Consider the following 72,089-nt stretch of genomic DNA (forward strand, 5'->3'; position numbering starts at 1 on the left):
GTGACCGGATGTTGGTTTGGGGGGTTTTGGACTTGATTTTGGGCAAAATTAAGGAGCTAGATCGATCAGCCGATCGATTGGCTCATGCCCAATTGATCGGCCGATCGATTGGGTGAGTCCCTGCGACAAGCCTCCTCCTAATCGATCGGTGGATCGATTGGGAGAGGCTCGCAATCGCACAGAACAACGCTGGATCGATCAGCCAATCGATCCAGAGCTCCCAATCGATCGGGCGATCGATTGGGAGGTGCGATTCTGCGCGATAAGCCATGAATCGATCGACCGATCGATCCAGGCAATTCCCGAGAGCACAAAGGCTCTCTGGATCGATCGACCGATCGATCCAAAGACTCCCCGATCGATTGGGAGCAATCCAATCGATTGGGATTTGACCGTTGGCGCAGGATATAGCTATTGGCAAGCGTTTCTCTCGATAGAGCTCACGATTTTCATCTCAGATCTTCACAGCGCTTCCACAGCTTCTCGATAGAGTTCTCACCGCCAGTCCTTGAAGTTCTTGGAGGTTCTTCCAAGTCAAGAGGCAGATTTACAGCAAGAAGAAGAAAGCTAGGGTTAGGGTTTTCTTGTGCAAACTTGTAAGCTTTTGCTTATATTTTGTTTCCTTTCCCTTTCTTCTGTTGGGTTTTTCGGGCCGCGAAAACCGCTTTTCGCGTCGCGGAAACCCCGAATCACCCAAAGCCGTAGATCCGTGCAAGGAAAAAATCGAATGAAATACGAGTACGAGTTTCAAAACTTTAGATCTACTCCTAGATCTATGTGTTGAGAGCTTTTACCTTTGAAGTGTGCCCTCGCAAATCCCGTTCGTCCAACGGTACACCGGATCTCGAGAGTGTCAACGTAGACACTCCTCTAATGATATCCACACGAACAAGGAGTGTCTCTCACACTCAAAGGATGGAGAAAAGAGCCCCAAGTGTGCTAGCACTTTCTAGAGCTCTCGAATGGGATTGGAAAGGAAGAAAAAGAGGATGCAAAAGGAATGTCATACACTCAAGATATAGTATCCCTCCTTTGTGACCTTCACTCTTCCTTTGCTCTTGGAATTCACTCAACCACCTTCTCCTCCCTTGGAAGCTCACGGCAACAGCAGCAAAACAAAGAGGAAAAGACCAAGGAAGAAGATGGAATGAATGCACACATTATCACCACAAAATCAAAACCCCTCCTCACATTTGTGTGGCCGGCCACACAATGTAACCCCCTCATTTAATGTGGCCGACCACATTAAGTGGTATGGGTGTGTAACATCCATGAGGTGGCACACCATTATGAGGTGGTGATGATGTGGCAAGGATGTGTCATGCCATGTAGGATGAGTCAACCTACATGATGTGGCAATGCATCAAGTCAAACTTGATGTTTCAACTTCCATTTGGTCAAGTCAAAATTGACCAATTTCTTCCTTGTTGAGTTAAATCCAACCTTTGATTCAAGTCAATTTCAATTTAATGAATCTCAATTCATTAATATAAATTGACTCAATGAATCAAATTTAAATTAGACTCATTCAACAATTGAATCTAATTGAGTCTAACTTAATAAGTCTAATTTGAATCCAATCTTTGGTGCATCATATGAACCTAATCCAATTGGTTCATCATATGAACCTAATCTCCATCCACTTGTTCTTTGTGTGTGACCCAATAGGTTCTTGTAACGTTGGCAATATTTCTAAACTCCTTTAGAAACATAAGCAATGAGCGGCATCTAGCAATACATCATTGCTACCCAAGTTACAAGAATGTTGAGATCCAACATCACCTTGTGACTATTAATTGTGACTCCTCACAATATATGACAAGTGTCCTTCTATCCTAGACATCTAGATTGATTAATGTGAGGCATAGACCGTGTCATCCTCTAATCAATCTAAATCTTGAACTCCAAGTAGACTCACTCAATTAAAAGAGCTCAATATCTCATATTGACTCATTTGGGTATGGCCATACACTTCGTGGTCTTACTCTATCAAGAATATCGATGTCACTCCCGTCATATAGGAGGGATAGATCCCATCTACATCACTCACATCCCTCTGCATAATTCGTTACATACCCAGTAATCGCCTTTATAGTCCACCCAGTTACGGGTGACGTTTGACGAAACCAAAGTACATAACTCCTTATGTAGGGATCCATGGTGACTTCAGGTCTAAGGACTAATAGTCATACTAATAGCCACATGAGAAAGTATATGACACTCATATAACGATCCATGATACTTTCTCATGGCAGGTCATTCAGTATACATTCTCCAATGCATACCCATGTGTCAACTTGATATCTCCATATCCATGACTTGTGAGATCAAGTCATTGAGTTGACCTACATGCTAGTCTTTTTTGCATTAACATTGTCCCTAAACGTTAATACTCGACTAGGAATGATTTAGAGTAGTGTTCCCTATGTCATCTCACTATCGGTTCAACTAACCGATTGATATAGGTGAGAACCATCTACTCAAGGACATTATTATACTTAGTCTATTTGGCACTAATACAAATAAGTATAATAACCAAACAAATGCCTTTATTAATATACAAGAATATGATACAATGAGTACATACAATCATCAAATGATTGGCTCTAGGGCTCTAACTAACAATCTTCCACTAGCACTAGTGCCAATCAGTATAGGCTCTAAGGCCTAATGACCTAGTGTGACCATCATGCTTCCTCTGTGCCAAAGCCTTGGTCAAGGGATCTGCGATGTTAGCCTCTGTAGGTACTCTGCAAATCTTCACATCTCCTCTATCGATAATCTCTCGAATGAGATGGAAGCGCCGTAGTATGTGTTTGGTCCGCTGGTGTGAGCGAGGTTCCTTCGCCTGTGCTATAGCTCCATTGTTGTCACAATAGAGCTCAATGGGGTCAGCAATGCTAGGAACCACCCCAAGTTCAGTGATGAACTTGCGGATCCAAACTGCCTCCTTTGCTGCCTCTGATGCAGCAATGTACTCGGCTTCTATTGTAGAATCAGCTACTGTATCCTGCTTCGAACTCTTCCAGCTGACAGCACCACCATTAATGCAAAATACGAACCCCGACTGCGATCTATAATCATCCTGGTCGGTCTGGAAGCTAGCATCACTGTAACCCTTTACAGCTAGCTCATCATTGCCTCCATATATCAAGAAATATTCTTTAGTCCTTCTTAAGTACTTAAGAATATTCTTGACCGCTATCCAGTGACTTTCACCTGGATCTGACTGGTATCTGCTCGTCATGCACAAAGCATACGAGACATCAGGTCGAGTACATAGCATGGCATACATGATCGATCCTATGGCTGAGGCATAAGAGATATGATCCATGCGGTCTCTCTCCTCTCTAGAAGAGGTATCTTGAGTCTTCGAAAGACTCACGCCATGTGACATCGGCAGAAATCCCTTCTTGGAGTTCTGCATGGCAAACCGTAGGAGTACCTTGTCAATGTATATACTCTGACTTAGGCCAAGAAATCTCTTAGATCTATCTCTATAGATCTGTATCCCAAGAATGCGGGATGCCTCACCTAAGTCCTTCATTGAGAAGCAACTTCCTAGCCAGGTCTTGACAGACTGAAGCATAGGGATGTCCTTCCCAATGAGTAGTATGTCATCCACATACAATATGAGGAAGACAACTATATCCCCTACAACCTTCTTGTAGACACAAGGCTCATCTTCATTCTTGATGAAACCAAACTGTTTGATTGCATCATCGAAACGAAGATTCCAGCTCCGAGAAGCTTGCTTTAGTCCATAAATGGACCTATGCAGCTTGCATACTCTGCTAGTATGCTGTAGATCTACAAAACCCTCAGGTTGTGTCATGTACATATCCTCGAGTAGGTTTCCATTCAGAAACGCGGTTTTGACATCCATCTGCCATATCTCATAGTCATGGTAGGCTGCAATAGCAAGCATGATCCGAATGGACTTAAACATCGCTACTGGAGAAAAGGTTTCATCATAGTCAATACCATGAATCTGCTTGAAACCTTTAGCTACCAAGCGACCCTTATAAATAAGTCCATCCATGTCAGTCTTTCTCTTAAAGACCCACTTACACCCAATGGGTTTTACCCCTTCAGGTGGATCAACCAAAGTCCATACTTGGTTGGTGTACATGGATTCCATCTCGGATCTCATAGCTTCTAGCCATTTCTCGAAATCTGGTCTCATCACAGCTTCTTGATAGGTGGTAGGCTCATCCTCTATGAGCACAACGTCATCATGGTCAGACAAGAGAAATGAGTATCTCTCATGCTAACGACGTACCCTATCAGACCTGCGAAGAGGTATGTCTACTTGAACTGGTTGTTGTTCCTCAACTCTTTGTGGAACAACATCATCCACAACACTTTGTGGTTCCAGTTCAACTTCCATCGAGGCATCAGTGTTATTGTTCGCATCTTGAACTTCTTCAAGATCAAACGCGCTCCCACTAGTCTTTCTAGAAACAAAGTCTCTTTCTAGAAAGACCCTAGTCTTTGCCACAACTACCTTGTGCTGACTGGGATTGTAGAAGTAATATCCCTTAGTTTCCTTGGGATATCCGATGAAATAGCACTTGTCGGATTTGGGTCCTAATTTGTCTGAGACTTGACGTCGTACGTAAGCCTCACAACCCCAAATCCTCATGAAAGACACCTGGGCATCTCTCCCAGTCCATATCCTATATGGTGTCTTTATCACGGCCTTGGATGGAACTCGGTTGAGAATGAAAGCTGCCGTGTCTAGAGCATATCCCCATAGATATGTCGGAAGATCTGTGTGACTCATCATAGATCGTACCATATCTAATAGGGTACGATTCCTCCTTTCGGATACACCATTCCACTGTGGTGTTCCAAGAGGAGTGAGTTGGGATAGAATCCCACACTCAGCTAGGTAGTCACGAAACTCATGGCTAAGGTATTCTCCACCTCGATCTGATCGAAGTATCTTAATACTCTTGCCAAGCTGGTTCTGTACTTTATTCTTGAATTCTTTGAACTTTTCAAAGGATTCAGACTTATGTGTCATCAAATACATATAACCGTATCTACTGAAATCATCAGTAAATGTGATGAAGTACCTATAACCGCCTCTAGCAGCAACATTGAAAGGGCCACATACATCACTATGTATGAGTCCTAACAAATCAGTTGCTCTCTCACTGTGCCCACTAAAGGGAGTCTTGGTCATCTTGCCTCGTAGGCATGACTCGCATACCTCATATGATTCAAAATCAAATGAGTCCAGCAAATCATCCTTATGGAGCTGGGATAAGCGCTTGTCATTTATATGACCTAAGCGACAGTGCCAGAGATAGGTGTGGTTCATATCATTCGATTTGAACCTCTTGGTACTAACGTTATAGATAGAGCTCTCAAGGTCTAGAATATAGAGTCCGTTCATCAGAGGTGCACTACAATAGAACATATCATTTAAATAGACAGAACAACATTTGTTCTTTATTATAAACGAGAATCCTTTCTTGTCCAAACAAGAAACTGATATAATGTTCTTAGTCAATGCAGGCACATAACAACAATCGTCTAACTCTAGTAGAAGAGATAGAAAATAAGTCTCTACAGCAACAGCAGCAACCCGTGCTCCATTGCCTACTCGTAGGTCTATCTCACCCTTTGTCAATGCTCTGCTATTTCTTAGTGCTTGTACATTAGTACAAATGTGCGAAGCACATCCGGTATCTAATACCCATGACGAAGAAATAGAGAGGTTGACTTCTATTACAGAAGTAGAAATCTTATTTCTCTTCTTGTTAAGATCTTCCGTATCCTGAAGTTCCTCTTCCAGTGCTTGCTTGTCCTTGATATAGTTGACGAAGATGTTCAACCATATAGTAAGCACACATCAACTCATGTTGCTTCAAGCTCGAGTTCATGGTTGCGAGCATTAGGCAGGACACATCTAATCGTCATCTTGATGCTTCTTGTAAGCATCCCGGTCAGCCTTCGCGTGGCGATGGCGGGAGGAGCCTCCGAATGGGGTTCGAGCGTCGGTTTACGCCGTTCTGGTGAGAACTATTCTCGTGTTCCTGTGCCAGTCCGAAATTTGCTCGTTGAGCTTGTCCTTCTTAAGGACAGAACAGGGAGAAAGAGTTCGTATTCGACGTCATGGTTATCTACAAAAGAAAATTTGCGAAATAAATATCATATTCTTTTAAAATCATTTAATTAGGCCTTTAATTAAATGATGCTCCCACTGAATTCTATAATTCTTGTGGGACAAGATCCACATCATACTAACCCTTGAGTTAGCTTTGGCTAATACCCCCAATGCTTAGTATGATCGGTAGGTAACGATTACCAATTACATCTCTATGCAACTCTTGTTTATAAAATCAATATCCGCATTTATATTAAAACTCGAGTTAGCTTTGGCTAATACGCCCGAGAGTTAATATAGATGTGATTTTGACCTATCTTTTCCAACCGTTGGAGGAATGCCTATAGTTGACTCGATCTAACCGAACAACTAGGAATACTCAATCTAATTGAGTTTGTATTCACCCATGCGTTGATAGGCGGGACCAAGATTGTCCCTCCGTACCCTACCAAGATAATATGTATTGCTCTGCTTTGGCAGATTCAACAATACATGTGATCAAGGTAGTGATAGGTATCACGGCACGGTTAGACATTTAGAGTTGGTTCGATCGAGATCTAATCTAATCAAAAAGGATGCATCTTGTGCACGACTTAGATCTAATCTAATCGCAAGGGTGCATCATGTGCACGACTTAGATCTAATCTAATCGTAAGGCACTAATTAATTAATTACTTATTAAACATGCATCATATACATAAGCAATTAACTAATTAATCTATTTGTGATTTAGTCATGGCCCTACTACGATCTTCTCAAGCCAATGAGAAGATCGAATGGTCAACCTAGGGTCAACAGCTTCTCCAAGCTCCTCCCTTTGACCACCTGTGGTGCGCGCCCTCCTCGCGTCTCGTGTGGACCCTCCACCGCTCCAATTTGTACATTACAATTTGAAACTCGAGTTACATTCAAGTCTAAATCTAATTTACAACCAAAATATATGAGAAAGGGCAGGTCGCAGAAAAATAAAACATACAACACGCACAACACATCACAGCGCGCATTATGAATTACAACACAATCCAATCATATTGGGTTTTTGGGCCATGACTATCACAAAATTAATATATAATTCAAAATTATATATTTTCATAATTTTCTATAATTTTAAAATTAATTTTTACAATTTTTACGAGTAAAATTTCCCGGCGGTCCCGTTTAGCGGTTTCGGGAGCAATCGCGGAACGGATCCCCTTGCGGGGCCAGGGGCAGCGCCCCTACCCGCGATCTAACCATCGCAAGGGTTCCTTTGCGATCCTACAGCGCCTTAGCCCGCTGTCCCAAAACAATTTGAGACGAAACCTTTGAGAAGAATTTTCTCGGCGGTCCCGATTAGCGATTTCGGGCGCAATCGCGAAGCAAATCCCCTTGCGGGGTTAGGGGAGTGCTCCTATCCACGATCTAACCATCGTGAGTTGCTCCTAAGCAATCCTACAGCACCTTCACTCGCTGTCCCAAACGAATTTGGGTCGAAACATCACCGTTTTGGAAAAATCTTCCCGGTAGTCGAAGCCTACAAGCGTCTAAACACTTGTGCTTCGATTACTCGAGAAAAATACTCATAAAAACCCAAAAATCATAATTTTACAGAAAATTACAGAAACTTTAGTTTTCATAAAACCAAAAAATTAAACTCGTACAAGCCTTGCACGTGGCTCTGATACCACTGTTGGGTTTTTCGGGCCGCGAAAATCGCTTTTCGCGTCGCGGAAACCTCGAATCACCCAAAGCCATAGATCCGTGCAAGGAAAAAACCGAATGAAATACAAGTACGAGTTTCAAAACTTTGGATCTACTCCTAGATCTATGTGTTGAGAGCTTTTACCTTTGAAGCGTGCCCTCGCAAATCCCGCTCGTCCAACAGTGTCAACGTAGACACTCCTCTAATGATATCCACACGAACAAGGAGTGTCTCTCACACTCAAAGGATGGAGAAAAGAGCCCCAAGTGTGCTAGCACTTTCTAGAGCTCTCGAATGGGATTGGAAAGGAAGAAAAAGAGGATGCAAAAGGAATGTCATACACTCAAGATGTAGTATCCCTCCTTTGTGACCTTCACTCTTCCTTTGCTCTTGGAATTCACTCAACCACCTTCTCCTCCCTTGGAAGCTCACGGCAACAGAAGCAAAACAAAGAGGAAAAAAGACCAAGGAAGAAGATGGAATGAATGCACACATTATCACCACAAAATCAAAACCCCTCCTCACATTTATGTGGCCGGCCACACAATGTAACCCCCTCATTTAATGTGGCCGGCCACATTAAGTTGTATGGGTGTGTAACCTCCATGAGGTGGCACACCATTATGAGGTGGTGATGATGTGGCAAGGATGTGTCATGCCATGTAGGATGAGTCAACCTAAATGATGTGGCAATGCATCAAGTCAAACTTGATGTTTCAACTTCCATTTGGTCAAGTCAAAATTGACCAATTTCTTCCTTGTTGAGTTAAATCCAACCTTTGATTCAAGTCAATTTCAATTTAATGAATCTCAATTCATTAATATAAATTGACTCAATGAATCAAATTTAAATTAGACTCATTCAACAATTGAATCTAATTGAGTCTAACTCAATAAGTCTAATTTGAATCCAATCTTTGGTGCATCATATGAACCTAATCCAATTGGTTCATCATATGAACCTAATCTCCATCCACTTGTTCTTTGTGTGTGACCCAATAGGTTCTTGTAACGTTGGCAATGTTTCTAAACTCCTTTAGAAACATAAGCAATGAGCGGCATCTAGCAATACATCATTGCTACCCAAGTTACAAGAATGTTGAGATCCAACATCACCTTGTGACTATTAATTGTGACTCCTCACAATATATGACAAGTGTCCTTCTATCCTAGACATCTAGATTGATCAATGTGAGGCATAGACCGTGTCATCCTCTGACCAATCTAAATCTTGAACTCCAAGTAGACTCACTCAATCAAATGAGCTCAATATCTCATATTGACTCATTTGGGTATGGCCATACACTTCGTGGTCTTACTCTATCAAGAATATCAATGTCACTCCCGTCATATAGGAGGGATAGATGCCATCTACATCACTCACATCCCTTTGCATAATTCGTTACATACCCAGTAATTGCCTTTATAGTCCACCCAGTTACGGGTGACGTTTGACGAAACCAAAGTACATAACTCCTTATGTAGGGATCCATGGTGACTTCAGGTCTAAGGACTAATAGTCATACTAATAGCCACATGAGAAAGTATATGACACTCATATAACGATCCATGATACTTTTGTTAGTTAGAGCCCTAGAGCCAATCATTTGATGATTGTATGGACTCATGTATATCATATTCTTGTATATATATTAAGGCATTTGGTTTTTTGGTTATTATGCTTATTTGTATTAGTGCCAGATAAAATAAGTATAGTAACGTCCTTGAGTAGAAGGTTCTTACCTACATCAATCGATTGGTTGAATCGATAGTGAGATGATATAGGGAACACTACTCTAAATCATTCCTAGTCGAGTATTAACATTCAGGGACAATGTTAATACAATAAGACTAGCATGTAGGTCAGCTCGATGACTTGATCTCACAAGTCATGGATATAGAGATATCAAGCTAACACATGTATATGCATTAGAGAATGTATACTGAATGACCCGCCATGAGAAAGTATCATGGATCGTTATATGAGTGTCATATACTTTCTCATGTGGCTATTAGTATGACTATTAGTCCTTTGACCTGAAGTCACCATGGATCCCTACATAAGGAGTTATGTACTTTGGTTTCGTCAAACGTCACCCGTAACAGGGTGGACTATAAAGGCGATTACTGGGTATGTAACAAATTATGCAGAGGGATGTGAGTGATGTAGATGGGATCTATCCCTCCCATATGACGGGAGCGACATCAATATTCTTGATAGAGTTAGACCACGAAGTGCATGGCCATGCCCAAATGAGTCAACATTAGATGTTGAGCTCATTTGATCGAGTGAGTCTACTTGGAGTTCAAGATTTAGATTGATTAGAGGATGACACGGTCTATGCCTCATATTGATCAATCTAGATGTCTAGGATAGAAGGACAATGTCACATATTGTGAGGAGTCACAATTAGTAGTCACAAGGTGATGTTGGATCTCGACATTTCTTGTAACTTGGGTAGTAATGATGTGTTGCTAGATACCGCTTATACTCCTAAATGGGTTTAGGGCATTGCCAACGTTACAAGAACCTATAGGGTCACACACTTAGGACATTTAGATGGAGATTTGGTTCATATGATGAACCAAGAGGATTAGATTCATTTGATGAATCAAATTGGATTAAGAGTAATCCAAATTGGGCTAATTGAGTTAGACTCAAGTTGATTCATGTATTTAATGAGTCTAATTTAGATTATGACTCATTAGATCAATTTAATTTAATGAATTAGATTCATTATATTAAGTTGGCTTGAATCAAATGGTTAGATTAGATCAACCATGAGAGAGATTGATTCAAGTTTGACTTGACTAGAGAAGAAGAGGAAGAGTCAAGTTTGACTTGACTCTTTGCCACATCATGAGTGAGGTGGCAAGATGTGGACCAATAGTGTTGTTCCACATCATCTTGTTTTGCCACCTCATGGAGGTTACAAGCCTCCATTGCATTTAATGTGGGTTGGCCACATTAAATGAGTGGAGGTTACTCATTTGCCACATCATTGTGATGTGGCAAGATGTGGACCAATGGTAATGGTCCACATCTTCATGATGTGTCACATCATAGGAGTTACACAACACCTCTTAATGGCCTCCACTTAATTGTAATTAAGTGGAAATGGGGGTTACACAACCAAATGTGGCCGGCCACTTTAGTGTGGGAATGGAAATGAATTTTTGATTCAACTCCTCATTTACTCCTTTCTTCTTCCTCTCAAGCTCTCCCTCTCCCTCTCCTCTTTGCTTGGCCGAATCTCACCAAGGTGCTAGCACACCTTTTGTGTGAGGTTTCTCCACCTACGTGTCCGTGTGGATACTTTTAGAGGACCGGCGCTTGACGGTCTTGAGATCCGGCAACTCCTTGGAAGAGCGGGAACGCGAAAGGGCACGCAACAAGGGTAAAGTTCTCAACACATAGATCTAGGAGTAGATCTAAAGATTTTGAAACTCGTATTCGTATTTTCGTTCGGTTTTTCCTTGCACGGATCCGTTGGCCTTGGGTGATTCGGGGTTTGACGGCGAAGTGGTTTCGTGAAAACCCAACAAATGTATCAGTCACGTGTAAGCGATCAGTTTGTTTTGGTTTTATGAAAACTAAAGTTTCTGTAATTTTCTGTAAAATTATGATTTTGAGTTTTATGAGTATTTTTCTTGGAGATCGAAGCACATGTGCTGACCAAGCTGGAAAGATTTTTCAAAACGGCCGCTTCGGCAAAATTTTTGGGACAGCGGGCTTGGGTGCCATTAGATCGCTTAGCAACTCGCGATGGTTTGATCGCGGTGGTACTGCCCTAACCCCTGAAGATTTGCTCGCGATTGCACCAATCGAAAACGACCAGCCGGAAGATTTTCCAAACGGCAATGTCTCGGCCAAATCGCTTTGGGACAGCGGGTTTATGTGCTGGATCGCAAAGGAACCCTCGCGATGGTTAGATCGCGCGGTGGGCTGCCTGGCCCCGCAAGGGATCGTCACGTTGCGATGTGCCGAAACCGCTAAACGGGTCGGAAGAAATTTTACTCGTAAAATTGTAAAATTAATTTTAAATTACATAAAATTAAGAAAATATATAATTTTGAATTATATATTATTTTTGATAGTCATGGCCCAAAACCCAATGTGATTGGATTGTGTTGTAATTCATAATAGGGCCTGCGTGTGTTTGCGAGTGTTGTATTATATTCGCGACTGCGCGTCGTGCCTTCTCTTATATTCTTGTTGTAAATTAGATTTAGACTCGAATGTAACTCAAGTTTCAAATTGTAATGTACAAATTGGAGCGGTGGGTCGAGAGGGTTCCGAGGCGGACAGAGCAACACAAGGTGGTCAGGAGGAGCTGGAGAAGTCACAAGACCCGTTGACCAATCGATCTTCTCATTGGCTTGAGAAGATCGTAGTAGGACCATGACTAAATCACAAATAGATTAATTAATTGCTTGTGTATGTGATGCATATTTAATAAGTAGTTAATTAATTAGTGCCTTGCGATTAGATTAGATCTAAGTCGTGCACATGATGCACCCTTGCGATTAGATTAGATCTAAGTCGTGCACAAGATGCATCCTTTTCGATTAGATTAGATCTCGATCGAACCAACTCTAAATGTCTAACCGTGCTGGGCCCCATCGCATTTTATCATAACCACTTGAGAAGGGTCTATAAAACCTTAGTAAGTGTGCACTTTGCAAGACAGACGAGATCACCTCGGAGTCTTACTTAGTTCATAGCCACTTTGAGTTCACGAGCTTATCTAAGCCCATACTCAAACATCTTTGTAATATTTCCACTGTAATATTTCCACTAATAAGTGAGTAATTAGTTTCTAGTACTTCCGCTGCCTGTATGCTGCTGATTTTAAAATTACATAAAATTAAGAAAATATATAATTTTGAATTATATATTAATTTTTTGATAGTCATGGCCCAAAAACCCAATGTGATTGGATTGTGTTGTAATTCATAATACGGCCTGCGTGCCGTTATGTGTTTGCGAGTGTTGTATTATATTCGCGACCTGCGCGTCGTGCCTTCTCTTATATTCTTGTTGTAAATTAGATTTAGACTCGAATGTAACTCGAGTTTCAAATTGTAATGTACAAATTGGAGCGGTGGAGGGTCCACACGAGACGGAGTTCCGAGGCGGGCACGAGCAACACAAGGTGGTCAAAGGGAGGAGCTTGGAGAAGCTGTTGACCCTAGGTTGACCAATCGATCTTCTCATTGGCTTGAGAAGATCGTAGTAGGACCATGACTAAATCACAAATAGATTAATTAATTGCTTGTGTATGTGATGCATATTTAATAAGTAGTTAATTAATTAGTGCCTTGCGATTAGATTAGATCTAAGTCATGCACATGATGCACCCTTGCGATTAGATTAGATCTAAGTCGTGCACAAGATGCATCCTTTTCGATTAGATTAGATCTCGATCGAACCAACTCTAAATGCCTAACCGTGCCGTGATACCTATCACTACCTCGATCACATGTATTGTTGAATCTGCCAAAGTAGAGCAATACATATTATCTTGGTAAGGTACGGAGGGACAATCTTGGTCCCGCCTATCAACGCATGAGTGAATACAAACTCAATTAGATTGAGTATTCATAGTTACTCGGTTGGATCGAGTCAACTATAGGCATTCTTCCAACGGTTGGAAAAGATAGGTCAAAATCACATCTATATTAACTATCGGGCGTATTAGCCAAAGCTAACTCGAGTTTTAATATAAATGCGGATATTGATTTTATAAACAAGAGTTGCATAGAGATGTAATTGGTAATCGTTACCTACCGATCATACTAAGCCTTGGGCGTATTAGCCAAAGCTAACTCAAGGGTTAGTATGATGTGGATCTTGTCCCACAAGAATTATAGTATTCAGTGGGAGCATCATTTAGTTAAAGGCCTAATTAAATGATTTTAAAAGAATATGATATTTATTTCTGCAAATTTTCTGTTGTAGATAACCATGACGTCAAATACGAACTCTTTCTCCCTGCGTTCTGTCCTTAAGAAGGACAAGCTCAACGGAGCAAATTTCCTGGACTGGTACAGGAACCTGAGAATAGTTCTCACACAAAACTGTACGTTCTGGAGCAGCCCATTCCGGAGGCTCCTCTTGCCACCGCCACGCGAGTTGACCGGGATGCTTACAAGAAGCATCAAGATGACGCATTAGATGTGTCCTGTCTTATGCTCGCGACCATGAACTCTGAGCTTCAGAAGCAACATGAGTTGATGGGTGCTTACGATATGGTTGAACTTCTTTGTCACCTATATCAAGGACAAACAAGGCACTGGAAGAGGAACTCCAAAGAATACCTGGAAGATCTTAAGAAGAAGAGAAATAAGATTTCTACTTCAGGTATACATGTTATAGAAGTCAACCTCTCTATTTCTTCATCGTGGGTATTAGATATCGGATGTGCTTCGCACATTTGTACTAATGTACAAGCGCTGAGGAATAGCAGGGCATTGACAAAGGGTGAGATAGACCTACGAGTAGGCAATGGAGCACGAGTTGTTGCTATTGCTGTAGGAACTTATCATCTATCTCTTCCCTCTGGGCTTGTACTAGAATTAGATGATTGTTGTTATGTGCCTGCCTTGACTAAGAACATAATTTCAGTTTCTTGTTTGGACAAGAAAGGATTTTCGTTTATAATAAAGAACAAATGTTGTTCTGTCTATTTAAACGATATGTTCTATTGTAGTGCACCTCTGATAAACGGACTCTATATTCTAGACCTTGAGAGCCCTATCTATAACGTAAATACCAAGAGGTTCAACCAAACCTACCTTTGGCACTGTCGCTTAGGTCATATAAATGACAAGCGCTTATCCCAACTCTATAAGGATGGTTTGTTGGACTCATTTGATTTTGAATCATATGAGATATGCGAGTCATGCCTACGAGGCAAGATGACCAAGACTCCCTTTAGTGGACAGAGCGAAAGAGCGACTGATTTGTTAGGACTCATACATAGTGATGTATGTGGCCCTCTCAATGTCGCTACTAGAGATATACTTCATCACATTTACCGATGACTTCAGTAGATATGGTTATGTGTACTTAATGACACATAAGTCCGAATCCTTTGAAAAGTTCAAAGAATTCAAGAATGAAGTACAAAACCAGCTTGGCAAGAGTATTAAAATACTTTGATCAGATCGAGGTGGTGAATACTTAAGCCATGAGTTTCATGACTATTTAGCTGAGTGTGGGATTCTATCCCAACTCACTCCTCCTGGAACACCACGGTGGAATGGTGTGTCCGAAAGGAGGAATCGTACCTTATTAGATATGGTACGATCTATGATGAGTCACACAGATCTTCCGACATTCCTTTGGGGCTATGCTCTAGACACGGCAGCCTTTATACTCAACCGAGTTCCATCCAAGGCCGTGATAAAGACACCATATAGGATATGAACTGGGAGAGATGCCCAGGTGTCTTTCATAAGGATTTGGGGTTGTGAGGCTTACGTTCGACGTCAAGTCTCAGACAAGTTAGGACCCAAATCCGACAAGTACTATTTTATCGGATCTCCCAAGGAAACTAAGGGATATTACTTCTACATTCCCAGTCAACAGACTGGGGTCTTTCTAGAAAGGGACTTTGTTTCTAGAAAGACTAGTGGGAGCACGTTCGATCTTGAAGAAGTTCAAGATGCAAACAATAGCACTGATGCCTCGATGGAAATTGAACTGGAACCACAAAGTGTTGTGGATGATGTTCCACAAGGAGTTGAGGAACAACAACCGGTTCAAGTAGACATACCTCTTCGCAGGTTTGATAGGGTACGTCGTCAGCCTGAGAGATACTCATTTCTCTTGTCTAACCATGATGACATTGTGCTCATAGAGGATGAGCCTACCACCTATCAGGAAGCTGTGATGAGAAATGGCTAGAGGTCATGAGATCCGAAATGGAATCCATGTACACCAACCAAGTATGGACTTTGGTTGATCCACCTGAAGGGGTAAAACCCATTGGGTGTAAGTGGGTCTTTAAGAGAAAGACTGACATAGATGGATTTATTTATAAGGGTCGCTTGGTAGCTAAAGGTTTCAAGCAGATTCATGGTATTGACTATGATGAAACCTTTTCTCCAGTAGCGATGTTTAAATCTATTCGGATCATGCTTGCTATTGCAGCCTACCATGACTATGAGATATGGCAGATGGATGTCAAAACCGCGTTTCTGAATGGAAACCTACTCGAGGATGTGTACATGACACAACCTGAGGGTTTTGTAGATCCACAGTATGCAAGCTGCATAGGTCCATTTATGGACTAAAGCAAGCTTCTCGGAGCTGGAATCTTCGATTCGATGATGCAATCAAATAGTTTGGTTTCATTAAGAACGAAGATGAACCTTGTGTCTACAAGAAGGTTGTAGAGAACGCAGTTGTCTTCCTCATATTGTATGTGGATGACATACTACTCATTGGGAAGGACATCCCTATGCTTCAGTCTGTCAAGACCTGGCTAGGGAGTTGCTTCTCAATGAAGGACTTAGGTGAGGCATCCTGCATTCTAGGGATACAGATCTATAGAGATAGATCTAAGAGATTGCTTGGCCTAAGTCAGAGTACATAAATTGACAAGGTACTCCTTCGGTTTGCCATGCAGAACTTCAAGAAGGGATTTCTGCCGATGTCACATGGCGTGAGTCTTTCGAAGACTCAAGGTCCCTCTTCTAGAGAGGAGAGAGACCGCATAGATCAGATCCCTTATGCCTCAGCCATAGGGTCTATCATGTACGCCATGCTATGTACTCGACCTGATGTCTCGTATGCTTTAAGCATGACGAGCAGATACCAGTCAGATCCAGGTGAAAGTCACTGGATAGCGGTCAAGAATATTCTTATGAAGGACTAAAGAATATTTCTTGATATATTGAGGCAATGATGAGCTAACTGTAAAGGGTTACAGTGATGTCAGCTTCCAGACCGATCAGGATAATTAAAGATCACAGTCAAGGTTCATGTTTTGCTTGAATGGTAGTGCTATGAGCTGGCAGAGTTCACAGCAGTTCTACAACGTTTCCATCTCATTCGAGAGAGATTTGCAGAGTACCTACAAAGGCTAACATCGCAGATCCCTTGACCAAGGCTTTGGCACAGAGAAAACATGATGGTCACACTAGGTCATTAGGCCTTAGAGCCTATACTGATTGGCACTAGTGCTAGTGGAAGATTGTTAGTTAGAGCCCTAGAGCCAATCATTTGATGATTGTATGGACTCATGTATATCATATTCTTGTATATATATTAAGGCATTTGGTTTTTTGGTTATTATGCTTATTTGTATTAGTGCCAGATAAAATAAGTATAATAACGTCCTTGAGTAGAAGGTTCTTACCTATATCAATCGATTGGTTGAATCGATAGTGAGATGATATAGGGAACACTACTCTAAATCATTCCTAGTCGAGTATTAACATTCAGGGACAATGTTAATACAATAAGACTAGCATGTAGGTCAGCTCGATGACTTGATCTCACAAATCATGGATATAGAGATATCAAGCTGACACATGGGTATGCATTAGAGAATGTATACTGAATGACCCGCCATGAGAAAGTATCATGGATCGTTATATGAGTGTCATATACTTTCTCATGTGGCTATTAGTATAACTATTAGTCCTTTAACCTGAAGTCACCATGGATCCCTACATAAGGAGTTATGTACTTTGGTTTCGTCAAACGTCACCCGTAACAGGGTGGACTATAAAGGCGATTACTGGGTATGTAACAAATTATGCAGAGGGATGTGAGTGATGTAGATGGGATCTATCCCTCCCATATGACGGGAGCGACATCAATATTCTTGATAGAGTTAGACCACGAAGTGCATGGCCATGCCCAAATGAGTCAACATTAGATGTTGAGCTCATTTGATCGAGTGAGTCTACTTGGAGTTCAAGATTTAGATTGATTAGAGGATGACACGGTCTATGCCTCACATTGATCAATCTAGATGTCTAGGATAGAAGGACAATGTCACATATTGTGAGGAGTCACAATTAGTAGTCACAAGGTGATGTTGGATCTCGACATTTCTTGTAACTTGGGTAGTAATGATGTGTTGCTAGATACCGCTCATTACTTATGCTCCTAAATGGGTTTAGGGCATTGCCAACGTTACAAGAACCTATAGGGTCACACACTTAGGACATTTAGATGGAGATTTGGTTCATATGATGAACCAAGAGGATTAGATTCATTTGATGAATCAAATTGGATTAAGAGTAATCCAAATTGGGCTAATTGAGTTAGACTCAAGTTGATTCATGTATTTAATGAGTCTAATTTAGATTATGACTCATTAGATCAATTTAATTTAATGAATTAGATTCATTATATTAAGTTGGCTTGAATCAAATGGTTAGATTAGATCAACCATGAGAGAGATTGAGTCAAGTTTGACTTGACTAGAGAGGAAGAGGAAGAGTCAAGTTTGACTTGACTCTTTGCCACATCATGAGTGAGGTGGAAAGATGTGGACCAATAGTGTTGTTCCACATCATCTTGTTTTTCCACCTCATGGAGGTTACAAGCCTCCATTGCATTTAATGTGGGTTGGCCACATTAAATGAGTGGAGGTTACTCATTTGCCACATCATTGTGAGGTGGCAAGATGTGGACCAATGGTAATGGTCCACATCTTCATGATGTGTCACATCATAGGAGTTACACAACACCTCTTAATGACCTCCACTTAATTGTAATTAAGTGGAAATGGGGGTTACACAACCAAATGTGGCCGGCCACTTTAGTGTGGGAATGGAACTGAATTTTTGATTCAACTCCTCATTTACTCCTTTTTTCTTCCTCTCAAGCTCTCCCTCTCCCTCTCCTCTTTGCTTGGCCGAATCTCACCAAGGTGCTAGCACACCTTTTGTGTGAGGTTTCTCCACCTACGTGTCCGTGTGGATACTTCTAGAGGACCGGCGCTTGACGGTCTTGAGATCCGGCAACTCCTTGGAAGAGCGGGAACGCGAAAGGGCACGCAACAAGGGTAAAGTTCTCAACACATAGATCTAGGAGTAGATCTAAAGATTTTGAAACTCGTATTCGTATTTTCGTTTTTCCTTGCACGGATCCGTTGGCCTTGGGTGATTCGGGGTTTCCGCGACGCGAAAAGCGGTTTTCGCGGCCCGAAAAATCCAACAACTTTCTCATGGCGGGTCATTCAGTATACATTCTCCAATGCATACCCATGTGTCAACTTGATATCTCCATATCCATGAGTTGTGAGATCAAGTCATTGAGTTGACCTACATGCTAGTCTTTTTTGCATTAACATCATCCCTGAACGTTAATACTCGACTAGGAATGATTTAGAGTAGTGTTCCCTATGTCATCTCACTATCGGTTCAACTAACCGATTGATATAAGTGAGAACCATCTACTCAAGGACATTATTATACTTAGTCTATTTGGCACTAATACAAATAAGTATAATAACCAAACAAATGCCTTTATTAATATACAAGAATATGATACAATGAGTCCATACAATCATCAAATGATTGGCTCTAGGGCTCTAACTAACATCTTCTTGTAGTGTGAACTTGTAGGGCTTCTCTACCTTCGGTAGTTACCGTAAAGGAGTCTTTTATTAGTGGAGGGTGCATGAGTGTGTGGATCCTTGGACTAGTCACATCTTCTTGAGGTGGATACCAAGTAAATCCTCGAGTTAGCGTTGTGTTTGTATTCTTTGTATTTTCCGCTGCATATCTTTGAAGAAACTAGCAACGACGAGCACGAGATCGCGCCGAGCTATTCACGCCCCCCCCCCCTCTAGCTACATATTTGGTCCCAACACCAGCAACATAGGAGGTGCCTCGAGCACTGCTCACCCAAAGCTTCTTTATGCTTTTCACTTCTTGTAAGACATGTTAGTCTAAAATACTAAAGATACTCTATAAAATAAAGTTAACATAATAAAATATGAATTTAACAGTCTCTAGAATGTCTAGTTTTGACTTTCATATTTCTCAAAAATTTTAAGTCGAACTGATGTCTATTGTTCCCTCAATGGGGAGCACGTTCTTACCTACTCCTCTCAGGAAAATTTACTTTTTGACAAACCAGTCCTCCAAACCTTTTAGACTTTTGCTCAGCATTTGAGACATTAGGACTTTTCGCTAAATGTCCAATCGTCGACCCATCCAGTCTTCTACATGGTGTCCGTAACCCTTAGGATTTTCACCTAGCATCCTCGACCTTAAGATTTCACCCAACGTCCTTGATTCACTAAAACTTTTCCCAGTACCCCAGACTAGGACTTTGTTATCTAACCATAGCTAGATCACAATAACACTTAAAATTATCAAAATTTAGGTTTAATAATCTGATGCTCCCTACACCAACAAACTCCTCCGTTGGTTCGACGACTAATGTTTTTTTCACATCTTACCTTTCTCTGTGGTATGAAGGTCCGATAGTGAGTCCATTGAGACGATATACCATTGCCCCTTAGAAATGAAGTACGGAAACAATTTGATAAATGTATTAAGATACTTCAATCCGATCGAGGTGGTGAGTATTTGAGCCAAGAGTTTTAAGATTATCTAAGGGACAATGATATATTATCTCAATGGACTCCGCTTATATGCCACAACATAATGATGTATCAAAAAGGGGTAATCGACCCTATTGGACATGGTTAGGTCAATGATGGATCATGCAAATCTTCTCAAAACCTTTTGGAGTTATGCACTCATGACAGTTATTTACTTGCTAAACAAAATCCTGACGAATGTAATCTTAACTACTCTATATGAGGTATGGGCTAATAAGAAATCCCTTATATCTTATTGAAGATATGGGAATATCTACTTATGTGAAGAGGATTGTATCAAACAAGTTGGATGCTAAGTCTGATAAGTGTTTATTTATTGGATATCCTAAGGAAACTAAGAGTTACCAATTCTATCACCCTTTGGAACAAAAAGTGTTTGTTTCAAGGCATGTTGCATTCCTAAAGAAAGATTTTCACTTACAGGAAACAAGTGGGAGTATAGTTAAAGTTGATGAAGTTCAAGAGACTCCAATAGATACTAATGAAATGCCTAGTCAAAAATCACATTCGATTATGATACAATCTCCTCATATATCAGGTAGGACACACAATATTCCTAAGAGATATGAATCTCTTGTAAGAGAATCAAATGACATGTTACTCATTGAGGATGAAGAACCTATTAATTATGAAGAAGCTTTGAATAGTTCGGAAAAGGACAAGTGGCTTACAGCCATGAAGTCGAAAATAGATTCCATGTATGAAAATAAGTTTCTAATTTAGTGGACCCACTTAAAGGCATTACGCCTCTAGGGTACAAGTGGATTTTCAAGAAGAAAACTGACATAGATGGTAATGTAATTACCTACAAGGCAAGGTTGTTGGCGAAAGGCTATCGTCAAAGGTAAAATATTGATTATGACAAAACTTTCTCACCTATAGTCATACTTAAATCTATTTGGATACTCCTAGCCATATATCATCTCACCATGATTATGAGATATGGTATGTGAAAATAGCTTTCCTTAATGGAAAACTGCTCGAAGACGTGTGTATGATACAGCCTGAAGGTTTTACATCTGTTAATAAGAATAAAGTATGCAAACTTCAATGGTACATTTATGAACTAAAGCAAGCATCTAGGAGTTGAAATATTCATTTTGATGAGGTGATCAAAGAGTTTTATTTCTAACAAAATTCAAACTAAACTTGTATGTATCAAAAGGTTAGTGAGAGTTTGGTTTATTCCTATTATTATATGTTAATGACATATTACTTATACGAAATGTTGAGCCAGTTTTACAGTCAGTTAAAGTTTAGTTATCCATGACATTCTTCATGAAAGACATGATAGAAGCAACTCACATCCTAGGGATAAAGATCTATAGAGATAGACCGAAAATATTGCTTGGTCTTTCACAATCAGCATATATAGACAGAGTACTAAAATGGTTTAGTATGTCTGAATTCAAAAAAGGTTTCATACTTATGAGGCATGGAATTCACTTTTCAAAGTCTATGTGCCCACACACAAAAGATGAGAGGATTTGCATAGATAAGATACCTTATGCATCTGCAATAAGATATATCAATTATATTATGTTATGTACAAGGCCCAATATATCATATTCTCTGAGGATTATGAGCAGTTACTAATTAAATCCATGAATAGATCATTGAGACATTGTCAAGATAATCCTTAAGTACTTGAGAAGAACTAAGAATATGATTTTGTATATAAAGATGGTGATATAATCATATGCAGGTATATGAATGCCAATTTTCAGACAGACAAGGATGACTCCAAGTCCTAGTATGGATTCATATTCATATTAAATGGAAGTGTAGTTAGTTGAAAGAGTTTCAAGCAAGACATTGTTGTAGATTCTACCTATGAGGTGGAATACATTGCAACTTCAGAAGTAGAAAAGGAAGCAGTTTGGATCAAGAAGTTCCTTACCGAACTTGGTGTGGTTCCATCCACTGTTGAAGCATTACCTTTTTATTATGACAACACTAGAGCCATTGCACAATAAAAGGAACCTAGGTCTCATTAACGATCCAAACACATGCTTTACCGTTATCATCTAATTAGGGAAATCGTTAGTAGGAAAAAATACAACTCGAAAAAATTTTCACTGAAAGGAACCTAGCGGATCCTTTGGCAAAGGCTCTACCACAAAGTAAGTTTGTGAGTTACCTCCATGCTTTCAGTTTAGGACACCATGGTGATTGGTATTAGCCAAGTGGAAGTGTTAGATTTTGAGGGATGTACTAAGATAATCACCTTATAATTTACTATTTATTTGATAAATATATATTTACTATTTGAGTGCATATTATATGTTTGAATAGTCTTAAACTCATTTACAGAATGTCTATAATATAATTCATAGAATGAGAGAATTTGTGATTGGATCATAACTTATGATTATCTCTACATGTACAATTATGAACATATTGGAATTTTCCTAGTCGTCAAATTAATGCATTTAGACATCATCAATTTTGTAATACTAGCATGGGTTATACTCCTTAGTTTAGCCAAGCTGCTATTTCTCACTAGCTGGACAAATTGGGATATCGAGAGTTAAACGTGGATGCTAGTTATGGAAACTAGTTCATTGGAGTGACTTGTTGTAAGACTTCATATTGTTCTCTACATATATGGATATGTCTATAAAGTTCTTACTGTAGCTCGAGTGCAAGTTTCCTTCTACTTGAGGTATACAAGTCATCTTAGTCATGGAACTTATACTTTGACATCTTAAGCATGCATCTTTGGAGGTGTGGACCTGAGATGATTAGGTATAAGTCAAAGTGTCCGAAGGTGCTTAGATAGTGCATAGAGGATTCACCGCTCTTTGCGAGGAGACATATATCCTATGGTCACTCGTTAGGATTATTATTCAAAGTCTTTGGCCAAAGCATCACATGTTAAGAGTATGAGACTCTTATACATATATACGAGTAATTTGAATCCATAGAACGAGAAAATATTACTTGGACTAGGTGTGATGTAGTCAGCCTAGAAGGAGCAGACACATAGACCATTTTCTAAACCAAATGAACATAAGGTGAGTGAAAGCAATGAGGCATGACTCACTGTAGCTATTGAAGGGTTTAGAATTAGTTCTGAAATCAACTGTAATTTTTTTATTAATTGGGGATCATAATATACAACTAGGTGATACTCATGATCGTTCCATAATTAACTAGTTAATTATCGACAGCCAAGATAAATTGGAAACCTATTGGGTCACACGCACTAAGAATCTCTAAAATACGTAAAATAAGTTAGAAAATAGGATTCTCAAATCAAAAGATAAATGTTTGGTTAGACCACATATAAGACAAATATGGAAATATTTGTCAGAACGGAAGTGCGGATGGTCCACATCTCTTATGAAAGAGTTGATCCTGAACCAATTTGGTTTAGTTATGAACCAACTTGATTTATTTGAGAATTAAACCAAGGGGTTAATGTGTTAATTTTTTGTTAAGGCATAATGGGTTGGATTTGAGCTTTCTAATCCAACTAATTAAAGTGGACTATATATTGATATGGTTAAGAGAGAATTAATAGACAATTCATTATTGGCTTGATTAGGTTTTGGAAACGTAAACCCAATACCTCTCTCTCCCTCTCCCTCTCCCTTTCCCTCTCTCTTGCCACTGACCATAACAAGAGGGTCTCCTCTTATTGTCGTGAGCCACCCAAAGGAAGAAGATCTTCCTTTTGTTTCTTCTTCCTCTTCTTAATCTTTCTCTTTTGCTCATGGTTAGTACCTTCCAAAGGTGAAACTTGTTCTCTTGGAGTTTTCTTGAAGAGCTCAGCGTGGATACGAATAGAGGTGAGGTTCAATAATGTCTCAAAAGATTAATGTCATTCTCATTACAGGTTATCTATAAGGTATATCTAGAATAATTGTTATTCGATTTTATTTTATTTTATGATATTGTCTGAATAATTGTATCTTGCATGTGTGTGATGTAATAAATTAGTTTATTTTTCATTAAAGTTGTCGCTATACATGTTTACGAAACTTGTTTTTAGCACACACTGCATTGGACATATCCCAATAGTCCTCCAGACCGTTTGGACTTTTGCTCAGTGTTTGAGACATCAAGACTTTTTGCTAGATATTCGATCCCTGACCTATCCAGTTTTCCACTTGGTGTCCACGACCTATTAGATTTTGAGGAATGTCCTAAGTCAATTGCCTTATGATTTTACTATTTATTTTATAAATATATATTTATTATTTAAGTACATATTGTATGTTTAAATAGTCTTAAACTCATTTACTAAATGTCTATAATATAATTCATAGTATTAGAGAATTTGTTATTGGATCATTGATGTGCGTAAATGTTATGATGGTTTATGCATGTTTTTAAGCACATTCGTTTGCTTTATACGTACATATTCTTTGTATGATCACCTCTTTTATCATGTATTCATCATATATACTCTTTTGTACAGATATCTGCTCTTTATTTGGTTTTGTATTGATAGAGACAACTTTCGGAGCGAAAACAGCGTTTGTCAACTCACCAGAGCAAGCCAAAGAACACGGTCGTGCAAACCTTGCACGACCGTGTGGCCAAACAGAAGAGGAGAAGTGCACGACATGTAACCCTTGCACGGCCGTGTGACCAAACCAAAGGCGGATCATAACACGGGCGTGCAACCCTGCACGGTCGTGCCCCCTATGACCGAGACCAAGCAGCACACGGCCATGCAACCCTGCACGGCCATGTCTCCAGAAGCTGAGTCCCAGCATCACACGGTCGTGCCAATTGGCACGACCATGCAATGTATCTAGAGCCAAGAAAGGGCACGGCCATGCCATCCTTGCACGGTCGTGCTGCCGCGCCGCACCCTAGCCTATAAAAGGGGTTTTAACCCTTTTTCCAAGGGGAGAGAGCTGGGAGGCAAGCTGTCAAGAGGAGAATCACTCTGGTGTCATTCCACGCCATCCAGAACATTGATCCAGCGACCTTTCATCACCACATCAACTCCAGAAGCAAAGGATTGGATCCGAAGATCACTCATCGTCATTGGATAAGCATACTTCTTCTTTCTCTCATTGTTTTTGAGAATTGTATGTTTAGATTTACTATGTCTTCGGGTTTTTCTTCAACGTCTATGGAGTAGAGTCCTTGTTCTAGGATGAGGGAGTAATTGTGGATTGGTTTTGATGTAAGACTCATATTACACTTATATTCATTGGATGATTTTGCTTTCTTTGTTTCGACTACTCGATCTTTCTCATATTGATTGATTGTGTAGGAATTGTCAACCTCGTAGAGGGAATATCTTAGATCATACACCCAAGGGGCCCTAGTGACAGGGGTAACCCGTTCACGGATATCTAGGGTACTTCCTTGAAAGGAGAGGCGATGCCTCCACAAGGAAGTAAGCGACCAAACTAAGTTTCTTAATTCTATCCTTGATAACATCAATAAGAGTCGTGTCCTTGTGATCTATCGAGGCGCCCTAGTGACAGGGGTTAACCGTAACAGGATTTCGTAGGGATCGTCTTGGTTTGGTGCTCAAGGATAGTTACTTTAGCTTCTGGTGAATGTATGCCAATGGACAATGAGTATAGGATAGTATGAGACACATCAATACCACCATAATGAAACTGAACTCCTATAACTCTTCATTAACCAGGTTGATTTCTTCTCGTTGCTAGTTCTCATTCCTCGCTTTCTAATCTCTTTTCTTGGATCACTTACAACCATCGATAGTGTAGCTAATCCTAAGTGTGTCATCACTAGTGTTTAAAATCAATCCTTGTGGGTTCGACAATATTTTATATTACTGACGACGAATCCATGCACTTACGGAATCGTAATAAGCTTTTGGCGTTATTGTCGGGGACTGTGTCTATAACATTGGTGATAGTCATATTAGATTAGACTAGACTTTGTTTTCTTTTCCTGTATCTTTCCTTTAGTTTGCATTTAGAGATAAATAATTTTATTCTCGTTTTTATTTACTTTCTGTATTTTTATTAAAAACATCAAAAATAATATTATTTCATTTTTTCTTCTTTACTATATTTCATATTTTATTTTTACATGCGAACAGCTAATCTTTCAGGACAGCTCCTACCGTTCAATCCAGAGATTGATAGGACTTTCCTAAGGAGAAGAAACCTACAGAAGGCATTTTAAGTAGCACAGGAATCCTTAGAGATGACTGATAAATTGTTGAAGGATTATGCAGCACCTTATGCACGAGGGGTTCGGTCTAGCATCACTCGACCGCCAATCGAAGCTAACAACTTTGAGATTAAGCCTGCAGTAATTCATATGGTTCAGCAGAATCAATTCGGAGGAGGACCGCATGATGATCCAAACCACCACTTAGAGCCTTGATGAAGTTAAAGGAGGAGCACTGATGAACAAGAGCCTTCATGAAGCTGATGAGATCATAGAGAATGTGGCACAAAATCACCATCAGTGGGCATTAGAAAGATCTGGTGGTTCTTTCTCAGGAAACCCAATAAAAATGTCAAGGAAATTCGATGTAGATGCAGTCACTCTCATGTCTGCAAAGCTGGATGCTCTGACCAAGAAGTTTGAGGCCATGGGAAACAACAATAACACAACCAATAAGATAGTTTGTGTTTGCGAAACTTATGGAAGTACGGATCATGCTCAAGATACTTGTCCCCTAGGGCCAATACAAGCACAGATAAACCTACTTGAGCAGTGTGATGCAATAGTTAGCTACAACCAAAGGTAAAATAATCCGTACTCCAATATATACAATCCAGGTTGGAGGAATCACCCAAACTTCTCATATCGGAACAATCAGGATCAAGGGCCAACAAAACAAAGCTATTAACCTGGACAACAGAGCTATAAACCTGGACAATAGACCTATCAACCTGGACAACAGAGATACTCACCTGGGTAGCAGAACTACTCATCTAGACAACAAACTTTTCAACAACAACCTTCACAATTGTCCAGAATTGAAAAGATGCTTGAAGAAGCTCTCTCAAAGCAAAAGGAGATGAAGAATGAGATCAAGCTATTAACTCAAAGAATGGAAAATTCTGAGAAGCATCAGAAGATACAAGACAGCTAGATAGCCCAGATAACCCAATCCATCTCAAGAGCACAGGGAACATTTCCAGGGAAGCCAGATATAAATCCAGTGGAACATTGCAACTGCATTGAGCTGAGGAGCGGATGTATTATGGGAGACCCCCAAATCATTACTCAGAAGGAACCTAACTCAGTGAAGGAGCCCTCTCTCCTAATGCCCAATCAGACTCAAAACAGGGATGGAGAGGAGGCTACTAAAAATGTTGAAAAAACTCTTCAAGTTCCCCCACAGAATCAGACGATTCCTTTCCCTCAGAAACTGATAACCTCCCAGAAGGATGAAGAGTTCAACCGATTCCTAAATAAGATCAAGGAAATTTGCATAGAAGTACCACTGATAGATGCACTGCACCAAATGTCGAAGTTCGCAAAGTGCTTAAAGGGTAGTTTATCTAAAAGGAGGCAGAAGGGCGACTTCGAGACTGTAGCATTAATAGAGAATTACAGCGCTCTCCTTATGGCAAATTCTCCACCAAAGCTTCAGGATCTAGGAAGTTTCTCCATACCATGCAAAATTGGTTCTGAACTCATACCAAGAGCTTTCTGCGACTTGGGGCCAGCGTTAGCCTACTTCCGTACTCTCTATGTAAGAAGCTGGGCCTCTAGAACATTAAACTGACCACTATGACACTGCAATTAGCTGACCATTCATGCAGATACCCAATGGGAATAGTGGAAGGCGTGCGAGTAGAAGTGGGTGGATGTATAGTTCCCACAAATTTCATTATCTTGGATATGGAGGAAGACCCCAAGATATCAATCATCCTTGGAAGACCATTCCTTGCCACAGCTGGAGCCATCATCAATGTAAAAAGTCACAGGTTATCCTTGGAGATTGGCAAAGAAAAGATCGAATTTGATTTGTCTGATTCCTCCATCTGCAACCCCTCTTCTCAGGGCAATTCTAGTAAGATCAACATTCACAAAGTCGAGGAGTGCAGTTTCCATGAGAGTTCCCCTCCAGCGAGCAACAAGAAATACATTTGTCCTGCACGAGCGAAACTGAAGGCGCAGACTAGAACATTAACCCTAGGAGGAGAGCCATGCTTCCATGGGTTTAGTTCGCATTAATTGAAATGGGGTTGAGCTAAAGACCTAAAACAAATGCTTCTTGGGAGGCAACCCAAGGGTTTTTTTCCTTTCATTATAGTTCGTTGTTCTAGTTTGGTGAGTTTAGTGGAGCATTTTTATTATTTCTTTATTTTTTCGATATTCGTTTTTAGGATATGCAGAGCCTCCACGAGCTGGTCGTGAGCATTTCATAGGTGTGGAGGCGTCAGAGGAACTGAAAGAGAGAAGGGTGAGTCACCATGAGCCTAAAGGAGTCAGTCGTGTGATCTCATACGGCTGTACGAAGCTAATAGAAGGATGAAGGCTACGGGCTATGCAACCTTGCACGACCGTGTGGCATATGTAGAGAGAAGAAGGACACAGGCCGTGCCACACGGCACAGCCGTGCGAGACTGCCAGAGAAGGAGATGACTCAGGTCGTGCCGATTGGCAGGGCCGTGAGACTTGTCCAGAGAAGAGGAAGGACTGGGCCGTGCCAATTGGCACGGTCGTGCGGCTTTGGGGTAAGGGAGAACAGAGGAGGCCATGCCAATCGACACGGCCGTGCAGAGTCCTACCTAACCCGGCCGTGTCTATAAGACACGGTCGTGCTCCTGCCCGTGTGCGCCACCCACCCCTCCAAAAAATCCTATTTCCATCTCCTTCTCTCCCAAAAAGCCTTCTCCTCTCTACTACACCTCATCAAACCCTGATTTCCCACCTCTAGAGCTCACTTTTGCTTAGATCTACATCTAGATCTAACACTTCTTCAAGCCACAAGTCCAAAAAGAGAGAAGAAACTTCCCTATTTTTCCTTCCTTCTCCTCCTCTTCCATCCTCAAGACCCATCCACAAGAAATTCCTCAAAACCTTGCACCATGTCACAAATCTTGAAGAGACTTCATCGAGGAAGCGGTGGATCTGGCGAAGGAGATGCACCGAGAGGCGACAAAGGCAAAGGGAAGGCTTCTTCTTCAAAAGGCAAAGGAAAAAAGGGTGGCACGCGACGAAGGTAATGAAAATGAGTTCAATATTATTTTTAGAAATCATGAACAAAAAGCTAGATATGATATCCTTGTCGCTAGGAAAATTATATGCACTAAATATATGGATACCATATACTATGAACATGTTAGGAATTAGGGGTGATGTATATTGGATGATAAACTCTTTAGATTGGAATGATATTATGTACGCTCATGCACCGACTTACCCCCACCTAGTCCTTGAATTTTTGAGCTCGTTTGATGTTAAATTTTCTTCTGAAGATGACTACGTAGGGGTCATAACTTTTAAGATGATGAATAAAAAAGTTCGGTGGACTTTTAGTGATTTCAATAATTATTTTGGTTTGCCCATTGGTGGTGCCCGATGATTTAGTGATGAAATAAGATGGAATAAATTTTGGACATCAATAACTAGATCAAAAGACCCTTATGAGCCCTCTAGAGCTAAGGCATCCTGCATGCAAAACCCGACCTTTAGATACCTTCACCGAGTGATGAGCAAAACGATCTTTGGTCGAGGAGAGAGTGATGGGGTGGTTAGAAAGATAGAACTCTATTCTCTTTGGGCGATGTTAAATAAAGTTGATTTTGATTCCAAATTTCATTTTTTACAAACTTTGTTGAGGGCAGCTAAGGCATCTTCGGGGATGATAGTGTTTAGTGGATTGATCACCCAAGTTGCATTCAATCTGGATTATGCACTTGATAGATTAAAGGTGATCCATAGTAATGACAAGATCGATATCGATTCTTGTCTTGCTATGAAGATGATTTGTCGGGATGAGAATGAGTTTGCTTTCCCTAGAACCAATGGTTTTCCATTACCCCTTCCTTGCCCCGAGCGCACTTCAGTTCGCGACCTCGTGAATTGGATGATTACTGACTTAGACCCCGAAACTGTTCCCTCCATTTTAGAAGAAACCGAGTACCACCAAGAGCCCTCGTCATTATGATTCCCGCAGCCTTCCAGACATCCGGACCCTCCTAGACACTCTTTTGCATATGGCACAGGATCCTCTAGGTTTGATTTTTCTGACTTCCGTACCTCTTTAGACTCCCTTCATGAGAAGCAAAATACCCAACAATGATTGTTGGAGGGTCGCTTCAAGTTATCTGACGACCAGTTTAGGGAGGTACTAAATCATTTTTAGTTCACTAGGGACTTCTATAGTCAGGTGACAGGGTTTGTTCAGGACTACGACGTTGACCAGGAAAGAATGAGAAATTTTATAGATGATATGGATATCACTAGACAACAAGTGGATGCCCTATATCAATATCATCAACACCTTGACCATCTTCCTGGTATGCCTAGATTTTCCCCTGACACACATCGAGGACCCCCTTATCCCCCATCCCGCAACCGTATTGATTTCATCGGGACGATAAAAAGTCTAAGTCTGGGGAGGTGTTGTGTCTTTCTGCACAACCTGAGTCAAGTCGAGTTTTCAAGTTTTCTTTTCTTTTTTACATTTTATTTTGCTTTGCATATTTTATTTTATTAGTCTGTTTTGTTTATTTGCATTTTTTTAGTCTCATGTTTTTATTTGTAACTCATTCGCACTTTGCTTTGTTTAGTGGAGAACATCAAACCTTCTACTTTTTCTACTACTTGTCCGATAGCAAAATGACTAGCATTTTCTTAGTTTATGAGTTGTCAATATAGTGTTAGTATGTTTGGTGTATCTCCTTTATCTATCTCTAGTAGCATGAAATAAGTTAAGTATTGTACAGAGTTTGGTATAAGTTTTGGCCTAACCTTAAGGATCTTATTTACACTACACTTAAGTACTTAAGCTTGAATAGTAGAAATACTTTTGGAATAGTTATGATTCATCCAAATTGTTTAGTACTTTTATTCCCATGGTGATTTCTTATTTACATTTTGGTTACTGGATGACCTCGAATCATGGAAGCTCATTTGGAAAAATCTAGATCCCAACATATGCATCCCGCATGTGTGATTAGTGCTACTATAGCACCAAATAATAATAATAATAATAATAATAATAAGGGATAAAAAATAGTTATCATGAGTGGAAACTAACAATTCACCCCTTTAAGACCGAGTTAGGTTAATGGGGAAATGAATGTTATGTTTCTCTTGATTCCGAGAAGTATCCTTTGAGATCTTGTGTAACTTAAGAAAAATGAACCAAGTGTGTGGCAGGTAAGTGTCTATCACCGAGAACATTAGAACTCAATTGTATGACGACTTAACTAGGACAAAGAATGGAACTTGAAGAGTTTGAGCTACTTATTGCACTGAGCACAAAGGACTTATGCTTAGGTCATACTTAGGTAACTCCACAATCATGCTTATCAATGAAACTAGTTGATAGAGTTAGGCGAAGGCACTAGGGATTATGAAACTCTGTCATGTGCTCATGAACATAGTTTGTAGTGTTTTGCTTGAGAACAAGCAAAGGTTCAAGTCTGGAGGTGTGATGTGCGTAAATGTTATGATGGTTTATGCATGTTTTTACGCACATTCACTTGTTTTATACGTACATATTCTTTGTATGATCGCCTCGTTTATCATGTATTCATCATATATACTCTTTTGTATGGATATCTGCTCTTTGTTTAGTTTTGTGTTGATAGAGACAACTTTCATAGCGAAAACAGCGTTTGTCGACGCACTAGAGTGAGCCAGAGAACATGGTCGTGCAAACCTTGCACGGCCATGTGGCCAAACAGAGGAGAAGTGTACAGTCGTCCAACCCTTGCATGACCATGCGGCCAAACCAGAGGCAGATCAGAACACGGCCGTGCAACCCTGCACGGTCGTGCCCCCCCCTCCCATGACCGTGACCAAGCAGCACACGGCCGTGCAACCCTACACGGCCGTGCCCCCCATGATCGAGACCAAGCAGCACACAGTCGTGCAACCCTGCACGGCCGTGTCCCCAGAAGCCGAGTCCCAGCATCACACGTCTGTGCCAATTGACACGGTCGTGCAGCGCATCCAGAGTAGACCCGACCCCGGGCGGGGTCTGGCCCGGACCCGGCCCGGGCCCGTAACCGGGTCAACGGGCCGGTTGCCCGTTGACCCGGTTCGCCGGGTCGAACCGGAACCAGCCCGGCAAGTTGCCGGGCCGGTTCCGGTTCATTGGGTGTAAAAACCGGCGAACTGCCGGTTAACCGGCGGTTCATAGCCGTTGGAACTGCCGGTTAACCGGCGGTTCATAGCCGTTGGAACCGCCGGTTAACCGGTGGTTCGTAGCCGTTGGGAGGGTTTTTTAGGTATTTTTTTCAACGGTTAGGATCATTTGACCGTTTTTTGATCAATGGCTATGATTTAGTGTCCGTTACTATCAAAACTCTATAAATAGAGAGCTCATTTCATCATTTTTCACACACATCTTCTCTACTCTTAATCTCATTTTCGTATTCTCTAATCTCTACACGCTTTCGTTTTCAATTTTCAATTACAATGGAAGGAGGCCGCGGAGGTGCATCATCTCGAGCTCTGAAGGGAAAGCAAATAATGAATCCGCGGGAGGAGGACCCCAACCCCAACATTTAATCCACCGATGATGAGATCGAGCATCTTCCGAATCCGACACCCGAAACACAAGGAAGTACCGATGCAATTACTTCTAAGGTTCGGGAACTTCCTCCTCTAAAGTCTTCTATTTTTACTAAACATTTTGAGAAGGTCACTCTTCCGTCGGGAGAAATGCGTGCAAAATGTAAGCACTGCAATGCTTCCTACAAATTCCAAGCTGGCGGCGGCTATGGGTCGTTGAAACGACATGTAGAAACGAAGCACCCGACGGAATATGGACTCGACCGTTCTCAAACATAATTATCAAGATTTTCTTCAACTAGCGGTAGTACCGATTCCGGTTTATTTTTATATTCGGATAATAAATTAAGAGAATCATTAGCTAAATTTGTTTCCGTAGAACATCTTTCTTTTAGTTTTGGATCTAAATGCACATTTGAAGATTTTTGTAAAGAATCTCTTAATCCATGTGCTAAACGTGTTCCTAGGACTACACTTACTCGTACAATTAAAAAATTAGTAAAACAAGGAAAAAAGAATTTAATTGATAAATTTAGTAAATTAGATAATAAAATTTCTTTATGTTCCGATATTTGGAGTGATCATTGGCAAACACATTCGAATATGGGTGTGACTTGCTATTGGATCGATAACTCTTAGAACCTCCAAAAAAGATTGTTAGCTTATAAAGTTTTTGATGAATCATATAATGCTCATAACATCGCACAATTATTATGTTTAATTTTAGAAGAATATGGCTTAACTCATAAAATATTTTCAATATCATTAGATAATGCTAGTTCCAATACCGCTTGTATAGATGATTTAAAATTTGTTTGCCAACCTATTATTGGCGGTTTATTTTTTCATATTCGTTGTGTATGTCATGTTTTAAATTTATGTGTTCAAGATGGATTAAAAATTTTAGAAAGTTATATTAAACCAATTAGAATTGCAATTTCTTATTTATGGTATCATTCATCTATAATGAAATAATGGGGTAGGTTTTGTAAAACTAATGGAATGAGACCTAAAAAATTTCCACGTGATGTAACAACACATTGGAATTCAATATACCAATTATTACAAAATTCATTTGAATATAAAGAATTATTATGTTCATTTTTTGCACAAAATACTAATACTAATATATATTTATTTTCACAACAATGGAATATTTGTAGTAGTATTTGTGAAATTTTAAAAGTATTTAATGATGCAACCGAACAACTTTCCGGTGTTTATTATCCCACTGCTCAATTAGTTTTAGAAAATTTTTCTAATATAGTATTAGTTTTAAATGAACATATTAATAATGAATCTTTATCTCCTTGCATCTTAGCTATGAAAACTAAATGGGAAAAATATTTTTATTTAATTCCTAAAATTTATTTAATTGCATTTGCTTTAGATCCTAGATTTAAATTAGAAGTTTTACAAGAAATGTTAACTTTATATTATGATGCTTTAATTCCAATTAAAGATCCTTCTTCCCCTGATTCAGCTAATATTATATATAATGTTAGAATTTATTTATATGATATTTATAATCAATATTATGCAAAATATGGAACACAAATTAATATTTCTGAAATTCAACAAACTACTAGTAGTAATTTAAAACTTACAAAAGCACAACTCTTATTAAAAGAACGGACAAAACGTCCACGGGGATCCTCAAGTTCCACACAAGAACTTGAGAATTATTTTACGACTTCTTTTGATTTTAAAGATAGCGAAAACTTCGATATCTTAAAGTGGTGGTCACAGAAGGCTCAAAGCTTTCCCGTTCTCTCCGTGATCGCAAAAGAAATTTTAGCTTGTCCAGTGTCAACTGTTGCTGTGGAGCAGACGTTCAGTGCCGGCGGCAACATATTAGATGAACGACGATCAACTTTGTCTCCCGACTCATTGGAAGCCCAAGCATTACTGGACGATTGGACCAGAGCGGAGAAAAGAATCCAAGGAATGCAACTTTCAGATGACGAAGTTGAAGATTTTGATACTGAAGGAACAAATACGACAGGAACAGGAAATGGAAGTGAATGAAAATGTAAAAGGATAAAAATATAAAAGAACTACGTGGGCTTTGATTCCCCTAAAGGGCGTAGGCAACTTAAATAAGTGCAAGCCCTTTTTTTAATAAATTTTAATTTCTAATTTTTAATGTTTAATGTTTAATGTTTAATTTTTAATTTTTAATTTTTTTAACATATTGATCTTGAACCGTGACGAACCGTGAACCGGCGGTTCTGAACTGTGAACCGTAACCGTCTTGGGCTGTTAAGGTTAAGGGTCGACCTGCCTGGAACCGTCGAACCAGCGGTTCCGAACCGTCGAACCGTCGGTTCCGAACCGTGGTCAGGTCTAATCCAGAGCCAAGAAAGGGCACGGCCATGCCATCATTGCACGGTTGTGCCGCCGCGCCGCGCCATAGCCTATTAAAAGGGGTTTTAACCCTTTTTCCGAGTGGAGGGAGCCGGGAGGTGAGCCGTCAAGAGGAGAATCACTCTAGTGTTGTTCCAGCCATCTAGAACATCGATCCAGCGACCTTTCATCACCACATCAACTCCAGAAGCAAAGGATTGGATCCGAAGATCACTCATCGTCATTGGATAAGCATACTTCTTCTTTCTCTCTTTGTTTTTGAGGATTGTATGTTTAGATTTACTATGTCTTTGGATTTTTCTCCAGCGTCTATGGAGTAGAGTCTTTGTTCTAGGATGAGGGAGTAATTGTGAATTGGTTTTGATGTAAGACTCATATTACGCTTATATTCATTAGATGATTTTTCTTTCTTTGTTTCGACTACTCGATCTTTGTCGTGTTGATTGATTGTGTAGGAATTACCAACCACATAGAGGGAATGCCTTAGATCGTACACCCGAGGGACCCTAGTGACAGGGGTAACCCATTCACGGATATCTAGGGTACTTCCTTGAAAGGAGAGGCAATGCCTCCACAAGGAAGTAAGAGACCAAACTAAGTTTCTTAATTCTATCCTTGATAACATCAATAAGAGTCATGTCCTTGTGATCTATCGAGGTGCCCTAGTGATAGGGGTTAATCGTAACAGGATTTCGTAGGGATCGTCTTTGTTTGGTGCTCAAGGATAGTTGCTTTAGCTTCCGGCGAATGTATGTCGATGGGCAATGAGTATAGGATAGTATGAGACACATCAATACCACCATAATGAAACCGAACTCCTAGAACTCTTCATTAACTAGGTTGATTTCTTCTCATTACTAGTTCTCATTCCCCGCTTTCTAATCTCTTTTCTTGGATCACTTACAACCATTGATAGTGTAGCTAATCCTAAGTGTGCCATCACTAGTGTTTATAACCAATCCTTGTGGGTTCGACAATCTTTTATATTACTGACGATGAATTCGTGCACTTGCGGAATCGTAACAATCATAACTTATAATTATCTCTAAAATTATGAACGTATTAAATTTTTCCTAGTCATCAAATTGGTGCATTCGGACATCATCAATTCTGTAAGACTAGCACGGGTTATACTCCTTAGTTCGGCTAAGCAGTTATCTCTCACTAGCTGGAGACATTGAGATGTCAAGAGTTAAACGTGGATGCTAGTTATGGAAACTAATTCATTGAAGTGACTTATTGTAAGACTTCATATTCTTCTCTACATATATGGATATGTCTGTAAAGTTTTTACTGTAACTCGAGTGTAAGTTTCCTTCTACTTGAGGTATACAAGTCATCTTAGTCATGGAGACTTATCCTTTGACATCTTAGGCATGCATCCTTTGGAGGTGTGGACCTGAGATGATTAGGTATAAGTCAAAGTGTCTGAAGGTGCTTAGATAGTACATAGAGGATTCACCGCTCTTTGCGAGGAGACATATATCCTATGGTCACTCGTTAGGATTATTATTCAAAGTCTTTGGCCAAAGCATCACATGTTAAGAGTATGAGACTCTTGTACACATGTACGATTAATTTGAATCCATAGAATGAGAAAATATTACTTGGGCTAGGTGTGATGTAGTCAGCCTAGAAGGAGCAGACACATAGACCATTTTCTAAACCAAATGAACATAAGATGAGTGAAAGCAATAAGGCATGACTCACTGTAGCTACTGAAGAGTTCAGAATTAGTTCTGAAATCAATTGTAATTTTTTGGTTAATTGGGTATCATGATGTATAGCTAGGTGACACTCATGATCGTTCCATAATTAACTAGTTAATTATTGACGACCAAGATAAACTGGGAACTTGTTAGGTCACATGCACTAAGAGTCTCTAAAAGATGTAAAATAAGTTAAAGAATAGGATTCTCAAATCAAAAGATAAATATTTGGTTGGACTACACATAAAAAAAATATGGAAATATTTGTCAGAATGAAAGTGCAAATGGGTTACATCTTTTATGAAAGAGTTGACCTATTTGGATTAGTCATGAACCAATTTGGTTTAGTCATAAACCAACTTGATTTAGTTGAGAACCAAACCAAGAGGTTAATGTGCTAATTTTTTATTAAGGCATAATGGGTTGGATTTGAGCTTTCTAATGCAACTCATTAAAGAGACTATATATTGATATGGTTAAGAGAGAATTAATAGACAATTCATTATTGGCTTAAATTGGTTTTGGAAACGTAAATCCAATACCTCTCTCCCCCTCTCCCTCTCCCTCTCTCTTGCCGCCGACCATACAACAAGAGGATCTCCTCTTATTACCGTGAGCCACCCAAAGGAAGAAGATCTTTCGTAGATTCTTCTTCCTCTTCTTGATCATTCTCCTTTGCTCAGGGCTAGTACCTTCTGAAGGTGAAGCTTGTTCTCTTGGAATTGTCTTGAAGAGCTCGGCATGGATATGAATAGAGGTGAGGTTCGATAACATTGTAAAAGATTGATGTCCTTCTTGTTACAGGTTATCCGTAAGGTATACCTAGAATAATTGTTATTCGATTCTATTTTATTGTATGATCTTGTCCATGCAATTGTATCTTATATGCGTGTGGTCTGTGTGATGTAATAAATTAGTTTATTTATCACATACTTTGACATGATTGTATTTACGATTCATAATTAGTGTTGTAATTAACTTTTGGGGTTTTTTCTAGAATTATTAAGAATTTTCTATTTTTAGAAGTTTCTTAAATTGTTAGGAAATTCCACTTTTGGAAAGTTTCTAAAATAATTTTAAAAAAATAAATTTAAAAATATTCTATTAATTCAGAAATTATCATTTCTAGAATTTTCTAAAAATTTAAAAAAATATTCTATTTTTAAAAATTTTCCTAATTTGTTAGGTAATACCAAATTTAGAAAGATTCTAAAATTATTTAAAAATTCATATTTGAGATATTCTGAATTAAATTATAGAAATTATCTTTTCTAGAATTTTTAGATTTATTAAAATATTCTATTTTTAAAAATTTTCCTAAATTATTAGGAAATATCAAATTTATAAAGATTTGAAAAAATCATTAAAAAAATCTAGATTTGAATTATATTATTTATTTCCTAAATTATTAGGAAGTTAATTTAGAAATTTATTTTCAAAATAATTAAAGATATAGAAAGATTCTAGATGAAATATGTTAATTAAATTTAAAAATTGATTTCCTTATTTGATTAGATAAATCTTGATTTATTAAAATCAGATTTATAACATATTTTTATATCTAAAATAAAATTATAACATATTTAAATTTATGTCATGTAGATACATTAATTATGACATGATTAGATTTTTACCATGTGTACAATGTGATTAGATTTTTACCATATGTGTGATGTGTCATGTTATGTCATGCGTGTGATATGTCATGTCATCATCTGTGTCATACATACGATGTGTCATGTCATCATTTATGTCATGCATATAATGTCATGTAGATAGAATATTTACATAATGTAAATGAGACCAAATTTCTTACACAATATTAAAATCTACACCTTCTGTTAATATGGTAAGAACTAGAGTTTAAGTTTTTGTTTGAGTTGTTGGCCAAAGTCAAGCTCAACTTGAAATTAAATATGTTCAAACCATGGAGATGCAAATTCATGATTAATGGGTTGGTTTTAAACTTGAAGCGTTGATTTGTTGTTGTTGGAACCCTAAGATTATTTTGATGTGATCAACCAAGTTAGGTTAGGTCATGTGGTATTTTAACCTTGTGTCTAAGTGTGCAGGAGCTTAGGAACACAAGAAGTTGAGCAAAAGACCCAACTAGCGAGAAGGATGGCACTTGAGAGAGTCGATGAGCTCGATGCATTCGAGGGACGAGGTGCTGCGGAAGAGTACACGGATGGACGAGAAAGGGGCTATTCAAACCCCCTTCTAGCCGGCCACCAACAGTCACCAATAGTTGTGCCAAAGCTATGATCAATAAGGATAGAGGTGAAGTTGGGTGATATGCATTGGATGCATACTTGTTAATATGTTAACAACTCGATATTTATGGGAAAATCAATTAGTTGCTAGCATAATGTGATAGTTGCATATAAGCGATAGGCAATTGGTAAACTTGTTACCTACCACTATAGCTAAGAATGTCTTGTTGGCCAAAATCAAGATTGTTCTTATCTATGGTGGATATCAATCCACTTAGAGAAAATCTACCATCTCCCAAATTCAAAATAAGGATATTTGCATTTGATAAATAAGTAGGCTTTTATTACATATAAATTATTTACATAAATAAAATAATGTCTCTAATACATTCTCATTTTTATATTTTAAGTTAATCATTTAATTATGACTTGTGTTAATCTGCATTCGACTTTGGACTTGAACAAACTGACTAAGCTGAACTTCTTGGACTAGTTTTGAAGTTTGAGAATTATTCTTAAAGCTGAGAAGCTAGCTTATATCCTTGATGAGCCTCTTCCCATAAGGCTTGTGTCGATGCAACTACAGACCAATTGTTGGCCCATCAAAAATATGAGGATGATTCTGTACTTATAAGTTGCATCATGGTAGCCGCTATGATTCCTGAACTATAGAAACAGCATGAGCATTTGGATGCTTATGATATTGTCTATCATCTTTGTGAGCTATTTAATGAGCAACTTGGATCTGAAAGGTTTGAGATCTCCAAGCTTCTCTTTTGCTCAAAGATGCAGGAAGATTCATCTGTAGTACAATTTTTACTTAAGATGAATAACTACATAGAGCATTTAGCATCACTCAGTTTCACGATGGATTATAATTTAAGTATTGACTTAATTCTACATAGTTTGCTAAAAAGTCATTTACGATTTATGATGAACAATTGGATGAACAATTTAGAATCGACTGTCCCCGAGATTATTAATATGCTCAAGATTATAGAGCCTTCTATTAAAGGTGAACAGAAAACTGTGATGTTAGTAGACTCCTCTAAGAAAGGTTCTAAGAGAAATCTAAAACATCATACTAAGGGAAAGAGCAAAAAGGCCAAGATACTAGAACCAACACAAAATGACCCATGACATCATTATGGTAAGATGGAACACTGGCAAAGAAACTGCAAGATTTATTTTGAGTCCATAAAGAAGAATAAGGTATCTGATGCCTCATCATCTTCAGGTATTTTTGTTATTAATTATCATACTATTTCCTTAAACACTTAGATATTGGATACTGGGTATGACTCATATATATGTAATGACATACAAGGGCTAAGAAATAGCAGAATACTCGTCAAGGAAGAATCAAGTCTACAAGTTGGGAATGGAGCAAAGGTTGCAGTCACCATCGGAGCATACTTGTTAAAGCTTCCTATTGGACTTGTCTTAGAACTAGATAATTTTATTTTGTTCCTATATTAATAAAGAATATTATTTCTATTTCTTGCTTAAATATAAAAGATTTTCATTTGATTTTTAGTAACAATTGTTGTTATATAACTTTGAATAGCGTTCTTTATGGCACTAAAACATTATGCAATGGCATCTACGCATTAGATATATATGGTGACATATTCAATATCAAAATGAGCAATAAACATCTCAAATAGATAATCAATTAACCTCTTACTCGTGACATTGTTACCTTGGCCATATAAGCAAGAAACGTATGTCCAAATTGCAAAAGATTATAGTTCTCGAATCATTTGAATTAGATATATTTGATACATATAATTCATGTTTAGAAGTCAAGATGATAAAGTTATCTTTTTCTAGAAAGGGTGAACGAATTAATGAGTTACTCGGGCTCATACATACTGATGTATGTGACCAATGTCAACTCACGCACTATAAGGTTATAGCCACTTCATTACTTTATTGATGATCACTCTCGTTATGGGTATGTGTATCTAATGAAACACAAGTCTAAAACCTTTGAAAGTTTAGAGAATTCAGAAATGAAGTAGAGAAATAACTTAGTAAAAGTATTAAGATACTTTGATCCAATTGAAGTAGTAAGTATTTAAGCCAAAAGTTTCAAGATTATCTAAGTGACAAAGGTATATTGTCTTAATGGACTCTACCTTATATACCACAATATAATGGTGTATCAGAAAGGCGTAATCATACCCTATTGGACATTGTTAGGTCAATGATGGATTGTGTAAATCTTCCTAAAATTTTTTGGAGTTATGCCCTCATGACAGCTATTTACTTGCTAAATAGAGTTCTAATGAAAGCAATCTCAACTACTCTATATGAGGTATGGACTAGTAAGAAATCCCTCATGTCTTATTTGAATATATGCAGATGTCCTGCTTATATGAAGAGGACTATATCAGACAAGTTGGATGCTAAGTCTGATAAATGTTTAATTATTGGATACCCTACGGAAATTAGGGGTTACCAATTCTATCATCCCTTGGAATAAAAGGTGTTTGTTTTATGGCATGTTGGATTCCTAGAGAAAGTGTTTCACTTGTAGGAAGCAAGTGGGAGTATAGTTGAATTTGATGAAGTTTAAGAGACTCCAATAGACACTAATGAGATGTCTAGTCAAGAACCACAACCGATTATGACATAACCTCCTGGTAGATTAGGTAAGACACATAATATTCCTAAGAGATATGAATCTCTTTCTCTTATAAGATAATTAAATGATATGGTACTCATTGAGGATGAAAAATCTACTGATTACAAAGAAGCTCTGAATAGTTCAAAGAAGAACAAGTGGCTTACAGCCATGAAGTCAGAAATGGATTCCATGTACAAAACTAAGTTTGGAATTTGGTGGACTCACCTGAAGGCATTATTACGCCTATAGAGTGCAAGTGGATTTTCAAGAAGAAAATTAACATGGATGGTAATGTAATTACCTACAAGGCAAGGTTGGTGGTGAAAGACTATTGTCAAAGGCAAGGCGTTAACTATGAAGAAGCCTTCTTACCTATAGTCATGCTTAAATCTATTCGAATACTTCTATCCATATCAGTTCATCATAATTGTGAGATATGACAAATGGATATGAAAATAGTTTTCCTTAATGGAAATCTGCTCGAGGATGTGTATATGATACAACCCGAAGGTTTCACATATGTTAACAAGAATAAAATATGCAAACTTTAACGGTACATTTATGAACTAAAGCAAGCATCCAAGAGTTGGAATATCCATTTTGATGAGGTGATCAAAGAGTTTGATTTTTAACAAAATCCATACGAACCTTGTGTATATCAAAAGGTTAGTGGGTGTGTAGTCGTGTTCCTATTATTACATGTTGATGGCATATTACTTATAAGAAACGATGTGTCAGTTCTACAGTCAGTTAAAGTTTGTTTGTCCATGACATTCTCCATGAAAGATATGGGAGAAGCAACTTACATCCTATGAATGAAGATATATAGAGAGACCGAAAAGGTTACTTGGTCTTTCATAGTTGACATATATATACAGAGTACTAAACTGGTCTAGCGTGTATAGATCCAAGAAAGGTTTCATACTTATGAGGCTTAAAATTCACCTTTAGAAGTCTATATGCCTACGTACAAAAAATGAGAGGATTTGTATAGATAAGATACCTTATGCAACCACAGTAGGATCTATCATGTATGTTATATTATGTACAAGACCCAATATATCGTATCCTCTGAGTGTTACGAGTAAATACCAGTCAGATCCAGGAATGAATCATTGGACGACTATCAAAATAATTCTTAAGTACTTGAGAAGAACTAAAGATATGTTCTTGGTATATAGAGATGGTGATATGATCATACGCAAGTATACGAATGCCAATTTCCAGATGGACAAGGATGACTCCAAGCCCCAGTCTAGATTCATATTCATATTAAATGGAGGTGCAGTTAGTTGAAAGAGTTCCAAGCAAGACACTGTTGTCGATTCTACCTGTGAGGCAGAATACCTTACAGCTTCGGAAGCAGCAAAGGAAGCAGTTTGGATCAAGAAGTTTGTTACTGAACTTGGTGTGGTTCCATCCATTGTTGAAGCATTATTTGTTTACTGTGACAACACTAGATCCATTGCATAAACAAAGGAACTTAGGTCTCATCAGTGATCCAAACACGTGTTTCGTCGCTATTATCTAATCAGGGAGATCATTAGTAGAAAAGAAATACAACTCGAGAAAATTTCCACTGAAAGGAACTTAGCGGATCCTTTGACAAATGCTCTACCACAAAGCAAGTTTGAGAATCATGTCCTGACTTATGTTTAGGGCACCATGGTGATTGACATTAGGTCAAGTGGAAGTGTTAGATTTTAAGAGATTTTCCTAAGGCAATCGCCTTATGATTTTACGATTTATTTGATAAATATAGATTCACTATTTAAGTGTATATTATATATTTGAATAGTCTTAAACTCATTTACAGAATTTTCGTAATATAATTCATTTCATGAGAGAATTTATTATTGTATCTACATATACAATGATGAATGAATTAGAATTTCCCTAATCGTTGAATAGGTGCATTCGGACATTATCAATTCTATAAGACTAGCATGAGTTATACTTTTTGGTTCGGCCAAGCAGTTGTTTCTCACTAGCTGGAGACATTAGGATGTAAAGAGTTAAACATGAATGCTAGTTATGGTAACCAGTTTATTGGAGTGACTTGCTATAATACTTCATATAATTTTCTATATATAAATATGTCTGTGAAGTTTTTACTGCAGCTCGAGTATAAGTTTCCTTCGACTTAAGATAGACAAGTTATCTTTGTCATGGATACTTATACTTTGGCATTTTAAGTAAGAATCTCTTAGAGGTGTGGACCCGAGATAATTGGGTATAAGTCAAAGTACCCGAAGGTATTTAAATAACCCACAGAGGTTTCATCGCTCCTTGCGAGGAGACATATATCCTATGATCATTGGTTAGGATTATTAAGTCTTTGGCCAAAATATCACATGTTAAGAGTATGAGACTCTTGTACGCATATACGAGTAATTTTGAATCTATAGAACGAGAAAATATTACTTGGGGTAGGTGTTACATAGTCAGCCTAGTGGGGGAAGATACAAAGACCATGTCTTGAACCAAGTGGATTTAAGACAGGTGAAAAGAACGAGGCACGACTCACTATAGTTGCTGAAAGGTTCAGAATTAGTTCTGAGATCAACTGTGATTTTTTTGGTTAGTTGGGGATCATGATGTACTACTGGTGTCACTATAATTGTTCCATAATTAAATAATTAATTATGGGTAGCCAAGATAAATTGGGAACCTATTGGGTCACACACACTATGAGTCTCTAAAAGACATAAAATAAGTTAGAGAATATGATTCTCATATTAAGAGATAAATGTTTGGTTGGACTATACATAAGACAACAATGGAAATATTTGTTGGAATAGAAGCACGGATCGGCCACATCTCTTATGAAAGAGTTGGATGCTATTTGATTTAGTCATAAACCAATTTGGTTTAGTCATGAACCAACTTGATTTAGTTATGAACCAAACTAAGAGGTTAATGAGCTAATTTTTTGTTAAATCATAATGGGTTGAATTTGAGCTTTTTAATCCAACTCATTAAAGAGAACTATATATTGATATGGTTAAGAGAGAATTAATAGACAATTCATTATTGGCTTGATTAAGTTTTAGAAATCTAAACCTAATACCTCTCTCTCCCTCTCCCTCTCTCTCTCTCTCTCTCTCTCTCTCTTGTCACTGACCACAACAAGAGGAGGGTCTCCTCTTCTTGCCGTGAGGCACCCAAAGGAAGAAGATCTTCCTTTTGCTTCTTCTTTCTCTTCTTAATCCTTATCATTCAAAATACCTTCTGAAGGCAAAGCTTGTCTTTTTGGAGTTGTCTTGAAGAGCTCAATGTAGATACGAATAGAGGCGAGGTTCGATAATATCTCAAAAGGTTAATACTCTTCTTGTTACAGGTCATCCGTAAGGTATACCTAGAATAATTATTATTCGATTTCATTTTATTTTATGATCTTGTCTGCGCGCAATTGTATCTTGCATGTGTGTGGTGTATATGATGTAATAAATTAGTTTATTTATCGTTAAGTCTTCCGTTATATATGTTTACGAAACATATTTTAAGCATATACTACATCGGACATATCCCAACACAACCCCCAGGACTTTCACCTAGCATCTCGACCTTAGGATTTCGCCCAATATCCTCGACCTGCCAAGGCTTTGCCCAGTCCTCCGGACCACGACTTCGTTACCTAACCGTAGTTAGGACTTTTTCACTTTGCCCAAGATCACTTAGAATTTTTCTGTACACTTAGGTCAACTTATTAGATCACAATAACACTTAACTTAGAACTCTTTGTTATTATCAAAACTCAGGTTCGATCATCTGATGCTCACTGCACCAACAGACCCCTCCATTGGCCCGGTGACTGACGTTTTTTTCCTCTAACTTTTTTGTGGTATGCAGGTCCGATAGTGGTGCCAGGATCCTACTTCTCGAAGTCTCCGCACATTCAACATTAACGCCATGTGACCGGCCACCCAGCCACTCTTCCAAGATCGACCAGCCAACCTGGCCACTCTTCCAAGGCAGATCCATCGAGAGTAAGGTCCGGTTGTGCATCGGAGGGAACTCAGCCAGCCTATTATCACAATGCATTAATGGCAATGGCTCATTAGCTCAACATTCCTTTTTGGCGTCTTACATAATTATTGTCAGAGAATCAGTGAAATATTCCCTATGCAAGTTGTACACAGGAAACTTTTACCCTACAATGCATAGGAATTGCGAGTCTATTCTAATAAATGTGTTAGAATATCATAATAGTCGGTTCTATTTTGGTAATGCATTGAAATTTGTGCAGAAAGAAAAAGAAATATTATATCACCTACAGGCGTAGAGACACGAGGCTTCGCTAGAAAAGTTCATTTCTTCATCGTTATTAAGGATCCACTCCATCACCGTTTACCTAACTTGAACATCGAAATGTTTCCGTTGGAGATCCCTCCCTGATCTGATGATTGAAGTTTTTCTTACCTCTAGCCTTTCTCTGTGGTACATAGGTCTGATAATAGTACTAGGTTTTTACTTCTAAAATCTCCTCGCAATCAACATCGATGCTACATGTCAGTGCACCATCTTCCCCATTCTCCGAGGATCAAGATCACTTATCATTGATTTTTGGCAGAAAGATGAGCTTTTACTAGCAATAGTGGAGTTAATATGGGCAAACGAGTTGACTTATTCGCCAATCCGCTGTTCAAATTTCCACACTAAGCCTTCATCAGTCTCAATTGAAGAGACTAGCTAGGCTACAAAATTTCACATCCAACAGACTTTCATGGATTTTTCTTTTTCTCCAAGAATTCATGGGTTTAGATGTCACGTCTTGCCGACTCTGCTGCCAATCCCTTCATCCAATTCTTCCATGGAATAAGGCACTACTCGTCTTTGTCATGGTATTGTCCATTGAACCCGTCCAAGAATGCCCAACCGTTATTTTCATTTGCGGCAGAATGAACATGCTGCAGAATGGGCGATGCATACTGCTTCAATTGACAAGGCTTTCTGGGAAAGAGGTTCTGGAATTATTTGAAGGATTGGCTCCGTAATTATCTACTTATTATTGTAAATCACTCCTTACTCTTACTAAAGCAAAAAAACAAAAAAAGAGAATTTTTTCAACCGTTTGAAAGTAAAGTTAGCTTTAATTTTTTCAATTCATGCCACGCTTTTTATCGACTTTGAATTATGTTGTGATTTAATGGCGTTCTCTCTATCAGAAAAATAAATTGTAGAATGCCATACTGATACCAAGCACGGGATTTTGGTTTTGAATAAATCTTTGCTTCGTAAAGGAAACTTCTGTGTTCATATACAAATTTGAAATCAGGTGATGCTTGTGATCCCCAAAACACAAAAACAGATTGATTATATGTTTTTTTTTTATAAAAAAGTTTTTTTTAAAGAAAAACTAACATTATATATATATAATAGTATGTTTCCAAATTGTTCTTTGCTTCTGACTATATTTTGACAATGACCACATTAAAATCCTATTGGACTGGATAAACTTGACCTGCTCGATTCACATACAACAAGGTAAGATGCACTCGATGGTGTCCACTTCAATGTATCCATCCTCAGTGCTTAGAAGGTTCTCATAACGCAAAACGTTTGAATTGGGCCACATCTCATGGTGACCCACACTCAACCGTATTTAATCCATTGGGTTGAGTCATGGAGTGGAGATAGAGATGGGGCAGGTTGATTCCATCATCCAACCACTTGGCCCAATGCCTTTAGAGCCTCCTGTCTTGTTTAAGTTGAAATTTATATATATAAATATATATACACTTGGCCCAATGCCTTTAGAGTCTCTATCTTGTTTAAGTTGAAATATATATATATATATATATATATATATATATATATATATATATATATATATTTTGACTATCAGGATAAATTGGGAAGCGCTCATAACAGAGAGTTCAAAAATCTAGCATCCTTTAGTCGCGCATCTCATTTGAAGAAAAAATTCTTATAAGTTCTCCATAGTTGATGATGGTGCTTGGTTAACAATCTGAATATTCTACCACTGTATCATAACCCGAGGGCCAAAAGGCTACTATTTGATATGGCAAAAAGGTAATTCCCTCATCTCAGCATCCCCGTCAATTCGTCTTTAAACTAATACGGAGGAGGTAAATTACGGATGACTACTAATCATTAGTGCATGTAGCTAAAGTATGAAGGAAGACATACACAAACGTACTGAATTTCGATCCTAAAATACCATATAATAATATTTTATGTCTTAATTATCGTAGCGTCCGAGGGGACCAAAAGACCACTATTTGAGTTGATTGAGGAGGTAGCCAATAAAACTGAATGAAACTTATAATTATTATTTTTTCAATATTCTGATAGATCAGACGAATCAAAACAATGTATGAATTCATCTATCTACTCCCTGTTCGATTCTGAATACACTGGACTTGATTAGCTTAAACATTCAATAGCATACTCCCACTTGGATCAGTATCAAGACATCCACATCGGTTGGATGGATAGACGACTTTGTGAGTTTGAAAAATGACTACAAATTCAACTGCATATGACTAATTAGAATAGCAACCAACTTTTTTTTTGTGAAGATTCAAATGGATGCCACGATAGTCTCAATTTCTTAGTACCGACATAGGTATGGACATACAAAGATAGACAAATTAAAAAATAAAAAATATTAAAAAGAAAAAAAAAACTAGGAATAAGTACAAAATGATATTATTTAAACAATTAATAAATATTTCAATTAAAGTAAGGCTTATTAGGAATAATAAAATAAAATATAATTTATTTCCGCTAATGAGAAAACACTTGATTTGATTATTTAAAGTGAATCAAATTTATTACTCTTTTAGACATTATAAGTAATTAGTATCAAAATTGATCCGTTACTATATTTGTAGCATTGTTACTTTTTTAAGTTCAGGGTATAATTTTAATTTATAAGAAATAATTTGAAATGCTATTTTATTATTTTTAAAAATTGATTAGTCCAAAATGAGGACGGACATCCTTTTAATTTTTATCCACATAACCGAGATTTTCATAATGTCTGTCGCGGTTCGATTCTCTCCTAGGACATACCTCGACATTGAATTTAGAGAGGGATTAATGGGGTCGTAATTCCTCGGTTATAAAAAACAAAAACAAAAAAAAAAACATAGAAAAAAAGTCAACAAATAGGAAATTGAATGCTTTCCATAAATCATAACAAGAAAACTAGATATAGAAGAAAGGACCCCCGCGGAATAAAATCTTCATTTCATTCTTGCTTCTTTAAGCCTCTGTCCTCTCCTCCTCGCTCCCTCCAATTTCGATATCTTTCCTTATTCCAAACGCTCCGTAATCCACTTCTTCCTTTTCCTCCTCTCCTTCTCTTTGGCCTCCTGAGTTAAAAGGCGAGACCTTGGAGAAAACCTTCCACCTTTTTTTCTTGCTGCTCCAGTTTCTTGCTTGTCTTTTTCTGCTCTTTTGGTGAGTCTGCTTTCTTCGAGTGAATTATTCTTCTGATTTTTCCATTCATGTCTATGTGGCCCGTAGCTTGAACTAGAAGTTCTTGTTGGATCCGTTGTCGCTTTTCTCTGTTTTTGGATCAAAGGCGCCGCCTTTCTGAAAGTTTTTCGATTGCGCCTAGGGTTTTTCAATCTTCCAATTTATAGGACTTCTCTATTATTTTTGTTTTAGAAATCCTCGACAAGGCTCTAGTGCCTGCGTTCCCCTTTCTTTCCGGATGCTTATAATATTTTGTTCAATTACCCTTTTTGTACATTTTGTTCAATGCTTTTTCTTTGAATTCTTTGCAGAGCGAGATTTGCATTGAATAACAATTTTGATTGTTTTAAAAGTAAATTTGTTCAACTTTACCATGGAATACGTTGGTGTGGAATTTTCTTTGCAATCTAAATTTGATCTTTCTTCCCGTTTTACTATAAATAAAGTGATGGGAGACCATTTTGCGCTGCTGGCGGACCGTTTGCTGACCGAGTCAACCCTTGGAGCTGCTATCGAGAGTATAAACCACGGGTCAACCACAAAGATTGCTTCCTCGTCAATTGTGGAAGAAGAAACTGACTCTTCTCCTAAGAAGAAATTTGTTGAGGATGGCACGTCGACTGGTAGATTGGTTGAATGTCGAATTTGCCAGGATGAGGATGAGGACGCTAACATGGAGATCCCCTGTTCCTGTCGCGGAAGCTTAAAGGTAAAGCTTTCTGTTCTTTTTCTTTCATAAAGGGGACAAGAATTTTTAGGTGTTTTGGTATCAACCAACACCCATCATGAATAGGACGTCCAACATGAAACCTAAATCTCAAACCCGGGACTTGCTTACATTTTGCTTCTGGGCGTTTGCCTATTCATGAAGTTATTGGTTTAAGCCGGAGAGGTTGAATTCACTTGTTTTGATTCCTGCCTAAAAAGATGGTTGGTGATGAGTAGCATTAGCATAGTAATGTTGCCTTGAGTGAAATCAAGCAAAATCTGGTTTTCTAGGTATCATGTAAGAAGTGAGAATCTTTGTCAAAAAATGGAAGTCTTCCCTAGGAGATTTACTGTATCAAATCCAGAATATCTGATTGAACCCTTTTCAGATGTTCCTTGATGGAAAACAATGCTGCTTGTTATCCATGTATGCTACTTAATCTTTCTACTTGTAATTGTTGGAAGTTCAGCATGTACAACAACTTAATGATCCTAATGAAAGTTTCAACAGTAAATATGGGCCATGTGCAACAAATTTCTACGTTAGGTCATGTTAATTTCAGAGTTGGGTTTCTGGTGAATATATAATAACTAAGATTTTTTTTTTCTTTTCATCAACCACAATGACACATTTCATGTTTTCACTTGATAATGGTTGCATGTTGGAAAAGTATGACATTATAGGACTTTTTGGTTGTTACTATTAAAAGGTAAAATTCCTCACAGGCTCAAAATCTTCACTGTTTGTATGGTGGTGATTATCTTGTTAAAATGGCACTAGTGTTGCTTGGATAGTGTAACTGTTGGCCCTATTAAATGTAGGATGAAGTAGTTGCTGGGAAGTCTTTAACAGCTTTCGTTTAGTTGAAACGAACGTACTCACTGTTGGATACTGCTTACTTAGTCAAAAGTAAAATTCTCTTCGACTTCACTCTGAAGTTGCATATAACATAAAAAACCAAACATTAATACCAACAAACATTGGATGGCCAATTCCTCAAGTTATTTTCTCTTTGTTGCTATTTTACAATGCCGACTTTGCTGTACCTAAAATTTTATGAGATCCATGTCCTGATTAGCTTATCTTCTTACTTGAGTTTCACTTATGCTTTTCATATCTTTTACTTCTACAGTATGCTCACCGCAAATGTGTGCAGAAATGGTGTAATGAGAAAGGTGACACCACATGTGAGATATGTCTGCAGGTAATCGTTAATTTCTTTTTGGAAGTATTGCCTATTTAACACTTGACATCATTGGGAACCATCTCTCATTAATTTTGATGCACTATGTCATTCAGCAATTTAAACCAGGATATACTGCCCCTCCAAAGTTGTTTCTTTACGGGACTAGTCCTATGAATTTCAGGTACTCCCTCTGGTTCATTTTGATTAAGGTGCTTGAAATGTTATTCTATCCCAGTGATCTTAGAATGGCCATAACATACATGTTCAGAGGAAACTGGGAGATTTCAAGGCAGGATACCCAAAATCATCAGTATATGGCAATAACTCAAACTGATAATGCTTACCTTAGATCCAACTACAACGACTATGTCACTTCACATGATCGGAGCATTATGTATTGTCGCGTAGTTGCTGCTACAGTGAGTTTCATCTTCTCATATTTAAAACTTGAACTCCTAGCATGAATGGTCCTCGTAAATAAAATGCCTTTTTTTCTAGTTCATGATCTGTTTGATTCTTCACCAGTCTATCCTTTATATGACAAGTGGAATTGAGCAGTATTGGATCCCACCTTGCATAGTAAGGATTTGTTGTTATTCATAATATAATAAAACATTCCCCTATACTTAATACTGACATGCTCTTCCATCAAAATTTAGCTGTTGCTGCTAAAGATTATTGCCATTGTATTACCATTATGCATTATGTTGAGTGCAGTTATCACATTCTACCAAAGGCGGCAACAGCAGGTAACTCTTGTTTTCACTTGCAACATTTTCAAGGTGGAACCATCTCATCTCTTTCTCCAAGTTCGAGTATTACCCAAATCTGTTTATAAATGCAGGAAGTGCATCAAGATAGAGTTCTGGAGTCTCAAATGGAGAATGGGCAATTGCACTCTGCAAGTGATGCAGTCCTCTTTTGATGTCTCTGCACACTAGGGAATGAGGGAATAATAATAATAATAATAATAATAATAGAGAAGGCCATAAGAGATGTGAACGATTGCAAAGTGTTGGACATGCTAAATTATTAGTTTATGCTTGATACAGGTTCCAGGAGTTTGCCTCCTTACATATATAGCAGGGTTATCAATTGAATCAATAGATTATAAACCAATATAACTAATATATATAAAACTCAATGGTGGGGTAATCCATCCCATGTGTTTAGGAGACAGAACACAAAGTTTTATTTTTTTTAAATGCAAAGAATATGTAATTAATTGCTATATCAGTCACATTATGGCGCAACTCTCTTCGAGTCAAAGATGTAGTGAAAATTGTGTACATGATGATTATATAGTCCAGTACACCTTTTCAAGTACTTGGGTATTGTACACATAGGCTTAGCATGTGACTGGTTCTGAATGAGCTTAACAAAATGAAAGTGTTCTAGGTATTAGAAAGACCATACAAATAGATAAGGCTTGTGGGTTGCATGGGATTGGATGGCCAAATTGAGATGGCATATTGTGCTTGGCATATTATACAAATGTGGAGGACTAATGAACAAATTGAGTTTGCCAAGTAGATTAGTGGAATAGGTTGGTAAATTGGCTTATTGGGTTCGATGAATTAATAGGTCAAATTGGTTAAACTAGTCAAATAAATTAGGTGGATTGAATGTACTGGACAAAATATTGAATGGACTCAAACAACTCGTATATTTTGGGTAATAAATACTCAAACTAGGGAAATGAATTGGATGGATTGAACGAACAGAATAAATATTTTGTGATTAAAAAAAATAGTGAACAACTCTTACATTCAGGTAATAAATATTGGATGAGTAAAAAGGTTTAGGTTTGATTTGCAAACTAATAAAAAGTAGAGGGATGTAAAGATGCAAATGAAAGGAAGAATCTTCCTCTTATTTGTATCCATTTTAAAGCTTTTTCATTCCTTCATTTTTACTTCCTTTCAAGAAAAATAACTTTAGGATTATACATTAGTTACAAAACGAAAGAAAAATAAAAAAATAATTATAAACATTAAAAAAAAAAGCTTTTTAAAATTTTAACTTTTCATTGTTCTGCTGCTGCTGTTGCTTCAAAATTAGTTAAAAAACAAAATAATATAAACATAAAAATAATTTTTAGAAGTTTATTTATAAGAATGAAAAAGATAATTAAAAATAAATATCAAAAGAAATAAGTACTTTTAAATTCTTTAAAAGTTTGGATTAAAAATAAGTTTTAAATTAACTATAAACATACAAATAATTTTTAAAACTTTATTTATGAAAATATAAAATATAATTAAAATTAATTCGGAAGCAAACAAATTCCATTGGCCATGGTTAATCGGAAATACACAGCAGTTTGAAAAGCAGATATCTAGAAACGAAACAGAGAAATGAATCCCTGGGCTTGCTTATTTGCAAAAAATTACAGCCCATCCTGTCTCATGCTGGAGGAAAAAATGAAAACCCGGCCAGCATTAACAGCGATACAAAGGAAAGAAACTGGCGCTTCAACAAAGCCAACTGTTTCGTTTCTAAAATTATTGAATGGCGACATAAAACTTTTTTATGATGCAGCAGACTCCTTTGCAATCTTCTCGGCCTTTGCAATGACTTCTTCAATGCCTCCAACCATGTAAAATGATTGCTCCGGAAGGTCATCGTACTTTCCATCCAAAACACCCTGCGAAGAGCAAGACAACACGAATAACAATAACATACCCTTTGGCCTAATCTCATGGCCTAATAATGTACACACTATTGAATCAAATTGATCTCAACTATTTAGGAGGAGGATGCCTATAAATAAGAATAATAAATTCTCATTAATCTTTTAAGCTCTCTCAAACTCTTTAGCTTCTCTATTGTAGGTCTTTAGTGAGTTAGGCTTACATAGTAACTCTGTGGGACAAATTGTCTAAGAGTCGCATGGGTGGCGCTAAAATTAGGGCGAGACTTTTTATCTGATCAAACTCTTTAGCTTCTCTATTGTAGGTCTTTAGTGAGTTAGGCTTACATAGTAACTCTGTGGGACAAATTGTCTAAGAGTCGCATGGGTGGCGCTAAAATTAGGGCGAGACTTTTTATCTGATCATAGAACACCTAAAGTTTTAAGAAAATATAACGTGTGAGAAATCACTCATCTGAATCACACATCTAGAAATGAAATGTGTATATATATATATCGGCAATTTACCAAATGGCGCACGTGAAAATCTAAATTTACCAAAAGGCGTACACTACTATGGTATTTACCAAAGAATGCACTTTTTTAAATGTATTTCCTATTTTACCTTCCTGATAATTTGACTTTTTCTACTATTTTTCTTTTCTTCACTATATTTCTCTCTCTTCTTGTCGGTAGAAAATAGGAATAACATTAGTCAATTTTTAATCACATTTTAATACATTTGAAGAAGTCAAAATAAATAATGGACACCATATTTGGACTCCTTACAATTTTAGAAATCCATAGGAACTAAAATGAATGCAATCAGAGCTTTCTAGGTCGATCAGTGGGTTTCGGTCAAAACCCACTGATGGACCTAGAGAGCTCCGCTTGCACTCATTTCAGTTTCTATGGATTTCTAAAATTGCAAGGAGTTCAAATATGATGTACATTATTTATTTTGGCTTTTTATAGATGTTAACAAGCAAAATCAAAGAATCGGCATAAAAGCCCACGTTGGGCTTGATATCATTCCATATCAGTTGGGCCTGATATAATTCCATATCAGGCCCAACGTGGGCCTGATATCATTCCATATCAGGCCCACGTTAGGCCTGATTTGAGTCCATATTAGGCCCAATGTGGGCTTTTTTGCCGATTCTTTAATTTTGCTGTTAACATCTATAAAAAGCCAAAATAAATAATGGACACCATATTTGAACTCCTTGCAATTTTAAAAATCCATAGAAACTGAAATGGGTGCAATCAGAGCTCTCTAGGTCCATCAGTGGGTTTTGACCGAAAGCCACTGATCGACCTAGAAAGCTCTGATTGCACCCATTTCAGTTTCTATGAATTTCTAAAATTGCAAGGAATTAAAATATGATGTCCATTATTATTTTTGGCACTCCTAGTAGTGGACCAGAGGTTTTAAAAATCCTAAATCTCTCTTTATTTCTTTTTTTTTTATTTTTTTATTTTTTGTTATTACTAGGCCTGATATCTCCCGTGGGGGAACAAATATATTTAAGTAATAGATGGAACCAAAATAATCCAGGTTATTTAAGGAGGTATATCTCTTCTCGAGCCCTAAAAAAAAAAAAAAAAAAAAAGAAATTTAGAACCTGTTGCATGATTCGTCCAAGAATGTAAGAAATAATTAGGACGTATTTGGACTCTTGTAATTTTAGAAATCACGAAGCGAAATGAGTCGATCGGGCTTTACAGGTCGATCGGTGGGTTTGATTAAAACCACGCTGGAGCCTGAGATCGCACCATTTCGCTATCATGGATTTCTAAAATTACAAGGAGTTCAAATGATACATTATTTATTTTGGCTTTTATATATGTTAACAAGCAAAATTAAAGAATCGTGCAAAAACTCACATTGGACCCTGATATGGACTCAAATCGGGCCCAACGGGTCGATATGGAATGATATCGCGTTCGGGCTGATATGATTCCATGTCAGCCCAACGTGGTTTTATATCGATTCTTTGATTTTGTTTGTTAACATCTAAAAGCGAAATAAATAATGTACACGTATTTGAACTCCTGCGATTTTGAAATCAATAGGCGAAATGAGTGCAATCGGAGCTCTCTAGGTCCATCAGTGGATTTTGATCGAAACCCACTTATCGACCTAGAAAGCTCCGATTGCACCCATTTCAGTTCCTGTGGATTTCTAAAATTGCAAGGAGTCCAAATATGGTGTCCATTATTTATTTTGGGTTCTTCAAATGTATTAAAATGTGATTAAAAATTGACTAATGCTATTCCTATCTTCTGCCGACAAAGAAGAGAGAGAAATATAGTGAAGAAAAGAAAAACAGTAAAAAAAGTCAAAATTATCAGGAGGGTAAAATAGAAAATATATTTAAAAAAGTGCGCTCTTTGATAAATACCAAAGTAGTGTACGCCTTTTGGTAAATTTAGATTTCTACGTGCGCCTTTTGATAAATTGCCGTATATATATAGTGCAACAATCTCTAAGTACTATGTTTCACGGGAATATGACAAACCAAGCAACTTTTAGGGGTACCAAATGAACTTTACCCTAAAACAAATTTTTAATTTCTTTTCAAACACTCTAATTCAACCAGGTGGCAGGAAATTGGCAAAAGAATAATAACTCTGCCTATGGATGGCCATAGGGCAGAGCAGAACAAGGATTTAATTTCCCATTCTCCTAGCAAAGAGAATCAAACAGGGCAGGCAAAGAAGTAAAAATTTTGTAACTCATTCCCAAACTCCCAACCTTTTGTGTGGGACAAGACATGTGAAGAAACACAAACATATGAGGCAAGGCATAACTATATATTTTTTTTCATCAAATGTTGTTAAAGTGAGGCTAAACGAGACAGCACAAGATTTCAAATTTTATGATAAGGTTGGGAATTAACGGACCTGGAAGCTGTTCACACTTTCTTTCAATTCAACGTATTTTCCAGGTGCACCGGTAAAAACTTCAGCAACATGGAAAGGCTGACTCAAGAACCGCTGGATCTTTCGAGCTCGAGCAACAGTCAACTTATCATCTTCACTGAGCTCATCCATTCCAAGGATAGCAATAATATCTTGCAGATTCTTATAGTTTTGGAGAACCTTTTGGACGCCTCTAGCAGTGTTGTAGTGTTCTTCTCCCAACACATGCGGAGAGAGCATTCTTGATGTGGAGTCAAGAGGATCAACAGCAGGGTAGATGCCAAGCTCGGAAATCTAATCAGTAACAAAAGTATGTTAATTAGTATTGTCTAATGTCTCCTTAATTTAGAACCCAAGAAACATAACTGAAACCTATATGGAGCAAACCTGTCTTGACAGCACAGTTGTTGCATCAAGATGAGCAAAAGTAGTTGCTGGAGCAGGATCAGTCAAGTCATCAGCAGGCACATAAATAGCTTGCACTGAGGTGATGGAACCCTTCTTTGTCGTCGTAATACGCTCTTGGAGTCCTCCAAGATCAGTAGCAAGTGTTGGTTGATAACCGACAGCAGATGGTATACGACCAAGCAAGGCAGACACTTCAGAATTTGCCTACGAGATTGGAAGACACATAAAAACCTATTCTACCAACAAGCAGCTTCATTAAACAGCACAACACAGAATTAATCACAGTTTCCTATAGACTATTATTTTTTCTAGAAAGCTGAGTCAGAAAATATTGTCACGCAGTAAAATATAGACTTACTTGCGTGAACCTGAAAATATTGTCAATAAAGAGAAGCACATCCTGTCCTTCAGCATCACGGAAGTGCTCAGCAACAGTCAGCCCAGTTAAACCAACTCGTGCACGAGCACCGGGAGGCTCATTCATTTGACCATATACAAGAGCACACTTGCTCTCATTCTATAGAACAGATTAAAACAACAAAGAGTGAGGAATAAAAAGATGCAAAAGAAAATTAATAAATAGAGCATGAAGAAACTCCTGAAACATACCTGTTTATCTCCCAGCTTGATGACACCACTCTCAATCATTTCCCTGTACAGATCATTACCCTCACGAGTACGCTCACCAACACCAGCAAAGACAGAAAAACCACCTACAGACCAAATATTAAATATTAAAGACAAAAACACTATGAGATTTAACTCAATGGCCTCCAACAAGTACTAACCATGGGCCTTTGCAACATTGTTGATCAGTTCCATGATAAGTACAGTTTTCCCCACACCAGCCCCACCAAAAAGTCCAATCTTTCCACCTCTCTGATATGGTGCTAGAAGATCTACGACCTATTGATCTCAGAAGGCATACACCATTGTTTGCATAAATATATATTTACAAATATAATATAATTTGATCTTCAAGAATAACAAAGAAATATATACAATAGAAATGAGTAGAGAAGAGCATAAACAAGCACCTTAATTCCAGTCACAAGGATCTGTTGTTCAGTTGCCTGTTCAACAAAAGCAGGTGCTTCACGATGGATGGGAAGGAAATGATTGGTCTCTGTTTATCAGAGACAATTGAATAAAAAAATAATATTGAACATTAAATAACAGAAAGAGAGATCGACAGAAACCAAGCAATCTTACTTATGTCACCCCTCTCATCGATTGGTTCTCCAATAACATTTATAATGCGTCCTAGAGTGGCTCTGCCAACAGGAACCTAATAGTTGAACCGAACACAAACAAGTTAATGCCAACAAAATTGCATCAGATTATGAAAGGCACATTGATAAATCATTCATTAGCTTTGCTTTGCAATGCTCCATAAGAGCAATCAAAAGAAATTTTCCAGCAAGTATAACATTCAACAACCAGCAATACACTTAAGAAAAGCCATCAGATTGTGTTAAAACACTTTATATCACACGACAATACCATGCACAGAGAACTACACGAAGGAAATTTTTTCGGCCGCAACATCACCAGCTGCTTCCACATCATCGACGTTCACCTCAGCATCCTTCATCAGTGGCAGATTTCCGCCGCATTAATCATAAAGGCGACACAATTTAAACTTTTAACTTGAATAATCTAGAAAACTCTTGGATTATCTTGTAAACTCTGAGGTAATAAAGCACAACTTTCCCCAAAAAAATTGATCCGTTCATCGAGCAATTTACTCTTGGTCTTTGTTATTATATCAATTAGGAGGTAATCCCATTGGCATCGGTCACACATACCGTGATGGGAGATCCGGTGTTGAAGACTCTCTGACCACGGACAAGCCCCTCGGTACCGTCCATAGCGATCGTCCGCACCATGTTCTCCCCCAGATGCTGGGCGACCTCTAGAACCAGACGGATCTGGTTATCGAGCACCTCCAGCGCCGTCAGGATCGGAGGAAGCCCCTCGTCAAACCTGACATCGACGACGGCGCCGATCACCTGACATACCTGCCCGATCGCGCCGGCGCCTGTGAATTCGTCCGTGATTTTGCCACTTAGCCCGACTGCAGTCTTGACAGGGGGCGGAGAGGGGGTCTCGGAAACCGCAGCTGCGGTGGCGTACTCAGCTACGCGGGACAGGAGGTAGCCAGCCGGTGAGGGGCGAGGGACAGCCGTAGGGGTGGGGCATGTTGGGGAGGGGGATCTGATGGGAAGGGGGCGGCGGACGGAGGAGCGGATGAGGGAGGACAGCAAGCGGCGGGTGGCCATAATGGCCGGAGGTAAGAAGCCAACAGGGGAGAGGGTGAGGGAGGCGGATCGTTGTGTTATCTCTACAAGTTGGCTAGGGCTCAGATCAAGAGCTGACAGAGTAGTGAAACGGGAGAAAGCGGACTTAAATGGGAGAAGAAACCGAAAAATGGCCTTCAGGAAGGAATCCGCCAGTTGTTGGGCTGAATTTAGATTTCGCCTTTTTTTTTTTGGGCATAGAATTTGTTCGACATAATCTTGATATGTTTTATTATCTGTCCTTTCAGAATTTTATAGTTGACTAAAAAAAACTATGATTTTGTTTTTTGGAGGGACAATTCAGGCAAAGACATGGTTTCGAAGTGACCGCTAAATTTTAAAAAATATTTTTTAATAATCTTATATATCTCATATACCACCTCAATGTATATATGAATATTATCTCACTAGATGCAAGCTAAAATGTTCACTAATCTTATATTTTATATAGTCACATATGACGAATGAAATATCGATTATATCATATGATATGAGTTGATGCGAATATGAAATTGAGAAAAATATAAGAAGAATTAAACTGCGCAATAAAAACAGGAATTAGGAGGAGAAAATGTTAGTTACTAAATCAAGGAGGGGTCATTGGCGCAAACACTCTAATGCTCAAGTCAGAATAGTAGCACCGGTGAAAAAATAAAAAAAGATCAACAATAGTGATGTAGTGTAAATGTTTATGTAAGTGTATCCGTGTACTTAGCCAACAAAGAGGGCCCTCTTTTTATACAATCTCTCATAACCTTTGTAATAATAAGACAACATAGAATGTCTGGTATTAGAATATGTTGGGTGATGGAAGATGTATATTAGCCGTCCTTTGAGTAGAGGAATGTTTCATTGCATGTATATGCTAGAATAATAGAATAATCTCTAACGAATAGTTGTTATTTTCTGATAAGTTTGTTATAATTCTCTGACAATATTGTCTCCAAGAGGAGACCTGACTGAATCTAGGGTTGGGTGGGTGATCCTGTCCGAGCGCTGAGTCGACGGACGCTGGGGACGTGGCACGCTCCGCTGTCTTCGAATGGTGGTGTAGCTCTCCGACGATCCTGCAAAGAAGCCGAGCCGGGAGGGGTTCCCCGGCGACGGCCCTCCGACGCTCAAGTCAGGCAACGAACGAGGCAGAGTAACGTGACTATAGTAAATAGTTGCGCATACCTTCGTCGACGTCTGGGGTCTTTATATAGGACCCCGGAGAAGCGCGGGGCACATTTCCCTTCACGTGCACGCTTCCCCAAACATACCTTAACAAGCTTGTGTCAGAAAAGTGCTTCTGGCACCATTCCGCAATCGTCCGAGCATATCCCGGATGCGACGGTGGAAGCTTCCACTGTACGATTCTGTGTATGGCTCGGTCGTCAACTCTGCTGCTTGTCGGCGGCAGGCGTCTCGAGGATGATGTTACCCCGTCTCCTTTGTCCTCTTGCGCTCCTTGTCTATTCCAGGGCCGAGCGGATAGGCCGCTCGGCAAGCATCTCACTCCTGCACCGGTCATATGCTCGGCTAAGACTGCTCCTGCCTGTGTTGCCTTGGGCACCGGCCGAACGGTGAGCCCGCTCGACCCTTGAACCTTTTTATCGTGAGCATCAGAAACCCGACCCCTAGTCAGGTTGTACTCCATTCGGTTCGGAGAACTCCCGGACGGTCGGCCTGCAGGACCCTGTCGGTAGGCTTGCTTCGTCCGGTCGGCCAGTCTTCGGGCTGACTATCTTGACCTTTGACCTCCACGTGCCGTTGACCCCTTGCTGACGAGGATCCCCCGTCCTTATCACCGGATCAGTGGGTATATGTTGAGAGCCTTGTTTATAAGAAATACTAAGAAGTGGAGAGCTAAGCCCTATAGATATGACCGGCTATAGGTTGGGAGTCCTGCCTCTAGGAAGTGAGGAGTTAAGTCCTATATATCCAGCCAACTCTAGGGCCTCCTGGATTTATGCTGAGAGTTTTGCTCATATGAAGAGTGAAAAGTGCTAAGTGGAGCACTGAGTCCTATAAATTTGACTAACTTTAGGGCCGCTCAGGTTTATGTTGGGAGTTTTGCTCATATAAAGAGTAAAGAGTACTGAGTGGGATACTGAGTCCCATAGATCCGGCTAACTCTAGGGCCATCCAGGTTTATATTGGGAGTTATGGCCATAAGATAGCCCATACGATATGAGGAGTTGTGCCTCGTGGCTTCGGTTGGGTTTAGGTGCGTCCGGATTTATACTAAGGGCATTGCTCCTAAGAGGTGGTTCATCTGGATACGTTCACCTTTAATTTGACTTTTACTGTCATATTGCTTTGACTTTGACTATCATCTCATCTTAACTATCGACCCCATATTACCTTTAAGACCACTCCCAACATGTTGTATCAAATATCTAATCAAATGATCATTTAGTCTTTGAAATATATTTTTTTTGAGATATTCTTCTCTTGTGGATTTGTTCAAGACAATAAAAGCAACAATATCTTCATGGTAGAGTAGCTCTATGTCTCCTCGGCCCTCTTTTTGGATGCAGTAATTGGAAATAACATTTGCAACTATGGGTTGAAATACAATTATCGACGATCAACCTATATAAAGGGAAGCTTGTTACATGAAGTTTTTACGGATGCTAGATCATGGAGAATCATACTAGATTTATTATATACAATCTTACTGAGGTGGAAGTCAAAGTCAAGTGAGGTGGCTATCAAGGTCAAAGTGAGATGACGGTCAAAGTCAAGGTGAGGTGACGATCAAGGCCAGGGTGAGATAGCAATGGATCAGAGTATAAACAGATGACCAAGTCGCTCTCACTGAGACTCGACTCCTCACTCCTCAATGCTAAGGCATTCAGTACGGAGCTGGTGGTCGGACTTAAGGGCCTCAACGCTCCATACCTCAGTGCTAAGATACACAGAATAAACCTGGTCATCTCCCGTAATGATCGGTCCTTCTACAATATAACTTTCAGCATATGCCCGGTTGGCCCAAGGGTCAGTCGGGTTTATAGGGCATCCACTCTCAGCAGTATGCCAACTCTCCGCATATGGTCGGTTGGCCCAAGGGTCGATAAGGTTTACAAGACATAGTTCCTTATCTTTCAGCATTAAGATAACTCTTAGCATATGGTTGGTCGATTTAAGAGCTAGTTGGACTTAAAGGACTTAGTTCACCATTTCTATTGTCAGTCTCCCATTATATAACTGGTCGGCTATTAGGTTGGTCAGATTATCTTCAGGGGATAGCATTGTCAAAAAATTACAACAACCTAATAGAACATAATAGCTACTTGTCAGGGAATATTCTATTATGCCTACAATGAAACCTTCCTATGAGCGTGGCTATATATCTTCCAGCACTTGACAACAAACATTCTCAGCCGCTTCATTTACTGCGAAGGTTATAAAGGACCGTCCATATACATATAACGGAAGGTTCCTCAGAGGATGACTGCAGATCCTCCCGGCTATATATCTACCATTATATGACATATTCTAACAACAAATATTCCTTGTAGCCTAATTATTGCAGAGGTTATAAGATGCAACATAAAATAGGTTCTCTCCGTTGGTCAGGTATGCAAAAAACGTCCTCATGAATTACAATTGCATGCACTCATCTACTATTCACTTTCTTCTCCACTTTTCTCTCGGTCACCGTACTGACTTGAGTGTCATAGTGCCTACACCAGGGACCCCTTCCCTGTTCTCACTCTAACGTTTCTCTTTACTCTCTTTGCAGTGTGCGTAAGAAGGAGCACCGCGGAGGAGTGCTAGGTGTCATTTCTTCTCCATCCCAGAGTCTTCTTCCAGTCAACCACAGAGTCATCTACCCAGCGTGTCATCTCCACCCACTATAATAAATTTGACTTTTCACAATGCGTAATTATATTATTCGCAGCGCACATCGCACACTGTACAACTACAAGTTGTTGAAAGTCATAAGACATCTACAACGCACGTTGCACACTGAGATTAAGATCATTCACAACATATGACGTGTGCTGCCATTAAGAGCATTTGCAGTGCACGGTACGCACTGTGGTTAAGAGCACTCACAGTTTGCGGTGTGTGCTACAGTTAAGAGCATTCACAACATGCATCGTACACTGTGGTTAAGATGTGATATAATTATCATACCATTTGTTGTGCTTAAAGGATGCCCACATATCTCCACAATGACATGATATTATCTACTTTGGACCTAGGCTCTCATGGCTTTACTCTTGGGCTCTCCCCAAAAGGCCTCATGCCAATGAAGATATCCTACATCCTTTAACCCCCATTATCTTTCCTAAATCTTTCTAATATGAGACTTTGATTAAATCCCAACAATCCTCTTCTTAAATGAAAGACCACAATTACTCTCATGGTCCGGACCTCCCCGCAAGCATCCGATCACCCTGATATGCTTTGGGGCTCCGTGCGAGCATCCGTATCTGGTCACCCTGACCTGCTCTGAGCCTCCCCGTAAGCATCCGGTCACCCTGATGTACTTCGGACCTCCCCACAAGCATCTAGTCACTCATGACTTGCTTCGGGCCTCCCCATGAGCATCCGATCACCCTGATCTATTCACCCCCTATAAGTATTCAGTCACTCTGACCTGTTCTGAGCCCCACACAAGCATCCGGTCATCTTGACCTGCTCTGAGCCTCCCCATGAGCATCCGGTCACTCATGATCAGCTCTGGACCTACCCACAACTTCGTTCAAGGCTACCCCATATGGCATTTGATCTGGACCATGACTCTAATACTAATTGTTGCACAAAGAGAGGGGGCAAACACCTCTCAACCTCTAAAGCGTCGAAGAAGAGGAAGAGAGAAAGAGATCGCACAAAACAACAAGACAAAAGACGCACAAAAAGAGAGCAAGAATGAGGAAAGAGAAGAAGAGGAAGAAAAAGAGTTACCGTGGTTCGACGGCGTGCCTACTCAAAATGACGAAATTTTATTAGAATTCTCTCTACACAAGACAATCACATTATATAATTCTTGTGATTGTTGTTGTACAATAGGTTTACAATAATCCCTATAAATAATGCATAAACCCTAGACCTAGTAAAATCATAATAGAATTTTGTTATGAAAAATCGTAATAGAATTCTATATGAAAAAACGTAACAAAATTCTGTTATATAAAATCATAACAAAATTTTATTATGAAAAATCTTAACAGATTTTTCTTCCATAGCATTTGATCCTGTCCGAACGCTGAATCAACGGACGCTGGGCACGTGGCGCTCTCTGAGTCGCTGACGTGGATCTCCGACCGGTCGTACGGTCCTCTAGCGAACCTGCAAGGAAGTCGGGCCGGGAAGGGGTTCCCGGCGACGACCCTCCGACGCTCAAGTCAGGCAAAGCTCAACAAGAAAGTGACTCCAAGAATCGTAGAATGCGTACCTCCGGCGAAGGATGAGGGCCTTTATATAGGGCAGTGGAGAAGCGAGTGCACACATACCGAGGTGTACACGTGTCCTCAGCCCATACCCCCGTAAGGGCCTGTCAGTGAGCTTACCTGACCCCATACTGCTACAGTCCAAGCATGTCTTCGATGGGATAGCGGAACCCCCTGTCGTAAGATTTGGAGTATGGCCTAAACGTAGAACATGCCCGCTGTCAGAAAAAGATGTCCCTTGTCCTTTTCCCCTTGCTTCCGGCCGGGCGTCCGGCCGGCAAGCCTCTGCCTTACGTCCGGCCGGCAAGCCTCTGCCTTACATTCGGCCGGACACATATAGTGGTCTACTTGGGAGATTCTCGATAATGTGCTTTGTGGAGACTATTAGCAGTATGCTACCTCATGTCTTCAGCCGAGCGTGTCCTTCGCTCGGCCCTACGATCCTGTACCATGAGCGTCGGGGCCCAGCTTCCTGCTGGGGCACCTTTTGCCATCAGTTAGACACCGGTTAGCCGGCGGGGCGTTCGACCCACCCATCTCCGGTCGGCCGCCTGGCCCTTTGACTTCCACGTGGCGTTGACTCCCCAGAACGGGGGTCCCCTGTTCTTACCACCGGATCACTTGCCTCCCCTTCAAGTCTAGTCGAAGGAGGCGATTAGTCCGATTGACTGGACTGTGAGTCTAGCCGGGCGGTGACTTCGTGCCATTATCCTCCGCTCGGCCTACGGCAGGGATGACCTTAAGGTTAGTCAACAGCCACATTCCTTGAACCTCCTCGTAATCTGCACCAATCTTCGACATTAAGGCTGAACATGCGCTCATTAAATGCTTCGAATGGCTGAATGCCACGTGGCGCACTGTCGTCATCGTACGGCGGCGACGACATGGTGCTTTGATGGGATCGAAGCGGTTCGAAATGAACGGCGCGATGCGAGCTTTGATTCCCGTGACCTGGATCCAACGGTGGAGGCCGCTCGGACTCCCCCTATAAAAAGCTTCATTTTCTCCCTTCGTCGCATTCTTGCTCCTGCGTGTTTCCCCGGTGTCTCGCGTTCTAGCTTTCCAGCGACCTCGCTCCTCCGATTTTGGCAATCCCCGGTGCCCCCTTTTTCGATCCTCCTCTGCGCTGCAAGGTTCCCTTTCTTTCTCTTTGGTTCTAGCATTTTCTTTACACTCCTTTTTCAAGCTTTCGTTCTCGGGAGCACTGTTCCGTTGCATCTTCTTGCTTGCTGTCATTTTTCTTCTGCCTTTCTTTGCCTTTTTGCTTTCTTCCGATTGGACCATGGCTAGCTCTTCTCAACCTGAAGACCAGCCCCTCAACCTGACTGATAATTTTGAAATCCCCGATGATTTTGAACTTTTTTAGCCGGTCCCTCCGCTCGGCCACACAAGCCGCCGCGCGGAGCTTTCTGTGTCTTCCGTGACCAGTTTACTGCCGGTCTGCGTTTCCCTATACATCCCTTCATTATCGATGTTTGTAACTTTTTTGGTGTTCCGCTCGGCAGTCTAGTACCCAACACCTTTCGCCTCCTCTGTGGTGTTGTCATTTTGTTCAAAATCCACAACATCCCTCTCCGACCGGACGTCTTTTTTTATTTCTATTACCCCAAGCAGTCCGAGCCGGGCACCTTCATGTTCCAAGCTCGGCCCGGCCTAGTCTTCTTTAACAAACTGTCTTCTTCCAATAAACATTGGAAGGAGTATTTTTTCTATATTCGTATGCCCGATCAGGCCAATTTCCGGACCAAGTGGCAGGTCAACCTGCCCCCCACTCCTGAGCTGAAGAAGTTCAAGACCCGACCGGACTACCTCCATGCCACAAATATCTTAGTCGGTCTGCGACTTGACATCAATAAGCTTCTTCACGAAGGAGTGATGTACATCTTCGGCCTGAGTCTCATGCGGACTCCTCTTCCGAACAGCTTCGGTAAGAATTTAACTTGGGCATATGCTTTGATTGCTAACTGATTTCTCTTCGTTCCTTTGCAGCGGACATCGTCATGGAATCGGTAATGACCGGCATTTTGAAGAGAAAGGCGGCGGTGCTTGAAGCCGCGGTAGCCAAAGAGATGGAGGCTCTGGGCATCCAGCCGGTCGGTACGCATGAAGAAGAGAGCGGGACACATGCCGGGGAGTCGGCCGCTCAGGCTTCTATCCCCGAGCCAGCGGTCGGAGCAACCATCAGCCAAGAACCTTTCGCTCGGTGTGAAGACTTAGCTCCAGAAGAAGAGAAGCCTCTCCCTAAAAGGCGCCGAGTGGAGACTCCCGTCCGTTCGGCCACGTCTGCTGTTCAACCCTCCGCCCAAGCCACTGCAAGTGCTCGCAGAAAGGCTCCGGAGGTCGAAGCCATTTCGTTCGATCGGACTCCTTCGGAATGGGACGACCTGGCGGCCCCTATTGAGGCTGTTCCAGTCAGCTCCCTTCCGCCCGCTCCTCAACCAGCCCAGCGCTCGACCATTTGATCTCATTTTTCGGCGTCGGCTTTTGATCCTCTTCCGACCGCCGGTCGGACTACCCCAGGTCATGGCCGCACGATACGAGTCACTCTTCATCTTCCGACTGAAGAGCTGCTGCCAGAGGCCGACCAACCGACAGCGCCCGAGCACACCATCACTTTGAAGGGCCCATTAGCTGAGATGTGGGCCGACGCTCGGGCTCGCGTCGCACTGATCCCCCTCCGAAATTTGGCCAATAGCCATATGCAGCAAGCCACGGGGGTAAGTTTATTTTCTCCTAAGTTTAGTATACATTCCTTCAGATCGGCCAATAACAACTTCTTATTTATTTTGTCAAAGATGGGTGGAGGAGATTGCTGTCTCCAACCGCCTTGCCTTGGTAGATGAAGAACTGAGGCAACTGAAGGCGGCAGTCGGTCCGTCCAGCTCTCAAGGCCCTTCATATGCCGAGCTGCAAAAGGAGCTGAAGAAAGCTCAAGATTTGTTGGCGGCCGAGCAGAAGAAGACGACCGATCAGGCCCACGCCTTGGCCGAGTCCGAGCGACAAGTCAAGTCACTTGACACAAAAATAACCTTGGCCACCACCCGAAAAAACACGGTCATCTCCGATCTGGAGAAAAAGAATGTGGAGGCTCGGGGCCTAGAGCAGAAGGTAAAGGGGCTGATGGATCAGCTTGATGGCGAGAAAGCAGGCTGGTCGGCTGACACACTGAAGCATATAGATGAGCTGAAAACTCTTCAGGAGTCCCTCGAAGCGTCTCAATTGGCCTTCAAAGAATACCAAGAGGCCGAGCCGAGTCGGGTAGCTGCCCTAAGACAAAGCTACATCCGCTCGCCCGAATTCTCAGAGAAAGTCTACGAGCGGATGTACACGGCCTTCGACATGGCTATGACCGCCACCACTACGTATCTAAAGTCTAAGGGTCTTCTTCCGGACTCTACTACTATTCCGGCCGGCGATCAAGTGGCGCTCCTGAACAACATTCCCAAGGACCTTTATGATTATATTGAGTAGACGTTTTTATATGTAATTCCCAAGGACCTTTTTTGTACTTAAGCCGCTCGGCTTAAAGTTTTATTTTTAATGCAATGCTTTCCTTTCGCGTACTTTGCCCCTTTTGCTAGACAATGTATGTGTTGTCCGCTCATCTATTATCACACCTCTAGCATCCGAAAGGGTTTTTTACGAAGTATTTGGCATGATCCTTCCGCTCGGCTAAATATGTAATATTCCGCTTTGATAGCAGAGATCGCTCGCTAGATGCCGATGAAGTACCTTTAGGTATTGGGCCAAGCGGAACGTAGAGACAGTCGAACGATATTGACGACGCATTTCTTGGACACTTGCAGTCCCTTTTATTGGCCTCATCCGCTCGGAGGGTTTATAGACGCCGGCTCGTCTCTCGATATTTAACGTTGGAGCTCGACGGTCTTCCGCTCGGAGGGTTTATAGACGCCGGCTTGTCTCTCGATATTTAACGTCAGAGCTCGACGGTCTTCCGCTCGGAGGGTTTATAAACGCCGGCTCGTCTCTCGATATTTAACGTCGGAGCTCGACGGTATTCCGCTCGGAGGGTTTATAGGCGCCTGTCTCGATTTTAACCGAGCTCGACGGTCTTCCGCTCGAGGGTTTATAGACGCCGGCTCGTCGATTTTTAACGTCGGAGCTCGGCGGTCTTCCGCTCGAGGGTTTATAGACGCTGCCTCGTCTTTTTAAAGTCGGAGCTCGGCGGTCTTCCGCTCGGAGGGTTTATAGACGCCGGCTCGTCTCTCGATTTTTAACGTTGGAGCTCGATGGTCTTCCTCTCGGAGGGTTTATAGACGCGGCTCGTCTAACGTCGAGCTCGGCGGTCTCCGCCGGAGGGTTTATAGACGCCGCCTCGTCTCTCGATATTTAATGTCTGAGCTCCGGCGGTCTTCCGCTCGGAGGTTTATAGACTCTCGATTTTTAACGTCGGAGCTCGACGGTCTTCCATTCGGAGGGTTTATAGCGGCCGTGCTCTCAATTTTTAACGCCGGAGCTCGACGGTCTTCCGCTTCAAGGGTTTATAGGCGCCACTGCCCTCTCGATTTTTAACGCTGGAGCTCACGGTCTTCCGCCGGAGGATTTATAGACGCCTGTCTCGATTTTAACGCCGGAGCTCGACGGTCTTCCGCCGGAGGATTTATAGACGCCGGCTCGTCTCTTTAACGGAGCTCGACAGTCTTCCGCTCGGAAGATTTATAGACGCCGGCTCGTCTCTCGATTTTTAACGTCGGAGCTCGACGGCCTTCCGCTGGGAGGGTTTATAGACGCCGGCTCGTCTCTCGATTTTTAACGTCGGAGCTCGACGGTCTTTCGCTCGGAGGATTTATAGACGCCGGCTCGTCTCTCGATTTTTAACGTCGGAGCTCGACGGTCTTCCGCTCAGAGTGTTTATAGACGTCGGTTCGTCTCTCGATTTTTAACGTCGGAGCTCGACGGTCTTCCGCTCGGAGGGTTTATAGACGCTGGCTCGTCTCTCGATTTTTAATGTCAGAGCTCGACAGCCTTTAAGGCTAACTTTAACGCTGCCGTTCGGCGAAGATCTTTGTCATTCTTTAATCATTTTCGCTTCCTGCATTACAAGTACATAGGCGACCCAAGTATATGTAAAATTACATCAGCGCACCTCTTACCCAGCTCGATACGGCTGGAGATGATTCGCGCTCCATGGTCGATCCAGCTGTCGCCCGTCTTCATCCTCCAAATAATAAGCGCCCGAGTGGAGCTTCTCGATGATTTTGAAGGGGCCTGCCTAAGGAGCCTCCAGTTTGCCGACGTCACCGACCGGCTTTACTTTCTTCCAGACAAGGTCGCCCACTTGGAATGATCTGGGAATTACGCACCGGTTGTAATTCTGCTTCATTCTTTGCCGGTACGCCATCAGCCGGACGGACGCCTTGGCTCGCTCTTCTTCGACCAAATCCAGCTCCATGTTCCTCCGCTTGGCGTTATCATAATTCTGGATTCGGGCGGACTCGACGCCGACTTCGACAGGAATAACTGCTTCGCCGCCATACACCAGATGGAAAGGCGTGACGCCCGTTCCTTCCTTTGGGGTGGTTTGGATGGCCCATAGGACGCCCGACACTTCATCTATCCAGCTTCCTCCCAAATGGTCGAGCCGAGCGTGCAGAATACGAAGAATTTCCCGATTGGCTACTTCTGCTTGACCATTGCTTTGGGGGTATGTCATGGACGTGAAGTGTTGCTCAATGCCATAGCTTTTGCACCAATCTTCGAGCAACTTTCCTGTGAATTGCCGCCCGTTGTCTGAAACAAGTCGACGAGGGATGCCGAACCGACAGATGATGTGTTGCCAGATGAACTTCTTGACCATCTGCTCGGTGATCTTGGCTAGCGGTTCGGCCTCCACCCACTTGGAAAAATAATCAACCGCCACCAGTAAAAATTTTCGCTGTCCGGTCGCCATAGGAAACGGACCTACAATATCCATTCCCCATTGGTCAAACGGACAGGACACAGTAGCTGCCTTCATTTCTTCTGTCGGTCGGTGAGAGAAATTATGATACCTTTGACAAGAAAGGCACGTCGCGACGGTCCGAGCGGCGTCTGCTTGTAAAGTTGGCCAGAAGTATCCGGCCAGCAGGATTTTCTTAGCCAGCGATCGTCCGCCTGGATGCCCTCCGCAGGATCCTTGATGCACTTCTTGGAGGATGTACACCGCGTCTTCCGAGCTCACACATTTCAACAGTGGGCGAGAGAAAGCCTTCTTGTATAGTTGGTCTCCAATGAGCGTGAATCAACCGGCTCTCCTCCTTAGTAGCTGTGCCTCATCCCGATCGGACGGTGTAGCACCCGAGTGGAGAAACTCCATGATGGGTGTCTGCCAGTCGCTCGGGAACGAGAGGCCCTCCATCCGATCGACGTGCGCCACCAAAGATACTTGTTCAATTGGCTGCTGGATGGCGACTGGCGTTATTGAGCTCGCGAGTTTGGCTAACTCATCGGCCGCTTGGTTTTCCGATCGGGGTATCTTCTGGATAATAACCTCTCTGAAGTCGGCCTTGAGTTTCTCGAAGGCTTGAGCGTAAAGCTTGAGCCGAGCGTTGTTGATTTCAAAGGAGCCTGAGAGTTGTTGAGCGGCCAATTGAGAGTCTAAATGTAGCGTCACCCGTCCGACCCCTACATGCCGAGCAGCCTGTAAGCCGGCTATAAGAGCCTCATACTCCGCTTCGTTATTTGTAGCTCGATAATCCAGCCGGACGGACAAGTGCATCTTTTCTTCTTAAGGGGAGAGTAATAATACGCCAATCCCGCTTCCGAGCCGAGTGGACGATCCGTCCACGAATATTTTCCACATGGCTTCGGGTTCTGGCATTTGTACTTCGGATACAAAATCTGCCAAGGACTGCGCCTTTATCGCCGAACGGGGCTGGTATTGAATATCAAATTTGCTCAACTCCGTTATCCATTTGATGAGCCGCCCGGACGCTTCTGGATTCAACAACACTCTTCCCAGTGGATTGTTCGTCCGGACGATGACAGTATGAGCCAAGAAATAGGGACGGAGGCGCCGAGCGGCGAGGACCAAAGCGAAAGCCAATTTCTAGAGCCCCGTGTAGCGAGATTCAGCATCTTTTAAAATATGGCTCAAAAAATATACAGGCTCTTCTCC

The 72,089-nt window shown here is 40.2% G+C and overlaps 2 protein-coding genes across 3 annotated transcripts; one reads left to right on the forward strand and one right to left on the reverse strand.

The window, feature by feature from the left end:
• Window positions 1-49,162: 49,162 nt before the first annotated feature.
• Window positions 49,163-52,424, forward strand: LOC122030560. 2 transcript variants are annotated; one of them, XM_042589769.1, is made up of 8 exons: window positions 49,163-49,407; window positions 49,872-50,134; window positions 51,267-51,338; window positions 51,434-51,501; window positions 51,589-51,739; window positions 51,846-51,899; window positions 51,980-52,069; window positions 52,165-52,424. In XM_042589769.1, the coding sequence occupies exons 2-8, from the start codon at window positions 49,874-49,876 to the stop codon at window positions 52,243-52,245; spliced, it is 777 nt and encodes a 258-aa protein (XP_042445703.1). In that variant the 5' UTR covers window positions 49,163-49,407; window positions 49,872-49,873; the 3' UTR covers window positions 52,246-52,424. The 2 variants fall into 2 exon arrangements, with proteins under 2 accessions (XP_042445703.1, XP_042445702.1); XM_042589768.1 differs by having other exon boundaries at window positions 49,164-49,407; window positions 51,819-51,899.
• A 1,156-nt stretch (window positions 52,425-53,580) lies between these two features.
• On the reverse strand, window positions 53,581-59,727 carry LOC122029534 (ATP synthase subunit beta, mitochondrial). Its single transcript, XM_042588562.1, has 9 exons — window positions 59,094-59,727; window positions 58,498-58,573; window positions 58,323-58,411; window positions 58,074-58,191; window positions 57,895-57,998; window positions 57,644-57,802; window positions 57,265-57,489; window positions 56,860-57,171; window positions 53,581-53,967 (listed from the first exon to the last, which is right to left on the reverse strand). Exons 1-9 carry the CDS (start codon window positions 59,565-59,567, stop codon window positions 53,851-53,853), a joined length of 1,674 nt encoding a protein of 557 aa, XP_042444496.1. The 5' UTR covers window positions 59,568-59,727; the 3' UTR covers window positions 53,581-53,850.
• Between the last annotated feature and the right edge of the window lie 12,362 nt (window positions 59,728-72,089).

Source organism: Zingiber officinale, chromosome 10B, assembly GCF_018446385.1.
Source record: "Zingiber officinale cultivar Zhangliang chromosome 10B, Zo_v1.1, whole genome shotgun sequence".
Lineage (NCBI taxonomy): Eukaryota > Viridiplantae > Streptophyta > Magnoliopsida > Zingiberales > Zingiberaceae > Zingiber > Zingiber officinale.

Bases quoted from the DNA above. Each gene is read 5' to 3' on its own strand.
- LOC122030560 (XM_042589768.1), top strand. From the start codon at position 49,874: ATGGGAGACCATTTTGCGCTGCTGGCGGACCGTTTGCTGACCGAGTCA. The intron at 51,502-51,588 runs GTACTCCCTCTG...ATACATGTTCAG, and splicing joins ACTAGTCCTATGAATTTCAG to AGGAAACTGGGAGATTTCAA. The intron at 51,740-51,818 runs GTGAGTTTCATC...CTTTTTTTCTAG, and splicing joins GTCGCGTAGTTGCTGCTACA to TTCATGATCTGTTTGATTCT.
- LOC122029534 (XM_042588562.1), bottom strand. From the start codon at position 59,567: ATGGCCACCCGCCGCTTGCTGTCCTCCCTCATCCGCTCCTCCGTCCGC. The intron at 58,192-58,322 runs GTGCTTGTTTAT...TGAGATCAATAG, and splicing joins TCCTTGTGACTGGAATTAAG to GTCGTAGATCTTCTAGCACC. The intron at 57,803-57,894 runs GTATGTTTCAGG...TCTGTTCTATAG, and splicing joins TCAAGCTGGGAGATAAACAG to AATGAGAGCAAGTGTGCTCT.